Raw genomic sequence first — 72089 nt, forward strand, 5'->3', positions numbered from 1 at the left:
AGTTTTTACTGAGATCTTATTTGGGCTAACATCCACTTAACAGAATTTGACCCAGAGAGTGTGTTTCTAGATACACGCAAATATACACTGTATACATACATAATGGTTATGCAGTCATGCTAATGGATCCACAGTTAATGTGGTAACCACCATTGCATCTTAAACTCTTTGTCTGCGCCTGTGTGTGTGCACGTACGTGTGCGTTCATGCATGAGTGTGAATGTGTGTGCGCACACATGCACACACACAAACACTGAGGTCTAATTTTTACTCAAAGACCTCATGGATGTCAGTGAGAGCTCAGACTACATGCAAAATGTCTAAGGCCTTCCCAGAAAGAGTAAAGAGAAAAAAAACCCTGCATTAGATTTCAATGGCATTCGTATGTCACAAATAAACCTAGATGGACCAGCTAACATGGTAAAATGAGGATCTTAGAACATATCTGGCTGTTATTGAGGAAGGTAGATCTGCAGAGCTGTCATGCGATGCTTTCTTTGTGAATAACTAATCAAGTTTTGAACATTCCTTCAGAGTACTTTACCACCAGGTATAAATCACAGTGTGTCAATGTTGTATACACCATGCTGTATATTGCAGTACTTCTATAGGAATATTTAAATCACTGAAGCTGCTCCAGTAAAACCAACTAATAACCAGAGCTCCAGTGGGAACCACATACAAGTGTTTTTACCATCTTGTTTCAGCCCTGATAACACTGAATTGCATAAGGAGTGGAAATAAGCATGTATCTCGCAGGGTTAATCTGACAGAAGTATTATGCCTGTTGTGACCTTATGGTTTCATTTCTTTCTAGAATGAACTCACACCAGTAAAAGAAGATTATAGGAGAACACTGGGTTTCTTTAAATAGAAGTCTTCACTGACCGCTTTAAAGCACCAACTTCTGACCCTGACCACTCTTGTGCAATTCCCACCACGTCAAGGGGTTATACTGGTATAAAATGAGAACAAAGTTTGGCTAGGGGATTGTAAAAGGAGAAAGAAAATAAACTTTTGTAAAGGTAGAGAAGTAGCTTTTCAGTGGAGTTTCTCATCTACTCTACTGAACTGGTGACTCAGGGTCATTAGGCTAAACCGACAAGGACTGTACTCAGGTACAGGAGCACCAGACTAATCCTGTAGTGTTTTACAGAGATACAATGCCAAGAGTGTGAAAAGGACAAGAGGACCATTTTAGGTCCCAAATTGGGAGCTACAATGGAAGCTAATGGACAGCTGAGAGGCACAGTGCAATGCAAAGAGACTACAGATACTTCTTAAGTCACACAAATACTCTGCTGGTGGAGCTGTCAGAGCTCAGTTGCCCCCTCCAGCCCAAGGGCTGTTGTACAGGTCTAAACAGGAAAACTCAAGAAAATGTCTTTCATGCCAGTGAGATTTATATAGAGATACAAAAAATAACAACACTCCACCCTCCTCAGAAGGCTATCTGTTTTAAGGCAGCAATACTATATAAGGCTGCAATACATTTGTTTCCCAATAAAATATCCCACTCCACCCTACTTTGAATCATAATGCTATAGATGGTTTTAATTTTATTATTTTTTTTTAGGAAAAATAGGTATTTAAAAGGGTAAGATCCAAATTACAGAATGCTTTTGGAAGACCTTCCTGACCTCCATCAAGTACTCTGCTTCTTTCCCAAGTCTCTGTGACAGTCCTTATTCCTTACAAAATCAGGTCCTTTTTTATTTTATCAAATGGCCATTATCTTGCCATGCAGGGTCCAGCTCAAGACAAAGGGCTGCAGAAGTTACAAGTCCTATTAATAATCAAAATTATGTGCTAAATTTCCCTTCCAGAAACATTAGGGACTTGCCTTGGGTGCTCCTGGTTCTGCAAAAAAACCCCTCATTTAATTGATTTTAGGGAAAGGACAGTCAATAGAAAAGTAGGTTTGATTTTGGCAGTGAACATCAGTATGCATTTTACATTCAGAAACCATACAGGCTGAGTCTCATGGTATCTGCAAGCTTGTTCCATTACCAAAAGTCTCTTAAGAGCTGTAAAACAATGCCAAGTTTATCTCTTCTGTTACTGTTTTGGATAGTTTTCAACTAGTAATTTATGGGGCACTGTGAGGTTAAGAACCACAGGCCAAGTTCATCCCTAATGGGACTTAATTGACTTCACTGGAATTATGGCTGGGGTGATTTGGCCCCTTAAAGATTATAATAAATACAGGAATAACTTTGCTTGTGTTGCTAATTACATCATAAGTTATTAGCCTGCAACAATGTTATGGTTCTAATTTATATTCTTCTTTCCCTCTTTACTAGTTTTATGTTATTCATGGCAAAAGAGCCAATTCCTCTTTCTGGCTCTGATGCTCTAGCACAGTCTGCAGTGTTTTGGGAACAAAAGTTGCTGGAAAATACCTAAATGCAAACAAAACAAACCCCATACCTTTTTAAATGACATCACAAGAATACCTCTATTCAATATCAGGTTTTGTAAAATCATTTTGTTTTTCTATGACATTAGAGAATCTAAATTTTGGACCAAAAGCACTTGACAGTGTCCTGGTATCCAGAAACCTTAATTCAGGAGTAGTCATTCATATGAATATTGAGCCTAATTCTCATCACACCAGTTTTCTATTAGTGTAAGTCCACTGATTTCATCTGAATTTTCTGCTGATTTACACTGGAGAGAGGATCACTGATTCACTATAACTCCCTCCTGTTTGTAGGGACACAGATCTAGAGGACAGGTATCAGAAGCAAGAATAATTAGAGGAATGCAAATTGATTACACAGCTGGCCTTTCTGCTCTCTCCATCTACTCCTAGCAAAATGAAACAAACAGTTCTTTTAAGGAAATATCTACAGAGGTTCTTTAAGACAATAGAGACAGAATCAGGCCCTCATCATTACTTCTGGCAGGACCTAGGAAAAAGTCAATGAGCAGCAGCAGTAGCACTGCTATAGGGGGTGGTTTGACTATTATTAGACCAATGATTCTCAACAAGGGTGCCACATCACCCTTTCAAGTACCTTTTCAAAGGTGCTGCAGAGTGCCACACAAATGTTAGGTGTGTAAACATGTTTCACAAGATAAATCCAGAGATTTCAAATAGGAATCCATAGTGTTAAAAATATTCTGCGCTGTTGTGGTCTTTCTGAGTTCTTTGTAACAGAAGAATTGCTCTATTATTTTTCTGTAGTCAAAAAAGAGTGAAAACTAAGAGCTGGCATTTTTCAAGGGGGGGGGAGGGGTCTTTGAGTCTATCAAGGGGTGCCTTGTGTCTAGAAAGGTTGAGAAACACTGCTTTAGTCCATATTCCTCAACGAACAAAAATCCAGTATTAAGACAGTTTCATACTCCCAGCCATCTGAGTGGTACTGCCCATGAGGTTGGTTTCTTTGATGGCTGCCTTTCCCACCAAATTTTTGCTTGGTTTGGGTTTCTGCAAAGGTCCATATAGACCGTGAGGAGGACTCTGATTACATTTCCCAATTACTTTTAGCATCTTCTCCTTCAAGACTTAGTTCAGGAGAGTTTTGGTCATCTCCAGGTTGCATCCTGATATGTTGGTGTCCTCAAATGTTACCAAGCCAAGAGGAGTTGAAAGAGTTTGATACTTCCTTAGTTTTTGTGTTGCAGTCTGCAAAGCTTCGGAGGCTGGTCCTCTGCTTTACCTCAATGGAGACTATTAATGGTGCCAAAATGGATGAGAGTTTAGTAAGAGGGACAAACATTAGGGACCAGACTGCACCTCAGCATATTTAAGTTTCCAGAGCTGTGATGCTGTTGCAGTCACCTGCTCTACTACCTATTGGCCATGAACTCCTCTGCAAGTAATCTTCACAGTATTCACCCCTCCACTTATAAGCCTACATAGTTGTCCATATACACTCTACATAGTTGTCCTTTGCTTGCTGATCAGCAAAGATGTAGAATTTGGTCCTGCATTCCCAGTTAAAATGACTTCAGCTGAATGGTGGAGAGATGCTGAACTCTGGTCCTCCTAGTTATGCTTTCATATAATACCAGAAACAAAGGGGATAATCAATTACAACGAAAAGCAATGTATTTAAAACTGGAAAGAAGACTCTCTTTTAACACAATGCCATAAATAATTTCTGCAAGTCACTGCCACAAGTTATCACTGGGGCCATTTAGCAATATTTAAAAGAAAAAGCTAGACATTAATATGATTAAGAGAACACCTGTAATTACAGTAAAATGAAAAATAAGGGATATAAACCACTATTGCTATAGGCCACAAGCAGATGTTTAGTTAATGGGAGTTACAGGTTAGTCCAGCATTATCCACTACAGAGATGTTTGTACTTTCCTCTGAAGCATTTAGTATGGGCCATTGTCAGGGGCCTTCAGGTATATGAGAATCAGGCTCAAGGAATATAGGAGAGAACACTTCATCACAGAACGATGCCACAGGTCCTCACATTGCTAGGCGTCTACCTGCTTTAGGCAATATTCTGCAGTATATCTTGCAAAATGACATAATCGCTGTCTTACAAACTGACATCAGCAGTTATCACTACTGACCTACAGGCATTCCCTCTAGTATGGAGCACAGTAGTCACAGCAGTCTGCTCTACCAAGTTTTAATATTGGGATACCTTGTTTGTTTTTAGAAGGCAAACAGTAATGCTTTTATGATGTAGAAAGTATGATTAAAACAAATTAAAGTGTTTCCAAGAGAAAGGACTAAATTTAGGCTCCCAGCTAATTGATCATTTTCAATTTATGACAGACATTTGTCATCTTGGCTGGACCTCCTTGCCAAATAATTGCAAGTTCATTCTGGGCAGCCTTATCCTTAAAAAGAAGGGGGAGGAAAAAAGACTGTGTTTAGTTTCTAGTTGTCACAATCAATTAATTCACTAGTAAGAAGTGGTGATATCCTGCTATATATTTTCATTTCCAAGATGATACTTGCTGATTTCAGTGAAGGGGAACAGGATTTTTCTTTCCAAATACTACCTTATCCAACGTTCTGAGGGTGTGAAATCTGATTCTGATCTCATATGGATTGGCATACTATCTTTGACATCAGATCCACCTTTCAGTCTAGGCTATGTCTTGACTTCTCAATGGCAGATTAAACAGATTTCCTATGGATCTCAGTGGGCAAAGAAGCCTGCTACAGATATCAAGCTAAGTGAAGCTACGTAGGACAACAGCAGTCTGTCCGCTATCCCCAGGTATCAGAGAAACACCCTTTCATCAAAAAGACACTGTCAAATACTTTTGTATCAGCCCTTTCATTGGCCTTAAAACATTTCTTCCCCTGTAGAGATTGTGTGTCATTTATTTGGCAGACATTAACTTCCCACTCTATTTTAGGCTCTTCCTCTTTCACTTCCTAGTTGAGTATTGATATCATCACTGTGGCTGTTGGAACAGTATTTCTTAATTAACTTGGACAGGTAGCATATCAAAGCCAAACTATTGGAGGTGACAGTAGATATTAGAGGTGATAAAAAGAATTACTAAAGAATATTGGTGACAAAAAATAAGGTAGATGTTCTGAAATGAGATTCTGGTTTTCATGTATGTCAACGTCTGTTCAAAAATCCCTTCATGTGACTGAAAATCAGACCTTTTGCATTTCAGATCTGGAGGACAATCCCTTGCAGATTATTTAAAAAAAAAAAGCCTGAACCTAAAATATCTGACAATATCTCCATAATAAATCAGTAATGGATTCTACTGGGCACATAGCAACTAAGTCAACTGTGCAAAAATTACAGGCATCTGATATAGAAGATCCAGGCTTAAGGAGCACTCAGGATTTTATGAGCAAATCTACTGATTCAATATTTAAGAAAGCTGTCCAGCATGGAAGAATGTCTCATATGAAAAACTTAGATTTTACAAGCCAAGTTTTGTAAACCTAAGAAAGCTTAATTAAATACAGACATGTTTAAAATTCTAAAGCATTAATTCTTTTTCCTTTTTTTGCATATTATCATTAGGTGCTTCTTCTCTGTCAAATATATAAAGTCCAGAGTGCAGTGGGTGCAAATTCTGGTTAAGGAGCTCAAGCAAGACAAAGATAGCATCAGACACTGGTCCGGCTGAACAAAGGACTCAAGTACTTTGGGAGCTGGCTGTGGGAAAAAATTTGCACAAAGATCTCCACAGCAGAAAGCTGGAGAGAATACCAGTGCAAACACAATGGAACAAAATAAAAAACACCGATGTACAGGTTGATCAGGAGATACTAATGCTGATCCCGCATTCCTTGCACAGTTTTGAGTATGTAGGGAGTGCAGGATATGGCCCTTATAGCTGACATTTTTGAAAATAAAGGAAGGGAAGATTATCTGTAATTGTAGAGAGAGAATTATTTTGGCATCAAGTACAGATTAATGAGACAGGACTGCTTTCCCAAACAATTCTGGAAGATCTGTAGTGAGCAAGGTAGGGTGTGAGAATGATACAGCAGATTAAGTCCTCTCCAGTGACCACAAATAAAGGAAATCCTATTTTCTACAGACCTCCAGACTGTTTATAGTGAGGATCACCCTCACCCCTCCTGGCTCTTATGCCAAAGGTCAGATGAACATTGCTAGAAAACCTGCTTTTCTAAATGAACCTTCCATCTCCAGGAACCAATTCCAAGCTGGAACCACAAAAAAAGAAACAACTGGACCTTGATAAGTGCCTAAAGAGAACCACATATGCAAATACAAAGTAGCAGTTCAAATGATACTGCAGGATGGACAGGTTATTAGGAGATGACCTCACAGCTGACCTCACAGTGCCCCTCATCGACCCAGGTAATTCTTAAATCAATTAAAAAAAAAACCCAACAACAACCAAAAGAAAAGAATTATAATACTAGAAAAGAAATTGAAGAAACATCTTTCCTCATTTAAAAATAAGAATTCAGAATCAGCTTTCTCCCCCCTCCCTCCTCTATCTGGAAGCAGGTTAGCTAACCTTAACAGTCTCAATTTAAAATAAAATATATATTTATATATATATATTCATATATATATATAATAAAAGAGAAGATACTAGTGGCAGTGTACGCAAAACAAAAAAGAAAACAAAGAAAAAATTACTTTTAACAATCTCACTTTTTTGTTTGTTTTTTTTACACAAATACTGTTGTAAATATATTAAAAAAATCAGCATTCTATCTGGTAAACATCGCTTTTGCCCCTCTATAAAATTTTGAATTAAAAAAGTCCCAAGAACTCTTTTTTTTAAATTATTTCCCCCCCCACCCTCCCACCCACTCTCTATTCCTCTTTCTTCCACAAGAATAAATCCTGATGCAACTTTTTTTTTTTTGCAAAGATTGTGGGAACTACTCCTCTTGTACCTAGATCCGCAGGTCGCAAACCTCTGATATCTTTGTTTTTCCTCTGTGTTTCTTTGCCTTCCGCGAAAGTCCCTCTTGATTGTGCTGAGGCCCTGGGCTCAGCGAAGACACTGAATAAATTACAAAAGAAAGCCACCGTTGCTCGTCGTCGGAATCTTCTTGGTTTCTGCTGTAAGGTGATGGTAGGGGGGGAAAAAGTGGTGGGGAAGGGTGAACCAGAGAGCATGGGATGGAGAAGAAGCTGGGAGAGGAACCTATAATTCTCCTTCCTCAGCCTGTAGAAACTCCATGCCATCCAACTCATGCTCCCTTGCCCTCTCCTCAGCCCTTTGTGTGTTTGCATGTGTGAAAGCAGACAAATGGTGGAAACCAGCAGGGCCTTGTTACCTCTGGTTGCTGCGCAGCCAGAAGTGATATATTCCACAGTTCTAACTGGATACTGTGAAGTCCAAAAGCGGTCAGAATTGTGAATTACGTCCATTGAAACACTGCAAGCGGTGTACTTAAACGACAGTAGGCCTTGTAGATTTTGTAATATACTTTTGTTTTGTTTTTTTGTAGTGCTCTTCACAAGTGAGAAAAAAAAGAAATTGTTTTTTTTTTTTTGTTTTTTTTTTTTGTGTTTTTTTGTTTTTGTAGTAAAGAAGGGTTGTATTTAGAGGCCAGTAGCTAGAGATCCAACCAGTGGAGCTCTTGAAACACTACCTGGCCTTAAGGCCACCATCCAAGGGAGGTTAGGAAAATTATTATTCACCTAGCCTCCGGAAATGTAATGTACCAGCAGGCAATAAACAGTTCTTCATGTAGTACAAAAACGACAAAATGAAACAAACTAAAAAAAAAAGGAAGGAAAATAAAGGTAAAAACGAAACAAAAATCATTTCTTAAATTCTAGTGCCATAGCTTTTTTTGTTGTTGTTGTTTCTACTTTTTTGTTTGTTTGTTCATAATAAAGAGAGAGATTCTACTTATCCGTCAGACACATGCATCCTCATGTGGTCGTTGAAATGCTCGATTTGGTCAAACTTAGCTGGACAGACGGAGCACACGTATGTGGTCCCCTCCGTGCAGGCCACCACCCCGGCAGGGACGGCCCTTGTGCCGGTGCCTGTGGTGCCGGGTGTGCCGTTGGTGGCACTGTGAAGAGCCACGTGCCTCTCCAGCAGGGTCTTGTGGGAGAACTTCTTCTTGCAGATGTAACACTCGTAGGATTTTTCCCCACGGTGGAGGCGCATGTGCACATTGAGTGAGCTCTTCTGGGTGAAGCGTTTGTTGCAGATGCTGCACTGGTATGCTCTCACGCCGGTGTGTGTCACCATGTGTTTGATTAGGTAATCCTTTAAGGAGAAGGAGCGCCAACAGATGCTGCACTGATGGGGTTTCTCACCTGCCCGTTACCAGGGAAGGAAAGAGAAAGAGTGAGAGAGAGAGAGAGAGAGAGAGAGAGAGAGAAAGAGAAGAAAGAAAATAAAAAAAATGAAAATCAATTAAAATAAGCTCTTTGGAAAAGGCTAGCTGTAGGTCTGCAAGGAATCGCTGGAGAGATAGTCTATGTGTGGAAAAAATGGTCTTGTTAATCAAATAGTAATAACAATAATAATTAAACTCTGTAGATATATAATGGGGTTTAGCCATAGAGCTTGGAATGTTAAACATTATTCCCACAAGTGTTGAAGGAGAGGAGTGAGTCGAAGGAGTTGCTGAAGGCCAGATAAGCAGGTTAGTGGCAGACCCAGGCATAGAACCAAGCTCTCCTGACTCCCAGCCCCAGGTCAAGCCACTCAGCTAGAGCTGTTGATGGAGCCGTGGAGTGGGAATTAGAAAAGCTGTGTTCACTCTTGGCAAATAGCACTAGACTCCTGAATGGCCTTAGTCAAGTCACTTCACTCTCCCAGAGCTTTAGCTTCTTCACCTGTAAATAATGGGTGCCTGTAGACATGCAGCCAACTTGATTAATCGAGTCTGCCTAATTAGCACACTCCAGTAGCCTTGATGTCTTGTGTATTCAGTGTCCCCGGACTTCAAAATGGCAGCGGGGGTGCTTTAGCTAAAGCTCATCAAACAAGCTTTAGTTAAAATGTCCCCACTGCCTTTTGAAGCACAGTACACTGAATACATGAGACACCACACTCTAATTAATTAATTCTGACTCCCAAGAACCACCTCTCCACCCCTAGAGCATGTGTAAAGATGCCCAATGGAGAGGGATAGAGTGACCAACCTATCTTTTATGGACACGTGAACATTTTGGACATTTATGTTTGGAAATTTTCAGAAAGAAGTTTCTCAAAAAGGCAAAGGAGTGCCGATCCTGTGCTAGCCAGTATTCTGGTCATATCTGGCAACTTAATCATTTCATAAGATTACTCAAAGGTTATCTCTACATGCGAGAGTTCATAGACCAGCAGCACAAAGGAAAGGCCTATTTAACAGGAACATCCCCCGCATAACAGACAGGAGAATTAAACCATACAACTAACATCTTTAAATCTAATATTATGAATCATTCATCTCACTGCCGAGGATGTAGCTGAAAACATTATCTGGTACAGAATCGGTGATTGTTCTGTCCAGATTGTTCCATGTGATGGGGCTTTCCTCTTGCTTCCTTAGCAAAGGACTTCTAGTTTCATATATTGTACTACCAGGTGATGCTTTAAGGATATGCTGTCTACATCTCATCATGCAGCTAAATCTTTGAAGCCGCCACTGAAAACAAGCATGGTTAACATATGGTTCTTAAAAATGCTGGTTTACAGCACTTCAGCTCTGTTTATGAGCCATGTAGCACCATTAACAGGCAGCAACTGGGCTCAGTCGTAGTGACTCTACTGTGTAGATGGTTTTGGCTATGACTATACCCAAATTAGTAACAGATTTGGAGTGTTGTTATAGCTGGGACGGTCCAGAAAATATACAAGATGCAAAGGTTTTTTTGAGGTGCTGTCTTTTTGGGCCAACTGTATAGTTGGGAGACATGTTAGATTAGCTTTGGGGCATGAAGTGCCCAGTCCTGAAGAAGGGCCCTTTCTGTCTGAAAGCTTGCCTACCATCTCTCCCAACTATACAGCTGGTCCAATAAAAGATATTAACAAAAACAAACAAAATAAACAAACCCCCAAACCTTGCTTCTATATCCAAATGAAACATCTCACCTTTCTCCAAGGTCTGTGTGTGGAGGACATCCTACACTGCCTTAAGTGAAAAATGACTACAATCCTCAGTTCCTTAAGGTTACAGCTGAACTGTGCACTGATACAAGCACAACTGTGTAGTCTGGCAGCTATGTATTAGCCAACATGGTTAACATGTTTGTGCTGATGAAAATGATAGTATGTCTGCTGTAAACATGCCAGGCTAGTGTGTCAAAGCCTGGTTAAGCTGATGTTCCCCTTTGCTGGAGATACAGCACCTCCTAGTATTTGTGTGGAGATGCAACATTTCTGCATGACACCTAACGGGGGCTTTTCCATAAAGACACCATATAGGTAAATTAATGCCATAACTTCCTTAAAGATATCCTACTGGGCATGTAAAACCATCCACAGATTCAAGACCCATATCTCTGAACTATATATATCTCATCAGACCCAGTCCTGTTCATATCAAAGGCAATGGACATTTTACCAAATTGCAATGGAAGCAGACACCAATCCATACTTCACATTTTCAAGGGTTTATCAGTGCAAGCATGTGTGTGTGCAAGGCAGAAAAATCCTCATTTTATGTTTTTCTGAACTAACTGGCTTCAGAGGTTTAACAGTTTCCTAGCAAGGGAAAAATATTTTCTAATCCTCAGTCTATTTTCCTTGATCTCTGCATTTTAATTTTCTAATTAGAATTGTGAATAATAGTTCTATTGTTTGAGGGACTGAGCTGAAAAGAGAGAAAAATAGTTTAAATATAGCTGAAAAGGATCTTCATGATTTTTGGTGAAAAGAAACAAGAATATTATTTTAGTGCAACCAATTTTTTTCATTTGACCCATGATAAAATATTTTGTTACTCTTTGGGTTATTTAATCCCTTTGTTCACAATATTTTGTTTTGTGGTTTAGTCAATTTTTTCATAAAACATTGTCATTTTAAAACTGAGATGTAATTTTTTTAAAGAGTAATGAAGTGTTTTGTTATTTTTTAAATCTACCCCCACCCCAATCCTCCAAAAACATTTTTTCCATTTAGCTCTATTTCAAAGACAGACTGTGCTACAGTATTTACTGCTGTCCTTAGCTTCACAACCATTTTGTGGGTTCTTTTTCCTTGGAAATGTCACAAAATCACTAGTTTTTCAGATGCAAAATGTATTTCTTTTGTAAACACTTAATCATTACTGTGAATTACTTACGTTAAGCATGCAGAATCACAGAATCATAGAAAACGTAGGGTTGGAAGAGACCTCAGGAAGTCATGTAGTCCAACACCTTGCTCAAAGCAGAACCAGCACCAACTAGATCATCTCAGCCAAAGCTTTGTTGAGCTGGGTCTTAAAAACCTCCAAGGATGGAGATCCCACCACCTCTCTAGGTAACCTGCTCCAGTGGTTTACTACCCTCGCAGTGAGAAAGTTTTTCCTAATATCTAACCTAAACTTCCCTTGCTGCAGCTTGATACTGTTGCTCCTTGTTCTGTCATCTGTTCTGAGAACAGTTTAGCTCAGGGATGGGCAAAATGTGGCCCACAGGCCGGATGCGGCCCTCCAGGCCATTCTACCTGGCCTGTGGAGCCCCTAAAAAATTTAGAAAATTAATATTAATCTGACCTGGGCTGCCTGTCATGTGGCCCTCGATGGCTTGCTGAAACTCAGTAAGTGGCCCTCTTCCCAAAATAACTGCCTGCCCTGGTTTAGCTCCATCCTCTTTGGAACCAACCTTCAGGTATTTGAAGGCTGCTATTAAATACCCTCTCAATCTTCTTCTCCAGACTAAATAATCCTAGTTCCCTCAGCCTCTCCTCAGAAGTAGGGATCCACCGAAATCTGAGCAGCTGCTGCCTGATTCCGCAGTCCGAGCGCAGCACCCAGTGCCATTCTCACAGCAAAGCGTGGTGCCCCCCCCCCCCCATGCCTCTAATTGACTGAGGAGCCCCAGAAGTCCCGCCCCTCCCCAGGGATTGACAGATGGCTCCAAACCAGGACTTGCTAATGTGTCAATTAATATCTTCCATGGGTTTAATTCCCTGATCAAACCCATGGATGCCACTTATTGATGTGCTATTAAGCAGTGTAGGACAGGCTTAGTGGTCCGTGCCCCCCTCCCCCCCTCAGTAGGCAGCAGAGAGGGGGAGCTGGGCTCTGCTCTGCTGCAGCAGCTGCCACCTCCTGCTGGGGGCAGGGGACTGTGGACCCAGGGCCCTGGCAGCTGGGTGCCCCCTTTGGCAGGGCTGGGGGGGCAGTAAGCTGTCGGTGTGGGGTAAGGGGCACCAGCAGGATGGGGGGGGGACTGTAGGGGGTGAATGGGAGGCACCAGCAGGGTTGGGGGTGGGGGGGAGGGGCACCAGCAGGGCTGGGTGGGGGCTGCAGGGGGCAGTGAGGGACCTTTCATTTTAATCACAGATTTTGGGACATTTATCAGTGAATTTGCAATTTTTTTATCAGAGAATTTGAAATTGTTTATCAGTGAAAACCAGAGAAGCCCAGCAAGAGCCTGTTTTTGCAAATTGTGCATTACCTGCACCAAATTTCAAAATACCTTTGTACACGCACCTGCCCCCAGCAGGCCAGTCTACCCCCGGTGAGACACACGTGATTCCATCAGAGAGAGAGAGAGAGAGAGAGAGAGTGTGTGTGCGCATGCGCGCGGAGAGAGAGAGAGAGAGAGAGGATCAAGGGACAATAAACCAGCTAAATAGTTGTTTTAAGTCTCCTTCGTGTGCACTGATGGTCTCCTTGATGCTAATCACATGATTTATCTGAAACAGCCTGTGTATATGTTTACCATAAGTTTTTACACAGCAGAAGCACTTAACACCGCTGTGGTAATTACTCTTTACATAATAGGTGTATACACATCAATGTTGGTGGACCTTCATATCTGCATAAACACACATAATCAATAACGTCTGTCTCAGGTATTTCTAGAGCTCTCTGAACTGTAATATATAAACACTAATGGTATTGAAAAAATAATTAAAAGTATATCCTGACTGGTTTACATATATAGACATACATGGAAGTGATAGTCATGCCATACATTAGAGAGGTATGAGATACATTTCTCCCTCTCTTTTGACCATTTTTTCTAGCACTCAGCTCATTCTTACATCTCCTCAAGATATATTCAAGTGTATCAGTGCTCATACAGCCACCATTCTATTGACACATGCTAAAGAAATAGTTTTTCCTTCCCCATATAAATGTGGAATTTCCCTTCAAAATAATAGTGACCTAAGAGCCAGGCCAAGCAAAATTCAACCCAGAACCAGCTTCTTCATATATAAAAATGTCATTGCTTTGAAGTCTCGCATCCCTACTGAATTAATAAAAGGAGGCTAACCCCAATGATACTTATAGGTTCCCAGCTTCCCAACACGACACAAAGAATTTGCTTCTAACTTTAGATGGTCTCACATGATCAGCCTTCAAAACAATTGCATTTTAATGTATAGAAAATATATTTTGGGTCACTTTCACAGGTGTTTTACATTTATCATGGTTAATTTTTCTCTCTCTGTGAGCTCTGCACTGCTGTACTTCATAGATTTAAGGCATCTGACTTGCCAAAAAATACAAATGCAGGAAATGACCTCAATGAAATGTTTAATAATCCGCTAAAAGATTCTTTAAGGAGTTTCCTATAAAACATGCAAGATATGTGATAATATACACAGGGAAATGAAATTAAGGTTGCACTGGGTGCATCTACATGAGATGCTAAATGTGCACTAGACTAATTCTACTGTGCATTAGTGCATCATGGCAAAAGTCACGCTAATGTGCAAATGCACAGTAGAATTAGTCTACTGAGCATTAGCATCGCAAAAAAATGTGCACTGATGCAACTGCGCAGAAGCACCGGTTAGTACCAATTCAGTTAGTTCCAATTACAGGTACTAAACTGAATGTGCAGTAACTACAGCACATTAATCAACAGGTAGATGCGTCCACTGGCACTCAGTTGTGGGGACTAACATAGGTCATGCTTGCCTTTGCTCCTGCTGGGTAATGCAACTGATGCTGACTTGTACCATACATACACCATCATCATGTATCAGTACCGGCCCTGCTGACATATCTACCAGCGAAACCAACCAGAAGGACCTCTTCTCCAGCAGACAAATTCTGGTATTAATAGCCCTGCTGGAGAGTCGTGTGACTGCTTCAGATCAAATGTTGAGCATTAATGAAAGACTACCTTTCACCAGGGAACAAAAACTAACCATTTCCTCAGTCAATCATTGACAGCACATTTCAGCGTACCTAAGAGTTTCCTCCTGTATCCTTCACAGGTAGAGCCCTGCAGGGACCTTCTATACATTTAATCATGGAGCTATCTTACCCTTCTGCAGTACTGCACCTAGACCCCTGGCAGCCCTGGGTGAACTTTTAGTATCAGGCCCCCCTTCACCAGAGATAATGATAATAATCAGACAATGGAAAAAATTACCATTTTCGGGCCCCCTTTCTGTCCAGGCCCCGGGCGGCCGCCCAGTTTGCCCATGCCTGTGTCCAGTTCTGCCCCTCTGTGAAACAGGTTGTCACCTACAAAAGCTCAGGCTTCTCTGAACCAATAAGTCTCTAAGCTGCCATCCATGCCTTGCCTTCTGCCCCTCATTGTTTCAGTGGGTCGACACATTAGGTGCTCAGCATTTTTCCTTCTGACACTGTGGAGAACCTTATTTATATTAATCACCACAGTCATTAGTTCCAGTATGTGCAATGGGTCTTTAACATTACCCAGAGGACCCTGTAAGGGTTTAAATTCTGCCTTGTGTGCGTTACGAGCTATCCTTGGGCTTATGCATAAGTTGGAGGGCCGTGTACTCACCTGTGTGTACAAACATGTGCTTGACGTAGTTCTGTTTGGCGGTGAAAGTCTTGTTACAGAGAGTGCACTCATAAGGCTTTTTTTCACCCTGCCCACCTGCTGTGCTGTGGCCCGCAGAGGGAGCCAAGGGCTGTGGGGCCGGCAGCTGGGCAGTAAAGGTTGACAGGCCAGGCTGGGACACTGTCACAAACTGTGTCTGTTGGCCAGCTAAGGGCTGGGGCAGGCTGAAAAGGAAAGGCTTAGGGCCGCTGCCAGCAGATTGTGTGGTGAAAAGGGCAGGCAGGTAGGTGTTGCCAGCTGTGCCAATGACCTGAGTGTTGCTGGTCAGAGTCAGTGGCATCCTCAGATTGCTGGTGAGGGTTTCTGTCTGGCGTAAATAGAGCTGGGTGCTTGGCAATTGTTGGGCAGCAGTTGTGTTGGCAGAAGGCTGCAAGGTCCCCTTTTCGGTGCTGTTATTCACTGTAAGCACTTTGCCATCCATCTCAATGTCGTTGTTTCTCTCTGGAGAGGAGGAGTTGGCATCCATTTGCAGCTGCTGCTGGGGCTGAGTGCCTTCAGCAGGGGCGTCACTTTGCTCTGCTTGGGAAGGTTCCTGCTGACCCTCACGGCCCAGGCTGGCCATGAACTGCTGCTCCACGGAATCGGGCTCAGTGCCAATGGAGGAACTGACTCCCGAGTCAAAGCTCTCCCCCTTGGGCTCGCTCTCAGTGCCTTCTGCTTGGTCAGTGTCCTCAGTGCATTCCTCAGACTCATTGCGCTCCAGGATCTGCACCCTTTGCTGGCCGTAGTAGTCATAATCATCCTCCATTTCCTGCTTGATGTGGATGTTGCCCACCAGGGTCTGGATCCGGACAGGGCGTGGTTGCTTGCGGCAGTGGGTGGTCTCTGGAGTGGTGGAGAGGTACCGCTCCATCTGCTGTGAGCGCTCATGGATCCGTGTAATCCAGCTCGGGTCTTCCATGTGATGGTCCCTGGGCAGCCCCAGGGCTGTCTCGTGGTGGCTAACCACTGCTCCGCTGTAGAAGGAGCGTTCCCCACTGCCATTCTGCATTGAGCAGGCGTAGAGCGCAGAGTAGATCCTGTCCACGCTGTGCTGTGAGTGGCTCTGCAGGTAGCCAGACTCTGTGTCGGTGCTCTGTCCCGAGGTGCCAGATTCGGGTGTCCCTCGTGGTGTCTCCTGGCCAGAGTCCTGGATAACCGGGTAGACTTCACCCACATTTTGTGAAACGATCCGCGTGCACTCGTCAATCACAGTCTTGATCTGAAGGATGCTGGCAGCAGTGAGGATCTGCAGAGCCTCTGACTGGGAGACCCGCAGCACCCCACTGTACATGAAGTCAATGAGTTTTTGTACGGACTGGACTGACACCACCGAGGGGATTTCAATGTCACTGTAGCCCAGCAGCAGCTTGTCCTGGAAGAAGGGGCTGCCGGCTGCCAGCACGCAGCGGTGGGCACGTAACATGCTCCCGTGGATGCGGACCGTCACGTCACAGAAGTGGCCACGGTTGCGCTGCTCGTTGAGGGTCTCGAGCACTGAATTGCTGAAGTTGTGAAGGTTGATGCTGTGAATGCGCTCTGTCATCCCCTTGCAACTGATGTTACCTGGAGCACAGGAGGAGACAAAACCGGGGGGGAGGGGGAGGACAGGTTAAGGGTTTGTCCTCTACACATCCACAGCAGGGGTACTGGATGACTGACTACACAATGCTGGGAAGACCTCAGAGGTACCATTCCCAGGGCACTGAATAGAAGGTTTCACCTCCCCATGTGAGAACGAATAACTTCATACAGGGTGTGGAAACAGAATGCATTTACTCTAGAATAAAGTACCCTGGATTATATTCCACAGTAAATTTACTCTGCAGTAAGGAGCGGGCATGCAGCTGGTGCTCCCAAGCTGACTGCCTAAGGGAGGCCCTATGACATTGCTTAGCTGGTAGGTGGTGGGGCGCTGGTTTGCATGGAGCAAACAGTTACCCTGGAATGAAACTGGCAGTGGGGGGAAGCACATGATGCATACCCTGGAGTAACCTTTATGGGAGTCAATTTACTTTTGATTTCCTCAGAAGTAACTTTACAATAGAGGATGGCCTTGCCTTGGGAGTAAAGGCTATGTGTTGTGTCAGCTGCACTTTACTGTGGGCATGTCTACATGAGAGACTTACTGCAGAGCTGCCTAATTAGCTCCACAGTAAAAGTCGCAACGTCTACACATGTGGTCCTATTAGGCTGCAGTAAACTAATAAACTCCACGGCAGAATAGTACTTGGAAGTACAAGTGCTACCCTGCTGCAGAGTTTTTTCGTGTGCAGCAAAGCATGTGTAGACACTGACCGGGCTGACTGGGGCACGAGGGTGCTTCAGTGTTGGGGCTGCCTGTTGGCTAGTCCTGCACTGAAGCACCCTTGTGCCCCAGCCAGCCCCTTCAAAGCATGTTGAGATGGGCAGGAGCAGCACCTGCTGACAGGCTGACCCCCAGAGCTTTCTGCCTGTAGGGGCTGCTCTGATCCAGCTCAATGTGCCGTGCTCCTTGGGTGCATGTTCAAACAGCGTGCCTGGGAGCAATAAACTCTGGCACAATGAACATTGGAGTTTACAGTTTTGCATTAATTGCACATGTAGATGTGCCCTGTTGGAGTAAACTGAAAATCTTTTGGAGTAAACATGCTCTGTGCCTGTACTCAGTGAAGAAGAGGAGGAGGAGCTCAGTGATAGGGATGGGAACAGCCTCACGCTGAATCTTCCAGGCAATACACTTAGATTCAAGTTGGGCATGAGACATTCAAGACGTGCCTGCATCATCAAAGGCTCAAGCCAGGGAGAGCTGTAGTCAGGCAGAGCACATGCACGATACTCCAAAATGATGTAGTGTAGTTGCCTCTAGTACAGTGCTGGAGGGCTGCCAGTAAGCCTTCTATCTTGGGCATGACTTACTGGTGTATGCCTAGGGGTGTATTAAAGGGGTCATGGTACATCTGTTTTGGGGGATAGAACAGTGGTGCTTCACTGAGGCACTTCCTAGCATGGTCCTTTGAGGGTGGAAATGTACCCAAAAGAGCAGGTTCTTGTTTATAATGAGGACCACAGCACTCAGTAGGGGGAAGAGTTTACACAAAAATATGGTTCCTCTCCCTAGATCTGAATTCTGAAACCAGCACAGTCTGGGGAGATCCAGACCCTGGGTTCTGTGGATCAGCCTTTTAGAAAGTTATTCACCATTTGCAAAATGCAAATCCAGGATTTCAAAGCTTCCTAAAACCTCAAGCACATTTTGTGTCTGGGGGCTGAGTTTGTGGTGTTACCTACCCACAATGAACTGCATTTGCTGTCAGGAATCCAAAGACAGCAATCAGCTTTCCCACCCCCATTCTCACTGTACCTTGGGAATTCTGGTTCTAGCTGGCTGGGACCATGGCACATGCTGTCGTGCTGGTGTTTAAGCCTGACCCAAACTGGGAGGTCAAAGAAACGTGGCTGAAGTGCCTATTCTCACTGCCTGTCTTGCATGCAGACCAGCCCAGCCTCTGGCTTCTTTACTATTCATTCCATCCAGGAAGAGCACACACCAACTGCAGAGACTTCCTCAGCCTGACAAAGGGTTTTTAAACCCAAAAGCTTGCTAAAAAAATGTTCCACCTATTTAAGTCAGTCTAATAAAAGATATCAGATGCACCCAAAAGTACCTTGTCTCCCTATGTCCTTAGTCCAACACAGCTACAACCTACACCCCTATTCTCATGAAGAAGTTCAGCCCCTGCTTGTAGTAGCTCAGGGGTCTGGGTAGTTTGGACAAGGTTTAGAAAAGCATCTCAATGTGCAGGCAAAGATCTAAATGACCCTCTGGATAATCTCTCATTATATTTACAGGTGGCTAAAAATAACCCCCTCTCCCTTTAATCTCTCAAACCTCCTTCTCCCCAAACCAATATCCACCTTGATTACTTTTCCTTTAATGTTGCTTCCCTCTCCTCCCTTGTCTTCTTTGGGGCTTTTTTTGTCTATTTATATTGTGAGATTTTTATGGCAAAGACTGTGTCTTCAGACATGCTGGTGAAGAATGCAGCACACCCCAAGTGTTAAATAAATAATAAGCTTATTAATAACCTTTCTCTCTCAGTATTTATAGTGTGTGCATCAGCTTGGCATTTGAGTGCTAAGACCCATTAGTTACCATTAGTGTTTCTGTTAACATTTCATGAGAAACATTCCCGCCTGGTGTCCGCAACCCACACACATTGCAGCCAAGCGCTAATATGTGAGAACATAGAAGCAAAAGTTACGAGAGGAGTGTCAGTAAAACAGACTAGTCTATCTTCACCCTTTGATTTAGGAGACATGTACACAGGAAACACATGCCACCTACAGTGATACAGGTGCCAAGGGGATGGGCATTTAAATCTTTTCAGATCATTAATTTTAACATGGCAATGTCCCTTTAAGGCCAAGATAAAGAGCCCTTTGGTGACTGTCATTGTCCGCGTCTTAACACACAGGCTGCAAAATGCTACCAACTTCAATTGACTGAACAATGGAGCCTCCTCTTCCCCACCCTCATTTACCCATTTCTGCCATCTCAAGCACCCTCTCTTCTGGTGCTTCAAAGAGAAACCACATTGGACACAGGTGGTTATTTTAAATCTCTGAAGCAGCTGAGGATAAAAGAGAGAGCAGAAAGGTCAGAAACTGGAAATCCTGATGGGAGATGAGTTTCCTGAAGAAGCTTGAGGCCAGCAGATGGAAACTAGGCAGTATCAGGGAGGGGACTCATTTCCATATGAAATTATTGCCCCTGGGCAATGCTTGCATGGCAGCAACGCTTGGGAAATCACTAACAGAATCACAGAGGCTGTGAATTACATCTGTCTTGTTCACAAGCTTTGCCAAGAAACCTGAGCCTTTCCCCTCCACTTATGTGACTAAATAGAGTGCTGGAAAAAAGGCCTCCCATCCCCCGCCTCTTAGTACCTGCAGGTACCTCAAAAGCAGTGGCAGGGTGTCTTTTTTGTGGACCCCACACAAAGGTTCTGCTTCTGGCCCCTACACTTTTCTTGACAACCAGATGAAACACTTAAATGGATAGAGGGGAGGAAGTAAGCACAAAGCGCTGTAAAAAGGAGGGGTGAGGGTATGTGTTGTGATATAGCACACCCCATCACATAACTGTAATGCCTTGGATGCTCCTGCCCAGCTTGGGACTCCATGCAATGGCACAGTTGCACTACCTTAATGGCACCCCTGCTCATTGGCAAATGGTCTTATCCCCAGAAAACCAGACAATCAGCTCCCAAAGGCTCTCAGGGTATCTGCAGGCATTCCCTTCCCTGTGTGCCAGATCACAGCAGAATTCAACACCAACTCAGGGTAAGCAGTAGGGAATCTCTTTCTGAAAGACTGCCGACAGGTAGGGCCTGGGGGGGGAAGAGAGAGGGTGTCGCCTGGCTGTGCATGAATATTAAAAGAAGAGCACCTTTCTTCCTCAAGCTCATCCCTAGAAAAGATTGTGAAGATGTACTATTGAGTGCATACCCGTTTCTCTTTACCCCTATCCAAGTGCTGGCAGATCAGCGTATTATAAATGCTTGAAAAAGGACTGAGCACCATCTGTTTGGATCATGACACATGTAAACAGATCTTAAAAGACAGCTTCCCATAAGTACTTCTTTTTGTTTCATTTTATGGCAAGATTTATTCAATAGCAACAAGATATGCAAGAGCTTAGCTTAGCAAATGCAAAAGGTTGGCTCTCCCCCGCAAAGAACACGGGGAGAGGAATATCCGAGAGGCACCAGATGAGTTCTGTGGAGATGTAGTTTGATTTTAAGAGGTATATTGGGGCCGCAAATGCTCAAAATAATTTGTAAGTGGGCCTTTTCAAAACACACCCACAGGAAGTGATATTTCAAGCCAACTTAGTTCTTTCAAGAATTCAGTGTTTGTGAAAGGCACTGGGCTAACAGCAGCCCACCTGGGCAGTCCTGGGGAGTGCCCTCACCGCAGAGGGAAGCAGTGGGCCCCGATACAGCTCAGGGGCTGCTTGGCCTGCCAGCAACTTGCTCCCTGGCCACGGGAGACACAGGCATGCTCTGAGAGGGGACAAAAAAAAGAAAAGAAAAAAGGATCAGACTCCTTGCTGCTTTTTCTTTTTTTTTCTCAGCAGAGCTTGCCTGTGTGAGCTGCCACTGGGTCATGCAGCCCCTGAGCTGGGGGGCAGGGGCTGGGTCCTTCCCTCCATGGTGATAGTGCCCCCCTTAGACAACCTGGGTGGGGTGCTAGTGGGCAGCTGCTGCCCATGGGGCACTGCGGAGGGAAGGACTGGGACTCCCACAGCTCAGGGCCTGCTGGCAGCTTGCCCCTGGCCATGGGATAGGTGGGCAGACTCCAGGGGGTGGGGGAAAAAAGGATCGGGGCCCTCATTGCTTTCTTCTTTTTTCTGGTGGAGCCTGGCCATAACGGCGGGTGAGCTGACGGTGGGCCATCACTGTTTTGTCGGAAGTCCCTAAATTGTGGGCTTTTAATTGTCACAATTAAAAACCTACCAATTAAAAAACCACCGTTTCAATTTAGGGAGAACTAAACCCTCACCATGTGTACAAGCAGCCTACAAGTTTCCCCATTCTTCCTCCCATCCTTCCCTAAAGAGATGGGAGAGTTCTGTACCCATACCCCATTCAGTCTTTCAATTCTCTACTGAAACAGCCAACAAGGGACCAGTCAGTGCTGGATCTGAGGAATCTGCCTTATAGGAACTGGCCTGAGTGTCACTGTAGGCATTTCACACAAGGCAATGAGCAGGCAGAGAGCAATGAATTTTGGTCATAGCTGGTACAACAAACCCTTTCTTTGGCAATACCTCTGTTCAGTGACTTACTATAAAATTATAGCCTACCTGATTCTTGTATTCTTTCCACATGTGAAAGATGATATTGCCCTACCTCCCTATCGATAGGCTGTGATCTCCCTGTAATCAGCTTCTTTTTTTCTGCTAACTGTTTGTCTGTTGCCCCTGGGAATTTCTGTGCCCCTCCCATGTTTTTGACTATGCAATGCTAGCTTTTACTCCTCCAACCAGAAGGAGAATATCTTGAATTCAAAAGCTTATCTAAGGGTCTTGTTACACAGTAATTCTGGGTGGCACCTGAAACACTTTAACACCTGGACTGTCCACACACTGACATCTGAAACTAGTTTTAAGCATGCTTGAGGTGGCTCAAAGTTATGCCAATCCAGGACAGGATTATCTCTGATCCATGTTACCCAGTTCATGTTGCACTAAAACCCCACATGCTGCCTCCACCCCCCCCCCCCTTCCCCCCTGTATTGGGCCCACTGCCCCCTCTCAATCCATCCTCTCCAGATCACCACTCACTGCCCTTCCTCCCTCACCCCGGGTTGCTTATTTGTGGCTTCCTGAGGTGTCTGTCGTGGAAGGGATTAACCTGCCAACCCAGACACCTACTGCCACCACTGCTGCTCTCTGGGCTGGGCTCAGCTTGGAGAAGAACAGCACCTGGCAGGGTGGTGGTTGGGCAAGGAGGTTAACCCTTCCCTGCCTCTACCCCTGGGCAGACCACACAGGCATCCACAAATAAGCGGGGGCGGGGGGGGGGGTGGACCCTGGAGGGCAGAGGGCACAGGGGAAGCCCAGAATGGGAGTGGGGGAGTCTTACCTTTCAATCCTCCAGGCCCTGCTAGCCTGAACATGTGACTGTTCCAAACTTAAGCTAGCAATAACACTGACCAACATTTGAGCAGCTCACAGCATAATATGTAACAAAGCCCTAACTCTCTCCCAACTATGCAGAAAAATAAAAGATATTAAAGATATCACCCTGAGATATAAAACATATCACCCTAAGAAATATCTCTTTACACATTTTTCAGCTGTCTCCTTTCTCTCCACCATTTGGAGAACACCAATTTAAGCTAAGGGACAGTAGAAGGGCGCAGAAAATGCCTTTTTTCTTTTTGCCGAACATTTTTAAATTTATCCCTGCCCCCCCATTCTGCACTGGATGAAAGTGAGACCCCCCCAAAATCCAGAAGGAGAACATTTCACCCTCCTCCCCCCTGCTCCACTGCCTGCCTACATAGCTAATACTGTCATTCAGCAATTGTGTGGGGTGTGGGAAACCCAAGCAGAATAGATTCTTGAATGTGAATCTGAGTTTCCCATATCCCAGAGAGCATTTGAACCATAAGGCGACAAGCTTTTCCAGAGTGGGCTTCTCTCAGTGTCTTCTGATGGAGTTGTTCCACTTTCTACAAGTAACAATACCTTCACTGGAACAAGGTCTTGAACCTGTTTCTCCCACATCTCAGGGAAGTGTTTTCTCTACCAACCTACCAGATCTGTTTCTCTGTCACACTTTTTGCAGTTTTCACTTTGTGTACATAAATAACCATACATTTAGGGATGTGGGGGACTTAAGCTCAAGTCCTGGCTCTAATAAACATTTAATTGTTTATAGAAAGTGGATGAGATCCAAGAGGAGAGAGAGGCTGACTCCCTATAAAAACCAGATGGTTTGAGCATTCACCTGGAATGTGGAAGTTTCAGGTTGAAGTCCCTGATTTGAATCAGTTGGATTTGAACAGGACAACTTCTACATCCCAGGGCAGTGCCCTGCCATCAAACTACTGGTTATTCTAAGGCAGGATTCTGTCTTTGTCTTTGTGACAAACCCTTTCTACCCAAACGGATACATAGGTACCCACAATAAAATGTTCAGTTTTGACAAAGCAACATTTTTCAGTGAGAAGCCATTTTGCTGAATAATTTCTGAATAGCTCTACAGAACACACATCAAAAGAATTACACACATCACCAGTATCTCAGCCTAAATGAGTGCGAGTGAGAAGACCTGCCAGTGAAGTATCTGCATGTATGAATGCCTCTGCATGAATATAAATAACTTCAATTTCAAAAGACAACCAAGATATCCTGGGGAAACCTTGGGAAAACCATGAAGATATTCTCTCTTGGTTTGTCTGCTGAACAATAGATATAGACATAGCAAGCCAGGGAAAAGACATCCCAGAAGCCTGAAACCAAATGACTTGCCCCACTGCTGAACAAAATGGTTCAAAAAATCTAGCCCTAGAAAAAAACAACAAACAGTAACACTATCTCTACAGATGCACTGGCTACAGGCATAGACCTGAATCAAATCCCATCTCCACGCAGCACCTCCCGCCATATGAAGAAATCCGAGTTTAGACTCAACTTTTGGGGATTTCCCTTCCCTCTACAATGTACCCAGTCAAAAACCCAAGGACACCTCAGTGCAGGCCTGACTCTAAAGCAAATGTTTCACAGCTCCCAAGAAATACATAGAAGGATGCATACTACATGGGAAAGCAAGAAAGTGTATCAATTCTGTGCCATCCTAGTTAAGTGGAGGGAAACTATGCTTTAATAGAGGCACACACTCACCGACTTGTCACTTCATAGAGTGCCTGGCACAGGGGAAAAGACTGCTGTCTCCATCTCTTCCCAGGCCTGCCACTCTTCTAAAGTTAAGACAGTGGGAAACCTTTCTATGTAATTCAAGCAGCCTTTGTTAAGCACTCCTTTTTTGCCCGGCAAATGTCAGTACAGAGATCCCAATGGACTCATTCTGAGAAACTACTGTAGGAGGGTTTTGTCCTCTTTCTGTGAAAGCTAGTTCTGATTGGAGGGATATTCAGAAACCATACAGGAAAGAAAGGGTGTGAAAATTCAAAAGCCATTCTTACCCAGATGGGCAATGAATAGGCATTTGGCCCATTCAGAAAAAGAAAAAAAGACAACTTTGTACAGATCATGCACATTTACAGTCCTCCTGGGATGCAATATGGAGCTGGCATGGCATGAAGGTGAAATGTTTTACTGTGCACGTCTCAAAAATGCTTCAATATGCAAATACACTGATTACACTGTCAGGCTATTCACAGAAGTATGCATGGAATTCATCCTAGACGGGTATGAAGGAGCAAAACATGGATGGGAAAGGGGAGGACTTTCGTTGTTGTAATAGATGACTGAGTTCTTAGTTTAGCACTTTCCTAAATCCCAGTCCATGCCGTCCTGCTGGCCTTTCGCTGTGGGTGTCCAAAAAGAAGCAGGATTTTAGCATGAGAATAACAAATGAGAGACACAGGGGTACAGTAGTGAAGGGGAAAGCAACAGCTGAAGAAAAAAGCAGGCAACAGTATGAAACGTGGAAGGAAATGAGAAGATGCTGAACTGCAGAGCAATTTTAAATGTGGCTTTACGTGTGCAAAGAAACATCGTATTGGAATTGAAGAACTTGGTGCTATTGGCTAATGACTAATACAGCTTAACTTAAACGCAGACAATGATCCCTTCAAACATTCAATAACAGGTCAGCTATTGAGAAGTGGTGCTGAAGACTGTAAGACCACAAATTAGTGTTTTACTAAGTTTCCTTCTTATGGCCACTAGGTGTCCTCGTTTGCAAAGTAAATGCCTGATCCTTTCAGGCTAACTGAAGGGTATCACAGAAATGGATTTTCCATAGTGTGCTCCAAAATCATAGTATCTCAAAGCTTCTTTCAAAGTAATGACTGAACACTACGAAATGTGCAGTAACTAGGTAGTCACAGAAGCCAAAGTAACACAGTAGTAGCTCGGTACACTGCCTGGTACCTCAAATCCTTTCTGAGTCAAAGAAGGAATAGCAACCAGAGACCAGCTTTCTCTCAGACTCTTTTTTTTAAATCACCCTATGGGATCTCTAGTGAGGATAACCAATTGAGTGGAAGAGAAGAGCCCTGTCTTATTTTCTCACCTAAAGGACAAAATGTAAAATAATCTTACATCCTTGAAAGTTTTTCTCTGCTGGATTCAGTTTTTGCCTGAATTTTCCCCAGAAACAAAGGGAGAAGTGATTGAACACTTGTGCATCTGATATTTATATAGTGCAAACTAGACCCAGTTAAAGACCATGACCTATTCCAAATGCCCAGGTCCAAGTCTCCAGTCTGAATTTTGATCTTGGACCTACAAAGGACTGGACAGGGATTCCCATTCCCACCCCAACATGAGGAGTAGAATTGTAGGGCTGACCTAATCCCAAACGGAGAAGGTTCCAAGATTGCACAAAGCCCTCTATCCTTGTGGGGCACATCTTCTTCACTGTGGCTCTCAGAAGAGGCAATTATGGACTCCAGCCCCGGCCTTCTGATGTGGGGGATGTTTACACTGTGGAGGCAGAGAATTCAGTTCATGCTTCTGAGGGTGAAGTTACATGCCACACTAAAAACATACTAAATCAGTGGGCTGTTAAGTGGTGTTAGAATGAGAACGTTCTTTGAGCAGTCACATGCTAAGCGTTAATACTATTTTTTTGCCTGCACTAGGGCAGGAGTGTGGCTTGGAGCCAGGACAGCTGGGCTCTATCCCTGCTCTAGGATGGGAGTGGGGGTGAATGTGGGTGGAGTGGGTGGGCAGGGATTATAGCCTCCATGGAGTGACTGACTACACTACCACTGTGATCGAGACATAACCTGGGACTCCTTGTTTTTGAAGATACTGGTTCAAAAAGATATCGGTTGATCTAGAGGGGTGCTCAGTACAACACAAATGTCTTCAAATTCCACTGAAGCCATAAAGAGGCTCCAGAAAAAGCTTTCTGCAAGTCAGTACTTTTCTAGAAATGTCACACTGGATAAATTGCTGTGCCTATGCAATTTTTTTTTTTACTTCTCTGTGGAGAATGTGGAAAATTGTTGTGGGAAAATTTTTGTGGGAAAAATGTGTGACTCAGTTTCCCTGTTCACTTTTGTGCTGTAACCTATTAAGTCTGAAATTTCTTTCCTGTGTTGGAAGAATAGCAGATGAGCACTGGTCACGTAGTTATGCCTGGGTTGTTACAAATGAACTATCAAGTAGTGTCAACCTACAAATGGAGTTACCTAGGATATACAATACAAGACTAATGACTGGCAGTCAGATGTAACAAAGCATGTAGAAACAGTATGAGTAGAGTTTGAAACAAAGAAGTGAAGGGTCAGCAGGCAGTAATAAGAACTCTTTTCCCAGTGTAATAGAAAAGAGAGAATTGTGGATATTTTAAGACTAGACAGGTAGGATTTGTTGCCAGTGTGAACATGTGTGTAATCTTAGCTTTTCCATTTTCAACCAAAGACACTAAAATACTGCACTCCCATTGACTTACAAAAGCTGCCTTGTTTCAGAAAAGCTGTTCTATGTCACTGCAAAGACATACGGTTGCCTTACCCTCGATGTGGTACTTCCCTGAAGTGACCAAACTTAATGGGACCTAGTGGAAGTACTACAGCAAGAAACAAGAGGTGCTAAAGCCAGAGCTACAGTCTTTTGGCTATTAGTCACAGGACTCGCCTTAAAAAACTGGAACCTCTGGGCCTAGTGCTAAGAAAGCAACACACAATGAAAGACTATGCAAAGGTCAAAGGCAAAAAAATGCCCTGTGGGACCGTGACACATTCATGTTCACAATGTTCAAACACCAACTTTCTACTCAGAATGGAGTGTAATCTGGTGGCTAGGGCAGGAGACAGAGTCAGGATTCCAGAGTCCTTGTGGGTGAGTGGCCCAGATACCAGCTCCTCTAGGCCTTAGAAGGTGTAATCACCTTCTGTTGCTGCAGCATGGCTGAAGCCCAGAATAACCACCTTTTCTTTTCCCATTGTTGTTCCCTACAACCAGAATCTGACATCTGACATTTAAGGACTGGGTCTAGAACTTCAGTCTTTTGACCACTGTGGGAGCCCAGCAATCCTGAGTTGTGGCTTACAGAGGGACAACTGCAGAACTGCTTCTACAGCCATAGCTACCTTCTTATCTTTGCAGATTACACACAGTACTTCTCTAATCATAAACAGAGAGAGGCACTTAGCCATGTTAGTCTGAAGTCAAGCAAAAGGCAGGGGAGGGATGCACCTTATGGACTAATTAGAGATGCATAAGCTTCCATGGTTAAAAGGTAATTTCTCTAATCATAGAGATATAAGGTTAGAAGCACAGGCGCTGGCTTCATTTTTTGCGAGTGGGTGCTGGCAGGTTAAAAAACAAACTGGTACTTGACTTCTGACTAGGCACATTGCAGCGCTAAGCCCAATGCATGGCCAGAAAAGGCAGCATGTTATTTTAACATGGCTCTGCAGAATCTGTAAAGACTGGGCATTTTAGTGGGACTTTTTGGCACTTTTAGCTAACAGCTGATTAAATCAGTGTTAGCTAAAAGTGCCAAAAAGCCCTGCTAAATCTCCACACCTTGACAGACACTGCAGAGCTAGGTTGAAGTAATGCGCTGCTTCTTTAAGTAAAGTGCAAGGGTTTTTCAGTAAAGTGCCTGAGCCCTAGAGCACCCATTAAGTTGGTGTCTAGGCTAGACGGGTCCCTCAGAGCCCAGAACCCAACCCCTCCACTGATCATCCCTGACATCTGGTTTTCTAAACTGGTCTTAAAAACCTCCAGAAAGGGGAACTTCTCCATTTCCCTAAGGAGCTTTTCCCAGAGCTTCACCATCTTTAGAGTTAGAAAGCTTTTCTTAATCTCTAACCTATATCTCCCATGATACAAATTATGCTGATGACTTTTTGTCCTACCCTCTCAGTGGACATGGAGGACAATTGATCATTGTCATCCCTATAGCAACCTTTTATATTTTGGGAGACACTTATTATGTTCCTCTCAGTCTCTTAAAGAAAAGAAATCCAATTTTTTTCAGCTTCTCCTCACAGGTCATGCTTTCTTATCATTCTTGTTACTAAATCTACTGAACCTAAATCTACCTAATATTTCTTAAACTGTGGGGCTCAAAAGTGGACACAGTATTTTGGCTGAAAGTCACAACAGTAAGGTGTAGAGGTAGAGGAGAATCATTGTTGCTGAGTCTAATACACACCACTCCTGTTAATACAGTACAATTGGTAATTTTGTCTTTTTTACCATTCCCCGAATACAGAAATTCTATGGGTTTAATACAAACATATTTTTGATTGAAAAGGAGATATATTTTTGAGTGAAAACCACAATATTTGCATATATTTTACTTCAGTTCAGCCAGAGTTCAGCATTTGTATCAAATCATGTGAACACTCTGGTAGTCCCAAGTGTTGAGGAGGAGCCAGGTCACTTTCTAAATATTTTGAAATTTGTGAAAGAAATGATTTAGAACTGAAGTAAATGACAACATTTCCCCCCCTCCCCCCCTAATATTTCAGCAAAATGTTTGTAAGTTATCCTCTTGGCACTGATTGAAAAAGTACAACTCTGTGAGATAAAGACCAGTTCCAGGGTAAAACTTTTCCCTTTTCAAAACTGTTCTTAGTTTTGCCAGGATTTACCATCCATCCATCCATCTGCTTAGCCTTTCTTTTCTGTCTTTGGGTCCTATGACTATGGTACCTGCATGCTTCAGAATCTGTAATGTTTTTATCCTTGTAACAAACCTATGAAGTGGGGGGATGTGTTGTTATTCCCATTCTGCTTGATGCTTTCTTTGACTTAGTCTTAAGGTTACAGTAATGGCAGATCATAAGAGTCTGTGTATTAATGTTCTTTCAGGACTCAAACAAGGTGCCATCTAGTAAACAGAACAGGATCTGGACCTAAGTGGTTTGCCCAAGGTTATATAGGATATCCATGACAGAACAGAGATCGCAACTGAGGTTTTCTGGTTCCAGGCATATATTATAACCACAGAGAGCCATCCTTCCTCTCCATAGAGCAGATAGGCTGCATTTTCTCCCATTTTACCTTCCACTGACTTCAACTAAGTTACACTAAAATAAAACTAGAGTAAATACTGCAGTATATCCAATGCGTTTATATACATAACTAGAAATATACTAGGGCACTACTTATTGAGCCAAAGATAGTGGGAGAATTTCCTGTCGCTCAAGGAAATTATTTGTATTCTGGGAGATCCTGGAGATGGCTGAGTTTACCAGTGTTCTGAATGAGCTCAGGAGGTCTGCCGGGGCTGTGTCAAGTTGATCCTCATGGATATATGACCTCCTTGAAAGAAGGCTGTGTAGGAAAAAACTGGTAGGGAGCTTCAGGAACAGGGAGGAACATTTGTATCCTCTGCAGGAGATCTGACCAGGCGTGCCCCTTGCTTTCTGTTGCTTTAAAGGTTTGCTGGAGTTTTCACCTAATCATCTGCTCGAACATCTTGAAAATCAGTATCTCTTTCTACAATATCTATCCAAAACAAACACCAGATGACACTACACGAGTTGCCCTAACCCTACCAGATTGTTGCTAGAATCAAAATATGTAGCAGTCTACAGCTAACAGGAAGTACTGTATTTTTACAAGCATAATGGCCACTAATGTGGCAATTACACGCTGTATGCAAGAAAGTATTACTGCATGATGAAAGCCACTACATTTCAGAGATTTCCCAGTCCCAAAACTACAACTATCTGAAAGGGGCAAAGATAGCCTCACCTCCTTATCATTCTTAAAGATCAAGACTTTTAGAGATTCTCCCTAGATAACATACAACAACTGCACTGACCCTTGTTGTTCCACCTTTCCCCTGACAGCTTCGTTTAAAAGCTTTTACTTGTATTTTATGAAATAAGACTTTTCTCCAAACCAGTGGACCCCTTCCTTGAGCAAACTGACATGCACAGGTAAGTTTTACTACCTGTCCAGTGATGAAGAATCCATTTTACACCTAAGCAAAAGCTAAAGACAGGCGTTCCTCAAGTAAAATGTTTCAGTGTGCAGAATCTGAATGTCCTACTGCCAGCAGTTACAAATCCCTAGTGCTGGGGATAGCACCTTCTATTTTAGCCCATGAGCTATAGGAGCAGCTATTGAGGTATTGGCCAGTGTCCACCTGCAGGATGTGAAGAGGATTCTGCCTCTCCTTTTCTTCTGATCTTCTCCTGTTCTGTGAGGTAGTCCTGGGTATAGCCTACTCACTTGTGACTCAGTTTCCACACGTACAGAATGGGCATAATTCTATTGCCCCTGTCCTGGGGGAAGAGGGGTGGGGGCACAAGCTTGAAACTAATCTTTGCAAGTTGCTTTGGAGTTCCAAGGACTAAGTATTAGCTCCACTGATTCCTTTAGATGTTTCTTTTCCAGGCCAGCAGAAATGAAACCTTCTGCTTGTACATCTCTAAGTGCCCACATTCCTCCACACATCTCTTGATGCTACACCCTACTTAAGTCTGTAAAACACTAATTAAGTTGCAGCTCCCATTTTCTGTACCTTGGTGACCAAAGGCTTAAATGTACCATGACATGTTCAGATATTTTTAGGTTAAAAGGTTTATTTCTGTTATAAGAAAGAGGATTTAGCTTTTCCACTTTCTCTTTAGATATGTGGACTTTGGTATTTTAGGAACATATTTTAGATGCAAGACAGCAGATTGATAGGAAGTCCATGTAGCTCAGTATCCTGCTTAGTGGGAACTTAGGGACTTTCATTTGTAACAGTTCACTGAAATTCAGAGGAGAATTTTCAGGGTGCATCTGTGCTGCTACTGCTTTGGGTAAAGCCTGACATACTCATAGGGAGCTGCACAACTAAGGGAGAGTGTTTGTCCTGTACATGATTTCCATGTTTGACAAACAGATGCAATTTGTTTTGCATTTTATCACCCTCCCTCCCCATCTCCAGTTGAAACATGACATGCAGAGACATGCTCAATCCTGGGCATTTTGCATGCTTATTTGTACCTCCAAGACTGAAGGAAAGCTAGATAGAAAACAGCAAGGAGTCTGGTAAGAGTTCAATATAAATCATCAAAGACCCCAGGGTCCAATCCTCAGCTGGGGAAAAAGTAGAATAGCTTCACTGAGTTCACTGGAATGGTGCCAGTTTAACCGTAGCTGAGGATCTGGCTTCCAAAGTATGTTAAAGAAAGATTAAAAGAAAAATGTTTATAAAAAAATTGCCCTCAGAAAATTAGAAAGAGACAAATACAATGGCCACACGATGGCATCATTTCCTAATGCGAGAAATCAAGCTGCTACTACCACAGTTTTCATAGTGGCACATTTTAATGGCAAAAGTGAAAACTGCTTCAACTACGTTCACTTGTTCCCAAAAACACAGGCATGAGGGATTAGATCTGCTTGCATTCAGTTCAAGTTTGGTCCAAGTTTCTTTCATCTACTGTGGTTAGTTTCAGGCTGTTTGACTCTTTAAAAATGGGTGTTTCTCTTGCTAATATTTTCCTTTACAGAGCCAATCACTATTACTCAGAGGGATTGCTGCACTTTTGGAATGATAGCCTAACAATGGCTGAACAGATAAGATGGGGCCAAGTATGTCCAGGAAGGCACTGGGAGTTCTGTTTCTGACACATAAGATTCCAGGGAAATATAAACTTCCCTTGGGATTTACCTTTTTTCTATAAGGTCTTGATGAAAGTTTATCAAAGTTCCTAAGAAATGTTTTCAGTAGGCTTTCAATAGACTTTGGACCACAACCAAAAAGTGTATCCAAAACCAAGTACCATAAGAGAGCCAAGTAGGGACTTTTCTTGGTGTTCTTTCTGCTCTTGGTTGAAGGGATCAAAGGGATCGATACCTGCTTTCAACGGAAGCACTGCTTGGATGGAAATACACCCCTGGACTGATGACCATCTCCTGAGCACTTCTGGATTTGGTCTCAATTTCTTGGTTTTCCACAGGCAGGGAGAAATGGGAGGAAAATTTTATCAGTCTGAGTGTGGTTAAGCAGGTAAGTCTGAATGTCTGTGGGCTTTGGTTTAAAGGAAAATATAGATTAAAACCTCTTAAGAGAATTACCGTTTGGAAGGTTCTATTCAAACCAGAATCCTCCACAGGGAGAGCTGGTAACAGAGGGGGCAGACAGGACCGGATGGTTTTTTAGGCAGGGATGAAATCCACAGAACAGCACACCTTTGAGAGCAAGAGATTTCTGACAGGCAGTGGAAGGTTACAGAAGAAGTGGCTGATGGGGAAAACATGGAGTGGAGATGCAGATACAAAAGCCTTGTCCAGGACTGGGAAAGGGACTTGAGCTTCTCTCCTAACCTAACATCTCAATCCAGTCCAGGACCACAGGAAAATTCTTGCTTGTGTCTGGTTATTCTTTCCACTTGTCTCTTTTATGTGTTAACAAATAGGTAATTGTTAAGTAGGAAGACTGTATGCTGTGATTAATGCTCCTGTCCAGGAATGTCATGAGAGATAGCCATCAAGGTTTGGCTTGATGACCTGGAGTCTTTTGGGGGGAGGAAGAAGGAAAGTGCCCACCATTCTTCACCCTCCTGGAATGAGCACTAGAGAGGATGTGCTTTCTCAAGCGATCACAGGCACCTATTGCTAATGGTTCCTGCACAGCCCAGCAAGGAAAAGCAGTTCTGTGCATCCCTCAGTCCCACTGTGGCTGTTCAGAAGCTGCTTACCACCATGATATATGGTCCTAGACTGTAAGTGGCAAATGCTCAGTAGAAGACATGGTTTTGTTTCTGAAGATGATGAAGCAATTTCGGCCCACAGCTAAATATTTCCAGCCACCCTCAAAAGGTGTGCTTATAAAATCACCTATTCTTTTCTTTTTTTGAAGGGGTGGGTGGGACAGGAATGAGAAATTTATGGGACAAGAACCTTAAATAGTAAAAACAGAGTCAGTTGTAGACTCTTGTTAGGAGTGAGGATATTATTAGGCAGACCTGTGCCATAAGTACATATTCTGAGGAAAGGTACTGAGAAAGGGTACTGTGATACCTGAAAGCTTGCCTTGGTCTATCCCAATCATGCAGTTGGTTCAATGAAACATATGACCCACAGGAATTCTGGCTTCTTGCATATCTCCTGGACCATCATGGCAACAACATCATCTTAACACTACTACAAGTACACATTGCAATTTTTAATATTCTAATAAAATATTTGAAAAACATACAAAAGAAGTTCTGTAATTTCAATATAAACACATTGACAAGTGCTAAGAGGTGATACAAGTACAGTGAACAACAGGTCTCATTCATGCCTCAATCATATCCTGACCATTATTTAGTCAACAGCAGCCCTTCATATATGCCTAGGTTTTCCTCTTATTTGGGTGCGTCTGCATGTGACATTTTAATGTGCATTAGCCTAAGTGAATGCACATTAAGGGTGCATGTCTACATGTGCACGCCCTTAACGCACATAAAAAGTAGTGAATTTAGGCTATTTATGCCTAAATTTGATACCTACAAATGTAGATATCAAATTCAGGTGCAAATAGTTAAAGTGTATGCATGCATGTGTAGATGCATTAAAACACATTAACGCTGTGTGTGTGGACTGACTTGGGACTAACTTTAGTCCCAAGTCAGTCCACACACACAGAGTTAATGCCCTTTAATGCCTGCATGTGTAGATGCCTACATAAACCTGCTTAATACACATTCAATTAATGCACATTAAATTTATGCACGCTTAAATTCACATGTAGACATGCCTTTTGTGTCCAACACCGGCTCTAACCTCCTTAGGAAGACTCACTGTTATCACAGCGCAAAATACTCGTATCAGAGTCAATATGGCTGCATGAGTATCCAGGAATCTGTGGGGAGAACTCACCCTCTTTGTTTTTATTTCCTCCATTGCACTCCTTTTCACACAAAAATTGCTACGTTGTGTCTGTCTCTATCTGGGTAACATCAATAAATTATACGTTAGCGCTCCTATCATCTTGTTATAAAGAGCCTTTCAAGATTTCTAACAGATGTACAATATTGCTACGCTTACGTCTCCACTGGTTAAGAACTCAAAAATAGCTGTTGTGAGATTACTCTTAATTTATACTACTTCTCTCTTGCAAGCTTTCAAGGAGAAGCATTTAACCACATGTCACATACCAATCCAGAATATACTGTGTATCCCAGGAAGGCAGAGATCTTTTCAATGTTTGACACAACAAAGCTCCATGTACAAACTAAGGATATGCGTGGGTTTTGGTATTTGCTTTTACACTTGTAGGCTCCTTTAATGCTTCAAGGAGCTATGGGCAGTGATGAATTAATTAAAGATTTAGACATTTTGGTTTCTGAATGATGGAAAATGTAATGCATTTATATGTCATTTTATTTTGACCTCACAAATGGCTCCATGAAACAATGCAAACACCCATAGAAGACCTAAATGCAGAGGCAGTCCAAAACGCATGTTGGTGATGCTTCTGCAAATAGTAATATTTGGATTCCTATTCAACCCATATCTAGCATAAACAGTTGGGCTGTAGCACTGCATAGCACACTTGTAGAATGTAGTGCTCCTGATAGAAACAGCAGGTAACTGAGAAGTTTTGGTAGCCACCTTGAGTCACACACTTCTTTTCTTCCCCTCCATAACAGTTCAAAGTATATTGTTCCCAAACTAAATACAATACTCTTCTCAAGTCATTCTATCAGAGGATCACAACAAGCTTTATAAACATGAATGGGTTGTACTGACCAAGATCTCAATTCTCTGTTTTAGCATGTGTAGTGGCTTAGCTACCACCAAGGTTTGGATGAAGAGAGCTCTTTCTCTTTCCTTTGTCTGAACCATCATTACAATTATGCCACCTTTCTCCCTCTCCCCATTCCTATACTCTCCCAGCCCTGGCCTGCTTACTAAATCGGAACACAACATGTAGTAACCATAAGGCTAGTTACTAAAGGAAAAGCAGGAGGACTGAAAAGAAACTAACCTTGGAAGTCCAAATGAAGAAAGTTCATAATAATGAGAGGCCAGGAAAACGACAAAAGCTACTGAAAGACAAATAATGGTACACTTTGTTACTAAAACTGGTTGAGCTTCATAATGAGACATGGTTTGGAGCAATCAGCCCTTCATTCCTTAAATCAATGTTTCCCAAGGGAGAGCAAAGGACTGGTCAGAAAGGACTTAGCAGATGTACAAACCCTTAACAACACATGGCAGGAAGGGAGCATAATTAGTTCCACAACTGTCTCCCCCTACTAAAGCCTGGGAATCCCACCTTAAGCGATTGCTGCATGAAGCAGCTCATCTAGAGCATCCTGGGAAAGAGCTACTTTTGCTGAGCCTTCATACCTGAGTAAGACCCAGTGGGACGCTGAGCAAATACATGTCGGGTAAGATATCAAACAGAAATGACCATGATACTATTACGTTCGGCACCCTTACAGGGAATCATATCATGAGGTAGCTCTGACATACAACTTCAAGAAAGAGGATTATTAAAAAAAATAAATAAAAAGGAGGAAGTTAGTTAGAAAGAGCCTGAAAGGAAAAGATAAGAAATTAAAATCCATAGAATCAGCAGGGAGGTGGCCTTAACAATACTTTATTAAGATCAATATTCATATCCCAGGACAACAGCGACTACAAAAAAGGGAAGCGGAATAAAACTAGGATGGTGAAATAACAGGGTAAAAGAGTTTATTAAGGCTGAAAATGTATCCTTCCAAACATGGAAATCTTGCTCAAGTGATGCTAATAGAACAGAGCATAAACTGTAGCTGGGAAGATGTAAAATTGAGATTAAAGTGTGAGGAGGAAATTTAAAGAAAAACAGCTAAAGGTATAAAGTAAAGTACTGTTATAAGAAATAATTTAAGTATGTTAGAAAAAGGAAGCTCACAGGGCCATGGCTGAGGCCTAAGGAATACCTAAGATTATATGGATAGATATATTAAATAGACAAGCAGCAGACTCAGTGGGTTTGCTACACCAACAGTGCGTAAAAGCAGTAAGGTAATCAAAGAGGTTATAGAAACTGCACAGTCTAAGTGATTTCTTTGCTTTAGTTTTCAGCCTGAAGAGTGATGGAGAAAGGAAAACTATCTTAAGGTATGAAGGCCCTGTCCAGGAAAATATTATCAGAAAGGAGGTGGTAGAAATTCTTAAGGAATTAAACGGTAATAAATTCTCTAAACCGGATGGTAGTCATCAAAAACTATGAACGAGGTAACTCAGGGGCTAATGCAATTATGTAATGGAGGGATTATAGGCAGACCCACAATTTTAAGTATAAGGCTGTGTGTAGACACTAATGCTCCTAATGGGTGACTTGAGAATGTGAGAGACCAGTGAATTTGGAATCAGGAAAATATCTAAAAAATGCCAGGGGGTCCTTAAAACATATTTAAGGGATTATATTATGATTCATAAAGCCCCAAACAATCAGAAATCATGAGAACAGCTTAAAAATCATGATATAAAAATATAAATAACACTATCAAATGTGCATAATAATAAATTTGTAACATTGTTTAGTTGCTTTCTGGTTTTTGAACATATAAGATACAATAAATACATATTTTCAAGCTTTCCTCCCCAGTCATGCAGCCTAGAAGTTTTCTTGATCTTTGGAAATGAAAGTTGAGTTTCTTATGCAATCTCTTGATTCCACACATTGGGACTTAAATAAAAACTCCAGACATCATGGCAGCTGACAACACTGTGCCAAATTAACATTAAGGTCACTAAGCAAAGGAATAAGCAATTAAAATCACCAAGAACAATTTAAAAAACATCTATGTGACTTATGGACCGAAGTGTCAGTGACTTAAATGTCCATGAAACTTAAGTGCCTAAGCCACATATGTGCTTTTGAAAATTTTCTCATTAGATATGTAACTGAAATACCGTTTCTTACATGGGGTAAAAGAAATATAGATGAGATAACATTCATTGTGAACATGCTACCTATCTCTGCAACTAAAGTCAATAGGACTTTTTCCAGATACTCCTAGGCTGCATCCCCACAAGGGGGAACATGAGCTTTGCGGCACCTCAAAAGTTTTTGAGGCACCACAAAATGTACCTGGCACACGTGAATAGGTTCTCCATGCTGCATATTTGCAGCACAGAGGCAAAATTAGATACCAGGAAATCCTGGAATCTAAAAAACATGCACAGAAAAAAAGCAGCACGGTACATGTGGCAGCAGTGTGCACTTCCTGAAACCAGAGCCTGGCCGGCCAGACCCACACTCCAACTGCTTGCCGGCCAGGGTCCGCACACCTGGATCACCATTGCTGCAGCCCTGGGAGGCCTCCAGGGCCCAGGTAAAGCTGCTGGGATCAGCATCCCTACCCCACCCAGGGCAATTTGCTGCATGCCAGAGCACATATGAAGGGGCATTTCCCCAGGGACAACTAGCAGTGGCACACCTATGTGCTGCCTATATTTACTGTCTATATTTAACACATTTCTTTTGATCTGAGACATAAAAACTGCTTGCAGATGTTAAAAAGCAGCCCAGTGCACTTTACTGGAAGCAGCAGCGTGTTACTTCAACCTAGGCCAACAATGAAGGCTCAGGCTGCAGAGAGCTGACAGTAGGAGGCTACAAATCCATTTTCATCCTACCACAATATCTCCTTTGAAAATTAAGACAAAAATAAATAAATGACAAAGTCCCACTAATTTTTAGCTTGGAAGTGCCACAGAAGCCACTTTAAGCCACAAGCAGCCCCACTAAGTCACAAAGACGACCTGTATTGACTGCTCAAGAAAATGAAAGTCCTCATTTGCCTTCCTCAGTTGTCTGTGGAATACAGGAAACCTGCAAGGTACATGACACCCTCTTTCCTTTCCTCCTTTAAGGCCCTGAAGATCTTAAAATTAAACTAGTGATCAAAAATAAAAAAGCCAAGTTTCAAGAAGAGGAAAACAAAAATTGCCTCTGGCTCAATGTTCCTGTCAAGCCCCAAGTTGGATCTGAGTAGATACAATATTTAGGCTCACTGGGCTCATCACTAAATAGCATTCTATTCAATATTTAAGTTACCTGTTTGAACCTAGTTAATACATATATTTAGGCCCTATTACTCTCTCTCTCTGTCTCTCTCTCTCTCCTTTACCAAACAAATGTTCCTTTTTATTGTGTTTATTTTATTTTCCTGATTATACTCAGTGTTGGATTCTATTTCAGGCCAGCCCACATTTTATGGGTTCTGTATCCTCTGAAACTCACAACCACTTCTCTACCAGTTTTTCCAGTAATCATCCAAACTATCACTCAGTCCTATAGATACTCTTTGCTAAAATGTTGTCTTTCCCCTGTCTGGAACACATTCCTTCACAGATGGACCATCTTTGTCCTACAGTGTCTAAGAATAACTCTTTTAACTATCAATAGACACAAAGAGATTCAGTTGCACTGTTCCCGTGGGATTTCTTTGAGTTTGGACACATCTGCTAAGATACATACATCAGAGTCTGAATGAAGTTTTTGTTTGATTGTATCTTTGAGCATTTGTGAATTTTTCTGCCAAAATATTCTTATCTTTTGGCACTCCCAAAACACAGGTCTATACAGTTACAGATGACTTCCAAACAGCTCCTGCATTATGTGGTCTCTAAAGCCCAACCTATTTATAGGGGGCCAAGTTCTGCAGTTCTTATTCATTCTACAATCTCAACAAAGTCAATGGGAGTTTTGCCTGTGGGGAAAGTAAAGGAAGGACTTTAAGACTGCGTCGCTACCAGTCTTATCTAACCATCCTGTTGGATGATCAGGAAAATTTATAGGAAGTTTTAACTGCCATTTTCAACAACACCTCATTTACCTGCTTGTAACCTTTCTTGAACAAATGGGGCCATATTTTCACTGAAGGCTATTGCCTTGGGCATGCAGTTTCCATACCAAAACTGCCTTGCTTTTGTGTATGTAGCAGCATCCACATGGTACAGCCAAGCAGTTGGTGATCTGTCAGGCATAATTCCAAGTGGACCCCAGGTGCTGATTATTATATGGACCATGTTCCAGGTACTTCTGAAATGACCTCTCCATTTCACTGGCTATTCCAAAGGCATTTATCTGTACTGTTTTAAGCCAACCTATCCCAAGGAAGAAGATGATGATGGTCAGAGGCTGTAGGGTTCTGCCTCAGGTACTCATTCTTGTGGAAATATGTCTAAGCCCAAGAATCACAATATTTAGTATTTTATCCTTAAAGGAAAGAATCTGCTGTGACTTCACTGGGGTGATAGAGTGCAGCATCACTCAGGAGTGGAGGCACTCACCATCTTACAAGGTGAGGCCTTTAGAAAGCAATGTATAATACACCTCTGTGCCCAAAAATTTTTTGCTAGCTCCTTCCTTCAGCACTCTCGATGGGCGAAGAACTGCTGAGGTGTTAAAGCTGAGGTGCAGCTGACTGTCAAGGGGTATTTACTGTCTATATTTAACAAATTTATTTTGAGCCAAGTCATAAAGGATGCTCACGGACATTTAAAAAAATGTGCTTTACCGGAAGAAGCAGCACATTACTTCAACCTGGATCTTCAGTGTTTGTAAAGATTAGGTGCTTCAAAAGGGCTTTTTGGCACTTTTAGCTAAAGCTGATTTAATTCGCTATTAGATAAAAGCACCAGAAAAGCCCCTCTAAAGCGCCTGATCTTTACATCTGGGTTGAAGTAACACACTGTCTCTTTTGGGCATGCACAGGACTTGGTGCGGGAACGCACTGAGTTTAAAGTAAAGAGCCGGGGATTTTTTTTTTTTTTTATGCCTGCAAGAACCCATAAAGAACACCTAAATAGTAATGAGGAAAATAACTTTGTAAATATTTATTGCCATACAGGAGTGGCACAGTTTTTGGCAAATACATATGACTGCACTTGGAAAAATGGTCAGTGTAGATTTGAAATCCTTCCCCTCTCCATGATTTTCTGTAAAAACAAGCTTTTATTTAAATATATGTAAAATAAATGAGGACTTTTATAATCTGCTGTATCAGGCTCCTGGTAGATTTTTCTAAGGCTTCAAACACCTTTCACTTTAACTTGTTCGATATTTATTAGTCTCTGCATTAAATAGTTCTGCCAAAATGTCCCTTTTAATCATAGCTTAGCAATATTTTTAGATTGTTTCAAGACTGTTTGAACTCTTTATCATTTTGAATAAGCTTTTCTTAGTCTTTTTCTCAGGAACAAGCTTTACTATCCTTGTTCAGGTTAAAGTTCCACCGACTACCAACGGGAGGTTTGCCCTAAATGAGTAATTCTGAACAGGGGTCTTCATTTTATTAATTTCCATTTGGTCACTTTGAGGTCTCCTCTTTTCGAAAGAGAAGACAACCAACTTCCTGATAGTAACATTCTTCAGTCATTACTAACCTAGGCAGGATTCAAATGGCTCTTGGAAACTATTACTAATCCCTTAAGTCAACCAGTCCTAAAGCTGTGCCAATGTTTTTCTGTTTTGACAGAGACTGTGCCTGGTGAGTCTCAGTAACTTTAGAGAGGATGTGGCCCAATTAAATGGGAGTTTTGTGGAGTTTAAAAAGAGTTGGAAGAACAGATTGACTCCAAGTCTCCTATCCCTAAACGAAGAATGTTTCTGCACATTTCTTGCAGTTTTCATTTCTATTGTGTAAGGAGATATGGGGCAAGCATGAGATGGTATGAAGCAAAATATCCTGAATTTATACCTTGGACCTTACACACCTGCACTGCAAACAGGTCTTCCACTATGGCCCCTGGCAAACTTTATTTCCATCAAGCAACAGATAATGTTGCTTGGTAGAAACTGTCAAGCTATGTGACCTGCTTCACATTCACAAGGCAACTTATCCAGAGGGGAAAAAAGTGCCCTGGGATCTTGCTCTGCCAACGCTTGCTGGCAGTAGAAGCTGGCATGCTGCTGGAAAGAGTTGTCAGTCCCCCTCCCACCTTCAGCAACGCTGTAATAAGAAGTGAATTCTAAGCTCCCCCTTGGTGAAGGAACTACTCCTTTAATCCTTATGTAGAGCAGGGGAGACCTGTGTAAAGAGTGGGCAGGAGGCAGGAACAATGGGGCTCAAACTCTCCCAGAATACTTTAAGAGGTGCTTTAATCTGCAACTTGTCCCCACTGGTAGCTTTCCAAGTAAAGTCCCTCCCACTCTCAAATTATAATGATGTAAGTACAGCATGTTATGTTTCCTGTCTCACGCTCTTCTACCGGGAAGAGGTGCTAACATCACCTTAAAGAAGCAGCTTTCAAGTCTAGTTCAAAGGAGAGGTGGTGAGTTGTGATACTTTCTGCTGAGACACCCTGAAGCAGCAGAGTTCAGTGCGAGTCACAGACACCATGAAAGCTACCTTGCAGAGAGGAGGGCAGGGAACAGTCTATTCTGGTGTGCTAGAAGATGTGGCTAAATGCTATCACCTTATGTATGACACGCCACACCTTCAAATTAAAGCTTGAAAGAAACCAGCTATAAAAATGTTCTACAATTTTTAAGCAACATCTTTGTAGATCGCTGGCCATTTTTGTGCTTGGTTGGCCATTTTTATTGTACAATAATTACTTTGCATGTGTAGTACGTCTAAATTGACCTAAATTAACCAGTTAATTGCACACTAATTGTAATGTGTCAGTGACCAATAAGAGAATATAATGTGATAGACAGGTATAACATACAAAGATGATGGTGGTGAGGATGATGATCACATCATCTAGCTCTTACACACTGCTTTTTATACTCTGGCTATCTGACATACATATATTTTATGAGAGATACGAGATGAAATATTTTCTTTTTAAAACTAATCTAGTTTACATCTAGTATATATGTGTTTGTGTGGGTTTATACATAAATATATATATGCATGTGTAATTTGTCTTGACATTTTCTAAACAATATGTTTCAACTGATGCTTTATGTGTGTATGTATGCATGTAGAAAATGATATCTATATATGTATAATATTGAATAATTTTAAAAAGAAAACATTGTTTCAGTCGAAACATTTTTCCTTGGAACATATCAAGACTAAACAGTTAGATGTTTCTGCTTTTTTTTTTTGGTTGTTGAAAGTTGCAAATAGTGTTGGTCCTACAACAACTACATGTTTCTTGCCTGGAAAGAGGTTTGCTCAGCTTAAATTATCTTCATTTTACAGGCAAGGCAACACAACTTGTCCACAGTTGTCAGCTGCAGAGTTGCAGACCCTGGAAAAGAACCCAGGTCTTCTGAGTACTAGTCCATCACTTTCTGCTGTAGGTCATCTGCTACCTGCCATATTAATTTTGCATGTAATTTACACATTATTTTATTTTATAATTAAAAATGCAGTTCCTTTTCATTTTCCTCTACAGTACTTGACAAATAACATCACAAGCCTATTGTGATGTCAGCAGTGAACCTCTTGTAAAGCCTGGGTAAAGAAGGATAATGTTCATACTCCTAGGTTGTCAGTGGCAGAACCATCACCATACAAGTACTGATGTGTGTGTTTTTTTATCACACCCAGCAGTCTTAAATAATGTGCCAGGCAAAAATCAGTAGGCCAAATTCTTGGTTGATTTTATTCTACTGAGGTCTAAGATGTTATGCTAACAGAGATTCCAGCAGGAAAGTACTCCTGAATACTATTCCTAATTTTGCCACCCATTCTCTGGGGTCTTAAGCAAGTATTGTTACCTCTTCACCTTATTTTTTGCAGCTGCAAAAATGTTTCATTTCTCCTAAAGAAGTGTGAGGAGGATTAACTATTTGTAGGGTGCTCTGAACATATATATCTTGAGTAAGGTCCACTGAAGCCAGTACAATTTTTTCCACCGATGTCAGTAATCATTGGATCAGGTCCACTAGTTCAGTCCTGCAAGTTAGAGAGTTACACTAAACTTCCACAAACTTCACAGGACACCAAATGACACTGAGGTCACTGAGGTTCTGTCTATACCATCACCCTGATGACTCCAGGGCTGCCAGCCTTGGGTGTGTGTGAAGCATGAGTGAGTAGGGATTTGCCTCTCAGCGGAAGGTCCTAGCCTTTGTAGGGAGGCAGTACAGACATGACCTAAATCTCCTGGGTGGATTACAACAGTATCCAGCACAGGCAAGGTGGATCAGGACAGTTAAGTCACATCTTGCTGAAGAACAAATTTGGTGTGAAAGAGGGGACTGATCCAGATTTTAAGGGCTTTCATTTAATGCTGTGGTAGTGAATTTAGTGCTGTTGACCTTCATATTGACTACCTTGGAAACTTAAATCCCCTTTTTGTCTATAAAACAGGTGCAGTGTGAACAGCAACAGGGCATATCTCGTTCACACACTACCCACTGTCAATGGGCCTCACCTCTGCCCTTGACCACCTCCAAAGGTAGTTCAGGTGGCTGAATGAGCCATTCAGCCCCTGCTGGCCTCAGTGCTAAGGCTGCTTTCATGGTTTTCCATCTGTCAAAAAATATCAGTGTGAGGTTTCCATTCCCATTTGCTAATGAAGTCTTTCATCTTCGTGAATAGGATAAATAGATTCTTTGTTTAAAAATAAGGATTCTTTCTTTCTTTCTTTTGTTGTTCTTGCCTTGCTCATTTTTAAGCCTTTTTACCAGCTTTTGACTTCGAGAAAACATTAAAAACATCCAAATCTGAATTCCTGGTCCTACCCAGAGATTGGGTATTTCAATTTGAAGGGAATCTTCCTGGTTTCTTGTCTTCCCAGTGCGTCACTGCCTTCCTGGCTACTTCCCTTCCCAGTGCCTCACACCTCTCTTTCTTTCTTAGCTCACTGGACCAGGTTTAGGAAAGCCTCCCAATATTATCTTATCAGTCCCACTAGAATCAAGATCTCAAGAAGAGGCACATAATGAGTGAAGTCAGAAGCTGGCAAGAAGGAATTGCAGCTAAAATGATTTTGATAGCAATGATCCCAATAACCCAGCTGCTTCTAAGTGTCACCCTGAGGCAGGGCTTTTAAATAAAAAAAAAGAAAATGATATACATTTTTAATCTGATTTTTTTATTGTCATGCCCTGATTTTATTATAATTGGCCCCTACAAAGTCTGGTTGGCTTCTGAGATCTTGAAATGCTTGGGCTCATTTTTCATCTTTCTTTCTGTCCCCCCCCCAGCAAATTTTTCAGCCTCTTCAAACCATTTCAGAAGAAGCAAACTAGATCCCCTAAAAACTGATGAATGTGAGGGATGGACTCATCCCATGTAGCTCTGCTCAAAAGGTTCTTGATAGGAGTCACTGTAACAATTCAATGTTTTGAAGATCTCACTTTTCACAATCCAGTTTCAACTTCCAATTTCTTTTCTCACCCCCCTGCTCTGCTCCCCACAATCTGCTGAAATGGAAAAGAAGAAAGCCAAACAACCTGCTTCAACTAACCCTAAAGACCCTGAAAAAATGTCAATATAACTGTGTTGGTTCCTCAAAGTTTTCTGTACCCCCAACAGGTCCAGCCCACTCTGCTTTCCAGAACACCACCTTCTTGCCTTGTCTGCAGTCCTATCGAATCCTAGGTTCAGCTAGGAACCTGCATTCCCTAAGTGCCACCTGGGCTGGGGTGAGGATCACAGGCAGAAGACTCGCTGGGGTGAAGATCAGCATGAACCCCAGCACTAACTAGGTGCAGAGAAAGCTTGTGGCCCCAGGGGAGAGGGACTGCATGCATTGCTTCACAAAAATTAGGATTAGCACTACAATCTGACCCACACTGCTCTTTTAGCTTTCTCAAACTGGATTATTATGACCCTATGCAAATCAAAAACAGAAAAAAGGGGGAATGAGGGGGAAGGAGGCATATATGGAGGAGGCCTTGTTGGTGTGACATTATGGAAACAAATATAAAAGCTGGTATCCAGCATAGAAGAGTGTGTCTACAACTCGCGGCAACCCCCCTGGTACACCAGTGTACTCACAATCAGATGACCCTGTGTGTGCGTGCAGGTTGGTTGGTGAATGTGATGAGTGGATGAGGGCTGGGCTCAGAGGCAGAGCAGCTTCAAGGTTCAGGCAGGGAAGGCCCGGCTTGGCTCTGCATGCACCCGTCTGAGTAATCTCATTCTCCTCAGACGCCTTCTGGTTTTCAGCTGTCTTGGGTTTCTTCCTGAAAACAAACAAAGAGACCTTTGAAGAAGCTGACGGCATAGTTGGGAAAAGGCATTTTTAGAATCTGTTAAAGATAACTTGCTTTAAAAACCCCCCCACCTCATCTCTTCCCCCCACTAACCCCTACCCCCAGAGGAGGGAGCAAAAGAGGACTCTCCTCCATGCCTCTTGTTGGGAAACAAGCGACTCCCTGTTTATACTCTGATGCAATGGCCCTGAGACCACATTACAGCATACAGACCAAGTAAGAAACTCCCCATTCTGCCCCTACAAATGACATAAATATAACCAATCCCAGTGGTTTAGACAGTCCAAGCTCCATGTGACAAATATTAACCACGGCTGTATCATTCTGAGCAGACAGCTATACAGAGCCGTAATAAATTGGTCTGGAAAACAAATAAGCATGGCCTAGTTCAAGAGGCAGGGAAAGCAAAGCCTTACATTGTGAGGAAGAGTACATGGGAATAAGATAAGAGCACTGCCACTGGGGCAATGTAGATATACAAGGGTTAACTGTACCCAGTCATTTGACTAGATTTTAAGCCTGAAATCACCAATGATGCTGACTGCAGGCTGGCTTCCTATACCATCCATGAACCAACAGAGCCCTTAATCACTAAAGATACTACATTGTATTTCTATAACAGCTTTCATCCAGGACCAGAAAGTGCTCCACCAACATTGAGAAGTAAGCCTCGAAACACTGAGAAGTAAGCCTCGAAACACTACACATGGGTAAGCATTACCCTTCTCATTTTATAGGTGGGAAGGCTGATGCACAGACTTTCCCATAGTTGCAGTGTGAATCTCTGCTGGAGAAAGGAGAAGAGCCTGCTCCCCTGAGGCCTAGCTCTGTTCTTTAAGCCCAAATGAATGCCACCCCCATGTTCACTAAAGTTTCAAGCACGGTCTTTACTTTGCAAAATTACTGCCAGGAAGCAGTAGTCACTTGTAGCCCTCAGGCAGAAAACTGGCTGCCCTGTGGCATGTGTCAATCTAAGGTAACCCTCATGAAAAGGAGCAGAAGCCAATGAAGCACACACAAGGGTACAAGCGCAGTCCATGCTCTCTCTTCTTGCTTACTCTCTGGAAACAGAGGCCAAAAAGGTTTTTATCTGATGGAAGGAGATGTCCCTCACTGTTGCTTGTAAGCATGACCTAATGAAACTTGATTTCAGCTGCCCAAGTCTGGCCTGGATAAGGCATACTTAATCCAGCAGAAAGCAATGCTTTACAACAAAAGGCATGCAATATTTTCCACCAGGGGACCATCCACATCTTTTGCTGAAGCTCTAGCAATTCTTTTGCTGTTTTAGCTAGTTTTCCCCAAGTCACGGCAACCATTCTCAGAGCAGAGCACCAGGCTACACAAAAGGCATATAATGTCTTAAGATGCCTGGAAGGGTTACTGTGTCAGGACCCTTTTCTACACTGCTCCTTGCCCCATCTGATCTCAGAAGTAAAAATAAGGAACCACCACAGAACTAGTTTTCTCTCTTATTCTCCACCCCCAAACTTCCCTTTCCAGAGTGTCCTGCAGAAGAACAGATGCATTAAGATAGCCAAATGAAATATCTGACGTGTGTGTGTGTGTAGTATATATAAATCTTCATTTTTGTGTCCAGGCATCAGGAAAAAAAAAAGACGAGAAATAGCAAAAAACAAGACAGACAGAAAGAAAGAAAGAGCACCCATCACGCAACAGAGAGCAAAACCACTATGCCATTAATAGAGAACGTCGTCTTTGGTTACATAAAAGAATTATATAAGCTTGGCATATCCGAGGGCACAGCATGTGAAAGCTCTCGTCAAACCTGATGGCTGCCAGTTCTAGCTGGTCACCTTCAGAGGGCAGCAAAGGACTGAACGATTTCACACTACATCAGCGCCAGACAAAACCTCCACTAGAATCTTCCTCTTGGTCACTATGCCAGGGGTTCGTCTGCCAAGCTCCTTAAAAAAAAAAAGATTCCTCTTTCTTTGCCGTGAGTGTTAAAATTATACACCCCGATGAAGTGTCCCTTCAACTGGAAAATGAAAACTCCGCTGGAAAACGTTAAATGGGTCAAAAATGAAGGGGGAGGGGAAAAAACCCCCAACAACACCCCCCCCCCAACCTCAGAGCAAAAAAGAATGAAAAAGTAAGGCTGTAGGTGTGGAGTGAAAAGGAAAAATATTAAAGGGCAAGCACGGGATAAAGAAATGTGCACATAGCCACAGAAGTTTTGGGCCAGTTACCAGGGGTGTCTCTCAAGTGTAGCTCGCTGGGTTCAGCGATCAAAACTACTTGGCTCCAGGCACCTGTCTTGGACTGGTTGATTCTGATTGGACCTCCCAAATTGGTCAAAAAGCACAAAAACATTTTGGCATTTTGGTTTGTGTGACTGCTTCCAAAGTGGCTGCTTCAGGGTTTCAAAGGAGCATTTTTAGGTGAATTGAGGCTGACTGAGACTGCTGGTGTTAACCCCAGTGGTGCTGGCAAGCTTTGGTGTACATTAGGTTTTGAGAGTTGCGCTCTCAATACATAGGACAATATTGCCTCTTGTATACTGCCTGGTAGAGAATAATGTATGTTACAAATAGGCTGAAAATATAATGAGCCAGATCCTGATCTTGCTCACACCACAGAAGAGTGGAAATATCTTTATTCACTTCAGTGGAGTAACTTAAAAGTTGTGCTGGTATAGCAGGGTCAAGAATGGCATTACTATATTGGAACTATATGCAAACCAGATTATTGTTAAATACAGTAAGTATGTTTTATATAGAGAGGTCTGGGAAACAGGCTGAGCACCTTAGCACCCTCAAACACTGTGTGCTTTCATTTGCCTTTCAGTTCTGCCTCTTGGATCCACCTCTGATCATACGGCCTACTGCCAACATGGTAATACATTTAAAAAACCAACATATGGAAAATACACATTTCGTCCAAAGGAGCCTGAGAAGTGGGGAGCAGAACTGCATTAGTGTGTTGGAAAAATTTGCCAACCAGATTGTTGCTAAATACCTTGAGAAATGTTCTCTCCATCTCTTGTTCCCAACTCCCTTTCTCTCTGCATGTATGTGCATGCACATATGCACACATATACACATAGCACATACATATATATGCATAAAAAGTAGTCTTTTTGGAGCAGTTTGGAAAGCTTTTAGGCAATGCCACTTCTTGCTCAGTGAGCAGTGGACTGGGGTACTGGGGGTGGGACACAGAACTGGAAATTTGGAATAATGGATAAAATCATCCCTAGAAATAGATTTGCAACATAAGAGGGTTTGCTATCACTGCAAAGTAAAACTGAGTTATAACTGGGGTTATAACATTAACATGGGACCCTTCCAGACATGAAAACCCTTCACTTGAGGGAGGTGGTGCTTTTTGCTTGAGTTGGCAGGCCTGTTGGGAAGTACAGGCTAACACTGGAGGTGTACAACTTCTTGGTGGCTAACATGGTCACTTCGGGCTGTTTATTCAACCACTCTCTGCAGCTTGTATGTTATTTCATTGTGGGGCTGCTCTCACTCCAGCGAAGCTGGCTGGCATGCAAAGTTAACTCCACAGAGAACACAGTGACTTTGACTTCTCTTGAACCCCAGACACTCAGAAACAAGTACAGGACTGGGTGAGAAAATTATTATTTTTTTTTTTTTTAAACTACAGGCAGTGAGTGGCATCACCAAAGCTGTAGGTAGCATCTCATTTTTCAAAGGGGTCTTCTTGCTACTACTGATCACCATCAAGATCCTCTCTCAATAGTAGCCATTCTAAATGGGGATGAAGGGCTCCCTGCCTGTGCTCAGTCTAGGGGAAAGAGGAGTCAGCAATCTTTTGGGCACAAAGGAAATGTGTTTTATGATTCCTTTCCATTCTTGCTGATTCTTTTCCTGTGACATACTTTTTTCCTGTGCCTAAGGCTATGGGGAAACATATTTTAGCTGCTTCAAAAGGCAGGGGTGCTGCTCTTCTGGAATGTGCATCAGCTGTTATGATGTGGCTGTTAGCTAAATCACCCTAGCTTTGACCTTCAGTGAAGCAGAGTTAAAGTTAGGGCACTTTTGCTACACTTGTATTATTACAAAATAAAGCTGGCATAACAGCCTCATCATAAGGGCTGATATTAGTATCTTTTGATAGCAATATAACTATTATGTCTGTCTATACCTTAGGACCTAGCAAATACAAACACATCAGAAGGTCAGGAGATGCCAGTAGAAGAAAGGCATCTTGAAACATACAGCCAGATTAAAAATTAGAGGAAACTTTTTATGGGAAAAAAGTACCCCAGTAGTCACTCTGACCAGTAACAACCTGTGAGGGAGACCAAGCTCTTAGACTTTAGGAAGGGCCTTTTCCCCATTTCTTCAGGTCCCCGTGGCTAGAGCCCCACTGTCAGCAGTGTGGACATATGGCCAATGCTGAACCATTGCCCACCCTTACTCATTGTCACTATACCTCTTCCACAAAATTTAGAAGCCTTTTTATATGCTCTCATCCTCTCACTTCACAAGATAAATTGGGGCATTCTCCCCTCCCCCATAGGATGTTTCGAAGGGGATAGATGGTTGGTCACATAAAGAGGAATGAAAGAGCTGGTGGAGCATTGTGTCCTCTTGCTGAGTGGGGTGCATTATACACTCCTCTCATCATGGTGCCTGATTCCAGCAATCATTATGGGATCAACATCATCTTTGATCTTTGTTATTTTAAGGAAAGTGGAGGGCCAAGATCATAGAAAAGTAGGGCTGGAAGGCACCTCATGAGGTTACCTAGTCTAGCACTTAGTCAGGGATTACCCCTGACTAAACTATCGGGAAAAGAGATGCTGGGTGAAGGATGTTACTGTAAATGGCCTTGATGTTATAAATCCTGGAAGATGAAACATGAAGAAGACATATTTACCTCCATTAGGAGAAAACTTATTTATGTTCTACAATTAGTCCATGTCCTGAGGAGTAGAGCACGATTATAAGATTTCATTACTAGTGGGGTTTTGTCCATCTAGTTTTAAATGCCCCTTACAGTGGGGCTCCATTCCCATCCCATACCTCTCTCAGAAAGCCTTTCTGGGTATTCCTCGTAAAGGGCACTTGGATTTTATTACATTACTCCTAGCAATATCCATGGTATTAATTAAAATAATTCCTATTTAATACTTCCTTGGCTATACTTTCTTCAGACATATGTAACATACTCCCACACCCACTACTCATTGCTTCCCCAAACTGTACAGATTTAGGTCTTTCCAACTTTTTCTGTACATCAGTCTCTCCAGCCTCTCATCATCTATTTCTGTTGCTCTACCCTAAACTCTTTCTTGACTGTCAATTTTTTTTTCTGTAATGAGGTGTCCCCTTCTTCAATGTTTCTCAACTCTACAGTATATTACAATAATGATCCAGAAACCTGACACCACATAATAATGAAGCAAAGGCAGTGTTCAGAGTACTGATTCTACAGGAATGTAGGCCCTTTCCTATGCTAATTTTAAAAGGAACAGATTGCTGTTTGGTCACCTTGGAGCTACACAGAAAGAAACTACCATCTCCTTGCTTTGGGAGACCTTTGAAATCCTGCTGCCATACTGCACTGCAAACTCACATGCAGTTTGCTGTTCACTAACACCCTTTCTCCCCTACCTCTCCTCATCCCTTCTCGCTCTCTTTCAGGTGTTGCTTCTCAGGTTTTTCCCTTGCAACAATTATCCATGTTTGGGAAGACGGTTCCCCTGCCACAATATTTTTTTCCTTTGCATTGTACTACACAATCACTTTCCTCCTGTCTAAATGGGAGACTTATGCCACTCTCAGTATCAGTGCTTCTCCTTGCTGATGCTGCACCTCTCTCAGATGTGAAACTGATGGATGTTTAGAAACTGACAAAGGGAGGCAGAGGGAGACACTGAATATATTCCTAAAGCAAGCTGAACCCTGGCCACAAAACAAAGGGTAAGTCCACATTACAGTCAGCTGTTGGCAGTTTTGGGTAGTGCTAACAGTGTAGCCATGCCAACATGGGATTTGGTATGGGCTGCAGAACTTGCCCAAGAAGCTGGCTAAATGCTTGATGATTAACCCATGCTGAGCTCTGTACTTCTGTGGCTCCACTGCTAAGCAGTACCCTCATTAGCCAGCTTAAAGCAAGCTTTGGTGTGTCTACATGAGCTGCAGTCAAACCTGCAACTGTACATGCAGATATAACTTACACTGGAGATACAGACTTCCACAAGGAGCAGCACGCAGAGAAATCTGAACAGAACACCAACTGAACTCAGAAGGCAAAGGTACTTGAGCAGAATGAGTGAGGAATACAACCCTAACAAGATGAAACTATGACAAGAAGCATAAAACCCTGCCCCATTCCATGACAAAGCTACAATGAGAATCAAGATCTCATCACAAAGGTAAAAAGCCTCTACATGATGGGAGAGAGATCTGACCCAAACAGCTCAAAATGATTAAATTAACAGAAAAACCTCTGGAACAGCAATACAGGATTTTTTCAGAACACTGCAGAAGGCCAAGAAAGGAAAGGAATACAACTAGAACAACAGGAAATGTGCTTGAAAGGCAGAAAGATCTAAGCAGGATTTTGCCAAACTATGAGGACAAATAGAGATCCTGACCTGCATCATGCAAAGCCAGAAGGGTGGCAATGATTTACATCACCTCTTGTTGCAGTCCTGTGCCACACATTGAAACCCGACAGAAATAGCTTCCAAACTTTAATATGATTCCAACAAGAGGTGATGTACATCATTTCCACCAGACTAGCACATCAACAAAAGACAAAGAAATCTAATCAAAACTCAAGTAAGTAACATGGAGACATCAACTAGAGCAGCATTAAATTCTCACTAGAGGCAGAAAGATCCTACTATGGCAGAGCATAGTGAAAAGATATAAGGATATAGAAGAAAGAATTGCTGAGCTGCAGCAGGAGGGTGATGACATCAATTCATACCAATTTTTTGAACAAGTCTTTTATAGGACGTAACATTTACTTACAGTGGTTTCTGAATGGTGTTACTCTTCAGGTAAGTCACTCCAAGCCTTGGATCTAGTGCAGATGTTCATTGGGGCAGGGAACAGAGAGAGGCTGCGTCTGTACTGAAAAGAACCAAACAGAATGTATTTTAGTAGGCTACCAAAATGAGAGAATTTGCTGTAAAGTTGACTGATATGCTGCACATTTCCATATGAGAGAATGTAGACCTACAACATGATCATTATGGGGCAATTTACCTTGGATTTTACTGGGTGCATCTACATGAGACGTTTACTGCAGTTGTCTAATTAGCTCCACAGTAAAGTCTCAGTATCTACACGTGTGACCCTATTAGGGCACAGGAAACTAATTAACTCTGCTGTAGGTTAGTGCTTGTAAACACAAGCACTATCGTTCAGTAGCATTATTTAGTGAGCTGCGCTGCACATGTAGATGCTGATGGGGCTGGCTGGAGCATGAGGGTGCTTTACTGTGGGGGCTGCCTGCTGGCTAACCCAGCACTGGAACACCCTAGTGCCTCAGCCAGCCCCTCCACAATATGCTGAGCTGGATCAGAGAAGCCCAGGGTTGACAGGCTGACCTCTGGTTCCCCCTGCTGGCCAGGATTGCTCTGACCCAACTCAACATGCTGTGGTCCCAGGTGCATGTGTAAATGCTGTGCCCAGGAGCAATAAACTCCAATGTGAACTGCACTGGAGTTTATTAATTTGTATTAATAGTATGTGTAGATGCACCCACTGTGTAGTATATTTACTCCATAGTCAGGAGTGGACACAGGACCAGCTGTGCCAAACTAGCTTCCTGCAGGAGGCTGCATTACAGTGCCTGGCAACTTTCAGTGAAAGAGCCAGCGTTCACTGAGAAAAGCTTACCTGGGGAGCAGACACATAAAAGGCTCTATGTAGAAAAGTTACTACAGGTTTTGAAAGGGTAACTTTCCTCTGGATCTGAATTAATTACTGCATAGCCGGGCTGTGCACGGGTACGTCTCCTCCACTTTTACTACAGTATGTAGTATAAGATCAGTTTACTACATTATAGACCTGCCCATGCCCAGAGGGAAATCTGGTAGGGCTAAATTCTGTTCCATAATCCCAAACCCAGCTATAGATAAAAGTGGAATCTGGTCTCCAATCTCACTGGCACAACCTCTTCCAGGTCATTAGGATGTACAGGCAGTCCTCGCCTTACAACGCTTCAAGTTTCAACATTTCGCACTTACAACGTTTCTAAATTGACACCCTGTTTCAACTTTCTGATGTCAGTTTCAACTTTACAACGCTTGATCTGATGTGATGCCATGACAGCGAACAAGTTGCTGTGTCACCGATCTCCCTGAAGAACAGCTGTCCAAACTTCCTTGGACACTTTCTTTAAAAAAGTAGACAAGACTCCAGAAAAACCTGCAGCCAAGACTCCTGAGAAGAATACAGCCAAGAACCCTTCAAAAAGTCCCACCAAAAGCCTTTCAAAAAATCCAGCAAAGTCACCTCAAAGAAGTCCTTCCAAATCAATATGATTGCTATTTACAATATAAATACATTAATGTAGCTATATTACTCATCTATAATTGATTGAGTACAAAATTCGGGGGGGGGGGGGGGGTTGGTGAAAATAGGGTATCGGGCCTTGGTTCAGGAACCAATCCCCCAGTTATAACATTGTTCCTATGGGAAAATTGGTTCCAAGTTACGCCGTTTCGACTTAAGACATGGTTTTCAGGAACCAATTGTGTCGTAAGTTCGAGGACTGCCTGTACAGGAATCAAGAACCAAACAACCACAAAACAGAATTCCTTCACAGTCTTGCAGGTTACCCATTATGACAACATCAAAACTGAGAAATGGTGGAAGCACTAGCTAGGGATAAGCACCAGATCTTTTCCTAGTGTGTTATCTAATCTTGTTCACAGCACAGGCAGAAATAGCTGACTCAGCTAAAAGAGGAGAAAAGAGAGGAAAAGGATACTGTCTGACTGCTTTCTCTCCATCACTGCAACAGTGGCTAATATCATAGTGGAGCAGTCTAAAAGTATCTCCTTGCAGCCATCAGCAGATGCCATGGTGAAGACAAAAGTAAACCAAGGGCATAATTTCCTTCCAGTCTGCCGGTGAAGATCAAACTTCAGTTACAGCTTCCAGTCTGTAATGTCCCCTCTATGAGAGACCATATCCTGCCCTATGAGGGATTTGGACTAGTGACCTAAAACAGAAAAAAATTCGAAGTCCCTTGATCTTTGGTAAAGTGCAGAATTCCAGACTCAGACCTGGCTTTTGCAAATGGTTCCTAGTTTTCTTACTGGCTAAACCAAATCCTTCCATCTGGGCACTGCAGAGCTTTGTAGGCTGTGGCAAATCCTTTGCAAAATGAATTCTTCTCTAGACCTCACGTGTTCAAGCCCTGGCCCAGAGGCCAGATCTGGCGGGGCTCCCCACACATAAGGTTCCCCACAGGTTTGAAAACTTGGTAGTGGGGGAGCAGGGGTAACATTAATTGCTGCTTCCTTGCTGCCAAATTTCTGGATCCATAGGGAGCCCTGTGCACTGGATAACATGGCCCTGCATACTAGTGACTGCAACCAGAGCAGAAAGTCTGATCCTAGGCACCAACCCCATGTGGGATCTGACTCAAGGGCCAAAAGGTTGGGTGCCACTGCTCTAGCCTGACAGCACATCGCTCTCTCTTTCTGTACCTACTATAACCCTTTGGTGCTTTGGGAGGCTGAAGTTATGTCTAAAGCTAACTGATAAGCTAAGTCATGTTCACTTCACTCATACATGCTTCATGGACATCAGTGATTTTGCTCATACAAAGCTAATCTTGCTAGTCATGATTTTCCCCAACTTGTTCACTAAGAGGAAGGGAAGCAGCAACCAAAGCAGCAGCCCCAGATATTTACTTTAACAAAAAAGTCAAACCAACCCACAGGAGAAGGAGAACCATGCAAGGTATAACTGTTAGTTCACAGGTGTTTTAACTTTGTGGTGAAAGACTGAATTCATGGTGGTAAATGCAACACAACAATATTAAAAAACAACAATCTATATGATGCACACAATGAGATGAATGCCTACAAGCACACTAAAGGATTTTTCTTGATACCCCTCTAATAATGTATTGCACAAAGCATGCATTCAGTATAAGTTAAATTTATGCATTTTGTAATAATGATGAATCTGTGTAACCAGCTCTTTTTCAACAGATGATGAAAAGCTTGGCAGTTACATGACACAGGGGCCAAAGCAAATATCTTTTTTGGTTCCTGTCCTGGTGGGTTCACCCCTCTTGAAGTTTGCTTTGAATTTCAGATTTATTAAATCTGAAAAACTCAAAACAAAAACTCGGTCAGAACCACGGAATTTCACGAGGATTTTGGCCTCAGACCATACATTAACAGTACGTTGGCTTGACAGATACACATACCACTGTGACATCTTTGACAAACATTAAGGATTGGATTTAAGGGTGTAATAAGGTCTAATTGTGTAGTTTAAGGTTTCATTGTTAACATTCAGCAAGGTTTTACCTTTTATTCCTCCTTCCAATTTGTCTTGAATTTCATGCACACCCCACCTCTGTTTCTATTAATTTTGACCTTGCTTCCCCTGTACATTTCACAGGTCAATTTTTTTTTAACTGAACTCTGTCTCTTCATCTTTCTATGATCTAAATCTTGTAGACCCTATCAGGCACCCAACCCTACAGGTCATCTCTATATTTTACTCCAACTTCAGTTCTGCAAGCAGAAGGACTAAAGGATATCAGATGAAACTCCTGTTGTTTCACTCTGTGGCCAGATACAGACATTACACTTTTACTGGTATAAGTAATCAAAAAACAGTCAATACCCATAACAGAAAACAGGTTTGGCACAGATAGTTTGGTTTAAAAATGGTGAATCCTGGTCTAAGATTAGCATTCCCACCAAATGGCAAATGTGCATTCTGTTTGCTACCAATCTAAGCTATGCTGCTTACAGAAAACCATGTTATTTGGACTGATTTTGCCTCCAGCTTTTTGAATGCCTCTACCTAACTTGTAACATCCTTGCTCAGAAAAGCCAAAGGACTGAAAGAGTCCAGCCTCATGTATTTTATCACACCTCTTCTTTCCTTTTCCATTTATCATTCTGCTCCATGGAAGAATTGTTTGTTGTCACATTGTCCCAGTACTCACTCTGTAGTTTGGTACCAAGAGGAAGGGAAATATGATGGTGAAAATAGAGCTCCAAACATATGTACAGGTTACCCTCACTTTATGCTGTACATGGGTTCCTGGAAAATGGCGCATAACTTGAATTCGCATAAAGGGAACCCACTTTACAATGTAACAAATTAGGAATATGTTCCAAGACCTCAACTGTACTGACCCCCAGACCCATTTCTACCACTTTTACAAGACAATTTTGGTACTCACCAACAGCAGACAGTACACACAAGCACAAGGAGCTATTATAATGGGGGTGACAACTACAGAAACACGTGTCACAGACAAAAAGTGAGGAGCACAGATCCACACAGGAGACTGTATTTTGGTGTGCATCACTCCCACAATGCACCATACAAAGCAGCTGACTGGGGGCTTCCACCACACTGATTGCATCAGAGTAAATTTACCTTGCATATAATGAATTATTGGTATAAAAAGGGTCATTGCATAAGAGCGAATTTGCACACACAGAACCTGCATAAAGCTGTCACAACCCAAAGTTGTGACTTTTTGTTTGCGTGTGTGCTTCGGCACGGCTAAATTATTTCCCGCCAAATTTGTCGCTTTCTTTGCACGGTAGAGTTCTCTGTTGCTAGAGAACTCTAGTGCAGCGGGGGGTTTCCCGCCGGATTGCAGCTTCTTTGCAGGGTGCATCTCTTTCTTGCACTGTAGTGATACACGTTGCAAAGAAGTTCCCGCCATTTGTATTAGGGTCCGCGCCATGTTATTGGCTGACTCCTAATTTAGGCACACGTGGCGGCTAGCGATTGGCTTGCTAGCCGTACAAAAGGCTTGGGTAGTTTCCGCCCAAGCCGGAGGAGGGAGGAGAGAGAGAGATTCTGTGTGAAGATCTCCAAGCGCTGTGGACCCTCGCGGACCCGATGCGCCTCCCCTAAGCAGGCAGAGAGAGGCGATAGAACCAAACCTACGGAGCTTTCGCTTCTAGCCTTTCCCCGTCGCCGAGCGCAATCCCTGGACGTATCCCTTTCCTGTAATTTCGGACCCCGCAGAGCCTAGCAAACTCCGGGGAAAACTTATCGGACCCGCAGAGCCTGCATAACTCCGGGGAGATTTTCGAACCCAACTTAACTGGACCCGCGGAGCCTAGCAAACTCCGTGGGAGCAATCGTTTTGTCAGAATCCACCAACGAGGGTTCAAGCGGGAGCTGTGCCTGGAAACCTGTCCAGCCTAGACCGATACCATCTTTGGGTGTAAGTAAACAATCTTTTCAATCAACCATTACGCCTCCGTGACTAATTCTAACTCATGTGCGCTAAACCGCTTCGCGGCTCTCTCCCACCCCACGTGTCCAGGCTGCCGGCCACAGCCCGCGTGCACCGGAGACGGGTCCGGTACGACCCCGGTTCACCCCCGGCTTGCCCATGGCGATGAGGATGGGATTGAGATTGGGAGAAAACTTGCACATGGCGACGAGGATGGGATTGAGATTGGGAGAAAACTTGCACATGGCGACGAGGATGGGATTGAGATCGGGAGAGAATGCGCACGTAACAACTCAGACGGAATTAAGAGAGAACACGCTAGAGTTAGAATTGGTTAGGAATTGCCCTTGGCACAATAACCAACGCCAAGTGAAAAGCTTTGAAGAATTAGAGATCCATATCACTTACCACCAGGCAGGCGGAATGGGTGAAAAATTTGTAAGCGGCCGTTTGTCACTAAAGGAAGAAGAGGGAATCTCCGAAGATGGAACCCCGAAAGAAAGGGAAGTGTACTTGCTCCCTGCGGCATTCGGGTGTATAATGAGAGATGAGCGGGTCCTGTTTAGGCCCCTTGATACTGTGTCCCTCGCCGAACCCAACCCGGCGGGCGAAACGAACCCGACTTTCACCCGGGAATGTGCCTGATGCCTACGATATGCTCGGGAGAGTGAAGAACCGGAGCCCATCGGCCCGTTCTCTCCGTGTAGGGTAATGTCTAGATTACGGGGTCGCAAGCTTCCATCCGAGCTCCGTGAAGATCTGGAGATGGAGGAGCGCCCCGCGGATGAAAGAATGGCCTTGCGGTACAACAAGGGGGGAGAAGGTAGTGCAACTATTCGTACTATAATGAATCTAACGCAGAGAAACTTAAGTTTGAAAGCCCAGCTGCAGGTGGCGAGCCGATCGGTCAAAGAAGCGGCTGAGAAAAAAGAGCCTGAAACGCCAGTCCAAGATGGCGCCGAGCAAGAGGGAGACCGCGTGGAAGAACCGGAAAAGAAGGGTGGAGCTTCTAACGAACCCGCGAGAGTTTGGTCAGCGACTCCGCCCATCGACGCAGCATCGTTGCCGGCAACCCCGCCTAGCGACGTAGTGGCGTCCTGGCCGACCACGCCTTCCTGCCAACAGAGAGAGTCAAGCGGAGGAGTGCATCCGCCCCTCCTGCCTGAAGCAGCAACAGCAGCAGTAACCCCCGCGGCAGCAGTTCAGCCTATAACAGCATCATCTCCCGAAGAAGCAGCTTGTTCTACAACAACGACTAATAGAGTTGCTACTACTTATTATGCTCGCACCAGAACTGAGTTGCAGGATTTATGTAGAGCATCAAAGATTCAATCTGAAGAGACTCTAGCTGTATGGTTAGGACGTTTAGTCGTGGAACTTGGATCCGACCTGCTGAACCAAGAAGAAGCCAGCTTCTTAGTCAGACAAGTTTCGTGGAGTAGAGGACATGTCACCGATATCAACATGATAACATGTAATACTCACTGGCCTATTCCACTGCCAGCGCTTGTTGCAGGACTGATTAGTCAAAAAGCCCATGTGTGGCATGCAGGACGGCCGGAATGTGTCAGCGCAGATCACCTTATGCTGGCAATGATTGGCGTCTTGTATTGTGCTTGGAACCCGAAAGCATGTGCGCTGGGATTAACATCGCTCCAGCGAATAAGACCATGGCCTCAGCGTCACTTGCGAGATCCTGGAACCGTTTCACTAACCTCTCGCATTCTAGATAGTTGTCTCGAGATCTACGGACAAAAGAACATCGTTGTTCTTCGAATTCTGTTCAGTCCAATGGTAAACCAACCCGTGAGTAATCTCCTTTGTCAATTGCCACGACTGCGTATCCTGATGGAGCCAAGATTATCTTATGATCGGGACTGTCAACACCTGACCAGAACCCAAGGCACCAGACAACGTGGATCCGATCTTCCACCACTGCCACCGAGAACCCTAGAGGAGCGATACATGTTTGGATTTCTCCTACAGTGTTCCGGACTTAACAAGCGGCAGCTTCGAATTTTGGGGGACGCAGGCCAATGGCAGTTGGCTTATGAGTTAGGTTTCCGTTATTTAGAAGAACCAGATGATGAATCTTTGACGATTTCGTCTAATTAAGCTATAGGAATCGTTTAAGAATGTTTAAGTTTGTTGAATCAGATCATGAATCTGTTTTTGAGAGTTTTCTGTTTACAGATCCAGAATTCAGAGCGTGTTATGAGGAGGAGCCCTAAGAGGGATGACACCACCGGACGGAAGTGAGGGCCTGATGTACGACTTCGTCATGACGCCCACTGAAGCCCTGATCGTGTTGTTTTGTCATGAATCAGATTATGTGTTTATGTTGGTTATTATTTCTTGATTGTTATGTAACTTGATCCGAGGACAGCGAATTTTATGTTTGTGTATTTGTTTGGTGGCTTGTTCACTCGTTGGATGATTACTACAGACTCTAGATTCCTCAGAGGAGTGTGGCATAATTTAGCTATGCTCTCAGCAAGGGGGGATGTCACAACCCAAAGTTGTGACTTTTTGTTTGCGTGTGTGCTTCGGCACGGCTAAATTATTTCCCGCCAAATTTGTCGCTTTCTTTGCACGGTAGAGTTCTCTGTTGCTAGAGAACTCTAGTGCAGCGGGGGGTTTCCCGCCGGATTGCAGCTTCTTTGCAGGGTGCATCTCTTTCTTGCACTGTAGTGATACATGTTACAAAGAAGTTCCCGCCATTTGTATTAGGGTCCGCACCACGTTATTGGCCGACTCCTAATTTAGGCACACGTGGCGGCTAGCGATTGGCTTGCTAGCCGTACAAAAGGCTTGGGTAGTTTCCGCCCAAGCCGGAGGAGGGAGGAGAGAGAGATATTCTGTGTGAAGATCTCCAAGCGCTGTGGACCCTCGCGGACCCGATGCGCCTCCCCTAAGCAGGCAAGAGATGCAATAGAACCGAACCTACGGAGCTTTCGCTTCTCGCCTCTCCCCGTCACCGAGCACAATCCCTGGACGTATCCCTTTCCTGTAATTTCAGACCCTGCAGAGCCTAGCAAACTCCGGGGAAAACTTATCGGACCCGTGGAGCCTGAATAACTCCGGGGAGATTTTCGAACAAAACTTAACCGGACCCGTGGAACCTAGCAAACTCCGTGGGAGCAATTGTTTTGTCAGAATCCTCCAACGAGGGTTCAAGCGGGAGCTGTGCCTGGAAACTTGTCCAGCCTACACCGATACCATCTTTGGGTGTAAGTAAACAATCTTTTCGATCAACCATTACGCCTCCGTGACTAATTCTAACTCACGTGCGCTAAACCGCTTCGCGGCTCTCTCCCACCCCGCGTGTCCGGGCTGCCGACCACAGCCCACGTGCACCGGAGACGGGTCTGGTACGACCCCGGTTTGCCCCCGGCTTGCCCATGGCGGCCAGAGTGGGATCGGAATCACCGCCGCGCATGGCGACGAGGGCGGGCTCGGGGCCCAGCCCGCACAAAAGCGAGGGAAACCCACATAGGAATTAGGTACTAGACATTGTGAAAGTCAATATGAGATAAGTATTTTACTCCTCGAGGCATACCGAAAAAGTCACTGTGGATGAAGAACTATAAATAAAGTCTTAGGTCTCTGAACATTTAGGGCCTGGACAGAGGGCATATTTACACTAGCACAATTTGCAATGTGTTATATACCAATGTAAACTATACTAGGACCAGAAGCAGGTAACTGCATGCACTATATGCTGCTACATCCTCTCAGTTGTAGGCGGCAGGGGAACAGGCCTGCCTCTGCCTTGAACAAATAGCTGCACTGTGATAAGCTGCAGTGAGATAATAGGGACACAAGTGTTTTTTTTATCCCTTATTTTTTTCCTACAGCAATTCTCCACTGGATTTAAGTACATTATACTGATGTAGAGCTACACACTGTGTGTCTGCTGCTAGTTTGCACTGGTGTGAAGTCTGATTCTACCAGTGTACGCTGTGAGTCCAGGCTCTTGGACAGCTTCATTTTCCCTTTCTTCAGCACTTCCTGTGGGGCCTGAACAACTTAGGTGCTTTCGTGGACTAGGAAAACACACTGCTACTGGGGACATCAAGCGTCTAATAATCTTTGAAGCATAAGCTCCATGAAACTAAAGCTTAGACCCCGAGGGACGTTACTGGGGGAACAGCGCTCAAGAATGTTGTAAAGAAGGGGTCTTGTGTCCCCTCAGGAGATGGCCACTGAAAAAAGATTTTGGAGCCTGGAGATAGGCAAAGAGAGAGACATTCTTCACAAATACACCAGAAAGGAAGCAGGGAGCCTGGATCTAGAGGGTTTTCTTTGCAGCTCTGCCACAGCTGAACTTTGGGATCTTGGGCAGGTCATGCAGCTCCTCTGTGTCTTAGTTCCTCCCTGTGTAAAATGAGAAGGTTTGCATCTACTCCACAGGGTTGAGGGTGGGGAGGGGGTGTTGCTAGGCCTAATTAAGATTTTGAAGACACTGAGTTTCTTGGATGAGTGCACTCCAAAAGTGCAGAGGTTTATTAGTTAAAACATTCCCATTATCAGTACTAAATCGGCTATTTTATATGTTTTCACCCTTATTCCACATCACCCTGCCCAAGCCTTATTTAATATTTTACAGGGAGTAAGACACATTAATCATTTCACTGTTTATTATTAAAGAAGGTCCATTTTATGATAGCAGCGAGGTACTTCAGATTGTGATTTAAGATGCACACTTCAGGTCAATTTCTGTGCTGGCTTTGGTGGAGTGACAAGGGGCAGAAAGTCAGCACAAAATTTGGTCCTTTATAATAATGCCGGTGATTAATGGGCTTCCTAACTCAAACTCCACCTTCTTATGCTCTGACCCTCCTCTACCCCCCTTCTGTAATTTGTGTCTTGACCCTTCTTTACTCGTTTGCTACCTTACCAGAGCTGCTCATTAATCATCGCCATTGATCTGATATGGTCTGTCATATCATATTACTTAAAATGTGTGTAAGAAGGTGGCATTCCACCTCTGTTCCTAGCACAACACAAAAGCCTATACACACAACTCTTCTCTGGGGTCTCCTTTTTTGTTAAGTTAGACAACACTAAACTTTAGCTTCCTGACAACACCGGGTCCTGATCCTAGCTGTTTCCAGGATATCTCCATCATGGTTCTTAAATCTAGGTCTCTCCGAGTCCAGGGCACCATCCTATTCCTTTCATATTCCCTGCTTGGAGCTTATAATATTCATCTGATCTGCCTGCTAGTGTCAGTCAGCAAAACAAGATTCCTTCTGTGTTTGGGGTTTGGCACCTGACATGCAGGTCTTTAGTTTTCTCTTAATAGCTCCTGCCCAAATAAGCTCAGTTTTATAATCAAAAGCTGATTTCTATAGCTTGCTAGTGTAACAATGCCCTCTCCCACCTGGTATCTACAAATATATGTTTGTTTCTGCCTCTTCCATGATCCCCATTAATGAAGTCCTTAGCAGGTCGGTTTGATGATGCCTTGAAGTGGCACTGGCTCTGCAGAACAATCAGGGAGCAACAACTTATTTTTGTCATCAAAGTGAACAAATCTTATTCCAAATCTACATACAGGGTAGATCTCTTGAGAAAGAAGGAAGCATGTTTAGTTAGAGCCTTTTTCCTGATTATAAATATGTTTCCAATCCGAGATGCCTGAGTCAAGCAAGCTTTTTATCACTGTCATAATTACTTTTGGGAAGATGCTTATGATTGTCCCTGGTATTATCCCTCAGCATATAACGTGCAAGAACTACCTTGTGGTATAAAGTGAACAATCCTGGGCCCTGGGTGTACTTCATTAATGCTTGGTAACAGGGTAGTATACTAGCGTGCACCCTGCCTATTATGTATTACAGACTTCAGGATCTGAGCTAACTGAGCCAGGCAGATACTGGAGCCTCAACCTACCAGTGAGGACACACCACACCAGAGTGCTGTGCAGAGAGGAATGGAGAAGAGCAGGGGGGGATTCTACAACTGTGGTCACTTCGGACAGGAAGTGCTAAGTTAACACGAACAGCTGGCTGAGATGAGATGAATGATTTGGCTGATAACCACTGAGAGGAAGGATGGCCCAGTTGTTAGGTGCTAGGCTTGTATCACATACCTCTCCAAAAGAGGGAAGAATGTGCTCCTTAAAAATATGAAACCTCAGGAGTACAAGGAACACTACAAGACAAGACCAAGGTACCATGGTTTGTTTACAGCACACAGAACTATAGGGAAATACCAGCCAGGGGAAAATTGCTCCTTCCAGTGAAAGCACTGTCTCTATTTGAGCAGTAGCACTAAACGTCAGACTTTTATTCACCTACAGCTTAGCCATTTGCATAGTAACATCAGCTTCTAGATCATGCACTGAATGCAATGGCCTGGATGCTGCTCTAGTCTGGTAAGGGCCACTTTGCCATAAAGACATCTTTGAAAAAGTATTGGAGAGAAATATCTTCCCTCAAACCCCAGGGGTTCCTACTGAAATCTGGAATAGCAATGCATGTTTATAGTCAGCTCTGCATCTTGTTCCCAGTGTGTGTTGTACACAGTGTCTAATGCTTATCGGTATCTATGTCTCCCTCCCTGTTATCTGCTACTATAACATTTCACTTTACTTGAGCCACAATTCTTTTCTTAAATTGCAACCTGGCACTTACGGAAAAAGAGATAATTTCCAAGTCACATTATAATCCACTGGCTCTTCGGTTCCTGGGGCGTGTCTACACATTCATTAAGGCCCCATAGTTACTGTACATTTAGTTTAGTACTTCCTAAGGCAGAGGCTGTTGAAGAGGCAGTATTTCCCCTACGACCTAAAGCTGAGGCTTTGGATATATATATATATATATATATATTTTGTCAAGAGCTCATGAGCTATGACAGAAGCCCAGAGGGCAGATTCAGAATATGGGAAAGATAATGTTTGTTAGGACTCCCAATTGCTTTACTTGGAATTTGTTAGGTAACTGGTGTCTAGAAAGAGCAAGACTGGCCATGACCTGCTCAGAGGTCTGAATCACAGAAAAGACAATTCACCACAAGGCCTGGAGTGGCAGCTCACAAAGGATATGCACATTTGTGATGCCATGCCCAGTCATGAGGAGGACCAAAGTGGAACAATCAACCATTTCACCACAGACATAGAGAAGAAAATGATTTATGTATTAATATTTCATACACACACATGCAGATAGACTGATATTGCTGATGCATATATTTCCTTTTGCTAATTTTTCAAATGATCTTAGGGAAAATACTTTAATTAAATTGAATCATATCAGATTCTATTTCTTTTTCATAAAGTGTCTGTCATTACAGTATTTGAACACCTCTTGGAATCACAAAGTGTGCAAACATCGTAATAGCATCCTATAGCAGTCAGGTATGAGTGAGGCCAACACTGAAGCAGAGGGAAATAAAGAGTAACTTCATTGGGTTCACTGGAGCTACACATACGCAAGCTTGCTGGAGCAGGGATTGTTTCATATGTACGTCTGTATGATATACAGTACAATGGAGTCCCGGGACCACTAGGTCTATCAGAAGATAGATGTTTACTTGTGTTGGAACCAGTGTGAACTCAGAAACAGCCCCAAGAGCTCATTTGCTGCAAAATGCAACATGGCAAGATTATGATGAACCTGATTTATGACAGGGAGAGCAAAACAGAAAAACATGGAGGCAAACACAGGAAAACATGGAGAAAAAACACCTGCCTTGATGAAACCTTAGATGCTATATGCATCATTTGTAGGGACCTATCAAATTCACAGAGGAGGTAGAGTGCGCGGCTGTTCCTTTAATCTTGCATGTTCCCCCCAAGTGCACCTCACCCCTTGCTCCTACCTTCACTGATTAGTGGAGGACTTCTCCACTCCCTCCTGATCAGCAGGGAAGCTAAAACTGCAGTTTCAAACATGGTGCCATTTTTGCCTCCCTGCCAATCATCAACAAACAGCAGGGTCATCCAGGGCCACTCAGCCAATCAGTGGCAGGAGGTAAAAATGGTGTCAAATTTAAAACCTGCAGTTTTCACCTCCCTGCTGATCAGGAGCGAGCTGCAAGTGGGGCCCCTTCATCAATCAGCTGTGGGGGTGGGGGAAAGAAGGGATGGGGACGCGGGGGAACCTGCAAGATTAAAGGAGCCACAGTGCAACCCACTTCTGCCATAAATTCAGTAGGTCCCTAATCATTTGTTAAAGGTGACCAGTGTAGCATAAGGGCCCCACTATGTCACTGAAAGGCAGTTGGAAAATGTGACACTGACTTGCAGTCATGGACAGCAAAGAATGAAGATGAATCTATGCCTCCATTACTGTCACTGCTTTTGCCACTAAAATAACAAATTGTCATCAGTCCAGCCACCAGGAACCAAGAAAATGAGTAGGAATTAAACTGTTGCAGTAACATATCTATCCAATCCACTCCTTTGGTGAGATGAGCCAGATGAGTTCATGACAGATGAGCTTCATGAACATTTCATTGCCAAGGAACCCTGTCAAAATATTGGTGATTTCTCCAAATCTGTTCAACATCATGGAGACGTCAAACGAAGTCTGAAAGGACATTATTTTTCAGGAAGAATAAAAACAATGCAAGTATAAAAGGAGAATGGCTGGTCTATTTTTCACAAACTGGTTCAGTCTACTGCTGTGATTACAAACATTTTAGTACATCTCCAAAGCAACAGGCCCTCAGTTCCACAGATGTCAGGGAAGAGAAGAATGTACAAGATTTCCCCAAAGAGCAAGAGACTGCAAACTCACGATCTATTTTCACCTGTCTCTATGCACTGACTGCACTATGTCAACACAGAAAGAACTTCATAAAGATGAAATGTATCAACTGGCACCTGCTCTGAAGACAACACTTGTAACTGTACATCACTTGCTGTAGAAAGATTCAGTTCTCTTGTGTGGTCAGAAGGTCCTGGGGTTCTCATGCTTTCACGGTTTTTCTCAACCAGCAGCCTGATTGATCCTTTCGTGGTTCAGGAAGAGGAGACTCTCTCATAAATAATCCATTCATGAGGTTCTCTTTAAGTAAGGCATGATTCTAGTAATGTCAATGGAGTTGCACCAGATACAAATTTGGACTCACTTGGTCAACTTGTTGCAGAAATGCAGACCAGAAAAGGAAACAACTTCATTTACCTATCTGTTTCCTTTTCTAGCCAGCCAATAATCCCCATGTTATCAAGTGGGCAAATGCAAGAATTAAAAGAACTCAGCATCCTCTTGGAAAAACTCTTCTCTGTAAAGTGAGGTTTAATTACTTGACTGCCTTTGGAAAGAGATATTTCTTGGGAGAAAGACTACTTTCTAGTTAATACATTGATATCCCATTAGGGGAAAGCATGCATAAAAATGTGTGCTTTGTGTTGTGTTTTGAGAGAGACAAGACATTAGCTTTCTCTGATCTCCTGAGATACAGAGGTCAAAGCCCAAAGTCCCTTACTAGGAATGCCTTGTCCCCAGCCTCCAAGATTCATAACATCTCACCATACCACAATGCCAATGTCGCAAAAAGACTCAAATATCTTGTAAATTGTCTTTCCAGCTAAGCGTCACTAATCTGTAGAGATTTCCTCGAGCAATTCAACTGTTAGAGAATCAGTAACCAAGCCAGTGAAAAGAGAGGTCAGGTAAAAAGAACCCAAAGCAAATTCTTCCAAATCCATATGCTGTTCTTCCCATATACTTTATGGTGCTAGCCTCAAATTGCAGATGAATGCTTGTTAAATTTGTGTCGAAAAGGATTAAAAAAAATCACACAGGATCCATGGTGAAATGGGGAACTCTGAGCTTTGGCTTGATTATCCATTGAGGGATAACTGACTGCAGCCTAGGAGTTTGAAGATTTGATCAAAGAGTTTGCTTCATCACAAGCAAGGAGAAAGCCACTGTAGATTTCCTGTTTCACGCTTCAGTGCCAGAACACAATGCTAAAAACTTTTAGATGAACATGTGAATTTATTCTAAACCACTGTTCAATCAAATCTGATGGTTATGCACATTTGTGAAACTCATCATTTGAAATGTCAAGTCACTGACTGCAATATGTCCTGAGGTGTGATTTATATTTGTGATAATTATTTGATATTTTAAGTAAAGTAATGTATCTTCTGCGTCTAAACAGGATTTTCCCCCAGTCTGCCTGAAATGTACAGATGCCAACTCAGGCTTTAACATTAGGGTCTGGATTTCATATACCCCATGCTGGGAAAGGTCGGATTCTGGATCTGAGTGCAGATTGACTTCTAATGAATTGTGAGTTATTTTTTTATTTCTCTGCTAAGGGCTGGGTGGAGCATGGCTAATGTAGAATGACTCTTAATATTAGTAGAAGGAGAAGTGATCTCTGCCACATACCGTATATAAGGTATAATGCATTAATAAGAATGAAAAATAGTAATTATTATTATAATTGTTTTTATTCCACTATTAGCGAGTCTTATTCACTTCAGATTTATTAGAGTTGAGTATTTAGTTCTCTCCTGTGCATATTAAAGGCTATTTCTCTGGTCATTTAAAAATCCTTAGAAAATGAAGTTGAAGGAGGTTGGCTCTTCTGTTAGTTAAGCACTGCTAATGTCAGAGTGCTGTTTTTATGAGTAGGAAAGAAGTTATTTCCAAATCCTTAGTTTTTTCTTGATTGCAAAAATAACCCGATGTAGTGGTTTCTATTTTCCTCGCCTGAAATTTGCAGTCATCCCGGTATCTTTAAATAAGTTATACTCTACTATAGATCAGTGATTCTCAACCATGATGGTGTTGTTGAGGTGTAAGGAGATAAACAAGGTGTGAGGAGATAAGCAGATAAGGATGGGCACCTATCTGCTTAGTAGGTAAACACAGTAAGATATAAATTCATTTTTGAAATCGGGTGCCACTCAATTCACAAAAGTTATGGAGGATCTCAAATGCAAAAATTTTGAGAACCACTGCTATAAAATACTGCGTTATACTGTACTGCATTGCACTATACTTTATGGAGTAACGCAGGAATGCTGATTTTGGGAAACCTAACAGCTACTATAGTCTCTTGCCTTTCTCAGAAGGCAGCTTTATTAGTGATGTAGGTGCATTGGTCTGATGCAGCTGAACATTACTCCACTTTCATAGGAGCAAGAAGCTCTGTAGGGATGGGCTGAAGCACTGTTTGATGAAGAGCTTGCTGCTCCCTTGCCCCCAGCCTCTATCAGCAGAAGTCATTGCAGAGAACAGTGAAAGTGAATGTACTTGTACTGGAGACTCTGATGCCTGCCTCTCTCAGCAGGAGGCGATGTAGGCAATGGTACCAGAATGCTGGCTGTAAGGAACTTGCAGCTAGTTTAGTTTCAAGCAAACTTCACAATTTGCTCTAATGAAGAACGCTGGCAGAAGTTCAAAGCTACTCCTGGTCTCAACTCTCCCTGTGCATTACTATAAAAATGACTGTGGAAGTGTTAACTACAGAGGAGCCAAAAGTTGTTTTGGTTCCAGCCTTTCCCAGCAGGAGTAACTGAGAAAATAGAGTAGGAGTGCTAGTTCTGCTTACAGCTACTTCAGTCTCACTTGGCGTACCACAGACGCTGTCAGGGACGGTGTAAAGAATGCTGAGTACAACCCATTGTCACAGCTCCAGCAGACCCAGTCTTTCTGAGCAAAGGCCACTGATACAGACACATCAACTCAGTGAATCCAGGAGACTTCAAGTGATCCAGAATTAGCAGTAATCTCCACTCTTGATAACCTGAGTGCTCTGTTTGAGAGGCAGAAGGTATCAGGAGAATGGCTGTGCTCAGCCAGCATTGATTTCTCCAGCCTTTTGTCTGTGTCTGCTTTCTGTCTCGTTTGGAGGTGGTTACTGTTACTACAAGTAGCATGAATCATGTCTCTGTTAAAAAACAGAGCTTCAATTGTCTTACATAACCCCTGGTAACTGAACAGCTAATAATAGCAAGCCATTTCCAGGTAGAGAATCTGTCTACCTCCTAGACACACACACTCTCATATGACTCCAAACGCCTCACTACAGAGAGGGACTCAGAGCAATTTTTTTTATTTTTAAAATGCACACTGCACCAGTTCTGAGTTACAGGATGAAAATTTTAACATCTCAGGGAGTAAATCCAATAGGTGGTTCTTCCTGCTAAGGACAGAGCCCTGATCAGAAAACCCAACAGGCACTTCTGGACTTGAGATGGGCCTCAACTGCAGAGTTCGCAGGTGAATCCCAAACCAAAAGCTCAACTCTTTTGTGATCTGCATTGCCTCTTTACTCTCCTTAAGCAAGGCAAATCTGAAATAAATTGTTGCTGTCTTATTCCTGACAAAAAAATTAAAATGGAAAATACGTTGCCATTTAAAACAAGAACAGAATGATAGCCAGTAAAAAAAAAATTGTGATGCTAGGAACTTGGGGAATTCATACGTCTCCAATACCAATCTGAATTCTGACTTACTCATTACCCAACAGGTCTTAATCAAAATCCCCTTATATCACCAATGCCCACATCTACAGAGGCACACTTAACTTCTGGGTGCCAGGCATTCTAGGGAGCATCCAGACGAATATACATGTGCAGTCTGGGGTACTGCAGACCCCTCTGAGAGCCCAGGGTCAAAAAAAACTGCAGCAGAAAAAAATGGGGTGGCGCACATGGCAGTTTGCGCCACTCAAAACCAGAGCCTGGCTGGCTGGAACCATGCTCTGGCTGCTGGCCAGGCTCCACCTGCCTGGATTACAGCTGCTGGAGCCCTGGGAGGCCCCAGGACCCCAGGGAAGGCTGCTGGGACCAGCCCATGTGCTGGCCCAAGCCTCCCCTACCCCACCTGGGGCAACTTGCCACATGCTACAGCGTGCATGCAGGGGCGTTCCCTGGGGACAAGCAGCAGCGGCACAACTGTGTGTTACTCCTTGCTGGGCTACAGTCATGCTCTCTCTCACTTCTTTTTGGTGGATTAAATATTGCATTCCTTTCTATGGAGAAGCACAGTTTTAACAGGTAAAGTGAAGACTGTCTCCAGGCTAGTCCTTTCCATAGCCTAGTGCTGAGGGCATTCTCTTGGAAATTGGAAGAGAGGATGCCTGTGGTCTAGCACCATGGGAGAAGAAGAAGAAAAGGGGAAGAGGTTTTATTTTCTTTCAGTCTGCTTTTCTGTTCGTTCTGAGGAAAAGTACATGATGGCAACTTATTGGTGCAGTGAGTGAGGGATACAAGTGGCCACCAGAGCTCATAATATGTCTTCTGTAGTTCTAAGTGGGGGGGAGGGGTGAAGGGAGGACACTATTACAGGAATATATGGCCCTTCTCCAACAAGCAGAAATGTGTGTTCATAGGTCTTGTAGACAGAACCCTACCCTTCGCCTAGCTTATCACTGTTTTTAAGGCCTCCTGACATCTGCAGATGCCAATTCAAGCTTCAGCATCAGAATCCAGATTTCAAATTCCCTCTGGTGGGAAAAGATGGATTCAGGATCTGAATTCAGGCTGGCTTTTAATTAATTAAGAACTATGTTTTACTTCTCTCCTCCAGCTGTCTGTGCAAAGCCTGGCTGCTGCAGAATATCAGTTGAAGGAGTGGGCTTC

The 72089-nt window shown here is 43.0% G+C and overlaps 1 protein-coding gene across 1 annotated transcript; it reads right to left on the minus strand.

Annotated features, from left to right (window-relative positions):
- Positions 1–7244: 7244 nt before the first annotated feature.
- Positions 7245–46086, minus strand: ZBTB20 (zinc finger and BTB domain containing 20). Its single transcript, XM_006275090.3, has 3 exons — positions 45903–46086; positions 15315–16919; positions 7245–8717 (listed from the first exon to the last, which is right to left on the minus strand). Exons 2-3 carry the CDS (start codon positions 16897–16899, stop codon positions 8299–8301), a joined length of 2004 nt encoding a protein of 667 aa, XP_006275152.1. The 5' UTR covers positions 16900–16919; positions 45903–46086; the 3' UTR covers positions 7245–8298.
- Positions 46087–72089: the final 26003 nt, after the last annotated feature.

The sequence above is a fragment of the Alligator mississippiensis genome, chromosome 1, assembly GCF_030867095.1.
Source record: "Alligator mississippiensis isolate rAllMis1 chromosome 1, rAllMis1, whole genome shotgun sequence".
Classification (NCBI taxonomy): domain Eukaryota; kingdom Metazoa; phylum Chordata; order Crocodylia; family Alligatoridae; genus Alligator; species Alligator mississippiensis.

Coding starts and splice junctions, on each gene's coding strand:
- ZBTB20 (XM_006275090.3), bottom strand. CDS start 16,899: ATGACAGAGCGCATTCACAGCATCAACCTTCACAACTTCAGCAATTCA. Junction 8,718..15,314: donor GCACATGTTTGTACACACAG/GTGAGTACACGG, acceptor GGTAACGGGCAG/GTGAGAAACCCCATCAGTGC.